Here is a 66,570-nt window from a genome sequence, read left to right as displayed (position 1 = left end):
ATCTGGATGGGATGAAATGATATAACAAAAGATAAATGTGCTAAAATAAACTGGGAAAATAAGGAAGAGGAAGTTGAAAATAAAATTAAATCAGTGGAAAATTGCAAATTATAAAACTCGGATCCAGATAATTAAAACTTTTGTTTTGTCAAAAAATGTGTTCCTTGCTACAATATATAGTTAATATAATATAATATATTATTTTTGCTACACAATACGGTTCACCAGACACAGGTAAGTTAGAGTGGCAGCTTGTTATCTACCTGCTCTGAGCTAGCTAGCTAAGCTAGGTGACTGAAGCTAATTTAGCGATTAGCATGTAGAATTAAAGAGGCTAAAAACAGCAGTAAAACAGCAGGTAGGTGTTCATACTGTCCCCTGTGTGTGTCTTTTATATTGTAATTAGTGTATTTAGCCACAGTGGTGTTAGAACTCGGCTATGTGAGCGGTTGCAATGGCTTGTAACTAGATAGCTAAGCGCTAGCTAGCTAGCGTAGCGGCCTCTATTTTCAGCCATTTCAGTCAAAATTGTGGAAATCTAAGCTTACTGTAAATTAATGTAAGAGCTTTACTCACCCAATTAATCAGTTTTAAGGAGAGAAATCTGTGTAGATTAAAGTCCAGCACTCGTTTGACTTTGAAAGAAAATGTTTTTTCAGGAAATTAATGTTTTGTTTACTTCGCTGCCCCCCAGAGACAAGACCTGCTGAATTAAAGGGTCCCCTATTTTACATTCAGCTTAAAATACTCTATATTAACTGGAAAATATATTCACTTAAGCTTTTATTTTAATAATAACAGCTCTTACCCTGATATTGGTGGCTGATAATGTGTGTAATAAAGTATGTTTAATGCCTATAGGAGACATGGTGTTTCTTCATTAGGCTCCCTAAGTAGTGTACAAGATAAAAAATCTAGAAAAATAGCCTCACGCTGCGGAAATGCGGTGCGCACTCAACACAGTTTCTTACGCACTGATTTACAACATTGTTACAGATACTAAAATAATGTTTAATGATAACAGAATAAAGTTTTAGTGTTTGTCTAAGGCAGGAGGTGACGTGTTTTAAATTTTATTAACGCAATTATTTGATTTACTTTATTAATCATAAATATTTGTATATAATACAATATAATATATAATTTGTGTGGATTTTTAATGTAATAGTTTTCTATGTAATACTTATTTTTTTGTTTAATAATCTTGTGACTTGTTGTTTTGTCAGCTTTGTGTGGTGTGTTCAAACAAGTGCGTGAATATATTACAGGTCCAGATACAGTAAATTCTTACATTAACTTTTTTTTGTTTGTTTGTTTGTTGAGATGATTTTATTCAGCAGCTGCTATTATCTGATCCTGATCAGATTTCTAGTGGAGATGTTTTTTGGTGGAGCTTGGAGGCCATCTGCTGGTGGAACACAGACACTGCAGTGATTTATGAATGCGTGAGATTACAAATCTTTTTACCTGTTTTGTAATGTTTTGTTTGTTTACATGGATTGGGATTATGAGGGTCGCATATGGTTGTCTAATAGTCTAATAGAGTTTTTAACTGAACTAAATATTTTATGTGTAGAGTGAGTGAAAAGGATCGGGGCATAGTCTGAATTATTAATATAAAAATTTAAAATAACTTACACACTACACATTTTATTGTTTACTTGTTTAAGGAATTATGACTGCTATTACTTTCTGTATTCAAAGTAATTACACTACATTACACTGTCTAGTGAGCATTATATAAGCTGAAAAAAGCAAACTTTTCCAATTAAATTACATATTAATATTTAAAAAACCCACCAGAGACTCCAACAATCACAGCAGCCTTTCTCCTCGCTGACAGAGTCCCTGTGAATCAGCAGGGATTTTATAAAGAACAGGGAAGCCTGAAACTTCTCTTCCAGGCTTCTCTGGACGCTTGAAAGCGGAACTAAAATGTTTTCATGCGCTGCGCTGAGGACGCGTTACAGGCCAACACCTGCTCTCTGATTGGATAGACGCATTGCGTTGGACGGACTCCTTTGCATAAAGTTCAGCTCGGCTCAACTTTTCATCGCATCGCATCCCCCGCTCTCGACGCGTCGGACCCATGATGCACCGCTCGACTGCGTCTGACGGAGGCGGCGCTTCCCATTGAAAATGAATGGGATCCGTCGCTGTGCGTTGTCGCGTCGGAGCAGTGTAAATTCACCGTAAGGGCGCGAACAATACGCCTTGCGCAGCTCCAACGGCGCAAAAGGCGTGTTTTAATTCCCTTAATTATTCATGGGTGTGTTTTGGGCATAACGTGAAATAAACCAATCAGTGTGTCTGTATCCATCCCCTTTAAGACACAGGAGCACGCTGACTTCTGTTCATTCCTATTTTGGAAACTGACTGCGCGTCACACTGTGAAGATTCACCAGCAGCTCATATAAGAGAAGAGTAATGTTATTTTATTCTCTATTCTCTTTATTGTTTATGTAAAAACTGAGTTTGCAACATTGAATATTAATCAAGCAATCAACCATTATTTACACTGGAGGGGGATCTTCATTTACAATGCCACTGAGCATTTACAGTTTAAAAGGGATTAAAATATTTTAAAAATAGACATAAAAACTAAAATATAAGTAAAAAAGGAAAAATAAGACATTTAAAAAAGATCATAAAAATTATTACATAAAAAGTAAAGAATTTATATCTTATGAAGAAAAATATAATAGTAGTGAAAGTAAAGTAAATTGATAAGAATGATAAGAAATTATCAAATTTATATATATAAAAAAATAAGAACATGGGAAAATATATATATATATATATATATATATATATATATATATATATATATATATATAAATTGATCAATAAAATAATTTGATCATTAAAATAAAATAAAAAAAATATATAAAATATAAACTCATTTAAAAAAGCTCATTTAAAACAATCACAGGCTTTCTGCGCAGAATAATAAAAGTTTTGGTTAGTTTCAGTTTCAAATCATGAAAACAGCTCACCAAAACCACAACCTATCCTTTATATTTGACAATATTTGATTAACTTACAGGTCCTTACTTATTTTAATTTAACTGAACTGAGTTTTATAATATTTATATCCTCGTTTTTTTTTAGAAGACAGAGGTTATTCTGTGCGCTGCGCCAAGCTCCGCTTTGCGTGCCTGCGATATTTTAGATCGCTGGACGAGATTTTAATGAATAAATTAATATATTTAATATTTTAATAAATTTGCCTTGTTGATAAGAAATGAATGCTGAAATATAGCTTTATATTTCTGTGTATTTCAAATGTTTTAGTTTTACATAATTAACAGGCAGCACCAGACGCCAGGATGACAGTGCGCTTTATTTTTCAGATATAAATAAAAGTCAGTTTCAGTTAAATAATAGCGAAGTGAAATAAAATGAATTTATGTTTAGTCGAAGTGCTTTTCTCATTTTTTTTTTCCATTTAAAAAACTCCAGCATTTGAGTGAGAATAAGCATCTGTTAAAATTCTCACACAGCAGAATGCCTGTGTCTGCTATATTAAGCTACAGTTATTAAGTCTGTGTACTGAACATAAATATAAGTCCTTATAACTGTCATGCAGATTTTAGAGTATATTTTATTTTTATAGTTGATTGCTGAAGGCTCTGGGTAAGGTGTATTTTTCTGTGGTGAGGAAGTGATGGTATGGGGTATTTTGGAGCGCAGGGTGATCGAGATTGAGTTCTGGCTGCGCCAGTGACAGGTTAATTTAGACGTGGTTTCAGGGGATCAATCGTACAATGCTTTTTTCGGCCTCCAAGGTGTTATGATGACACTTAGGTGATTCTTATCCCTAAAGGATCAGGATTTTAAGGCGACCACATGTCCTACCATGGCCCAGAGGGGGCAGGGGACGGGTTTTAGGACGTTTTGAGACATGTGGTCAAAAAGTTGTTATATAGGGTCCCATGACACTTTGGCGATCTCAGGGGCGGTCCTATGACATCATATAGGATGTAAGTGTTTTTAAATAGAAAACAGAATAGGGTGGCGTCATTGTTTTATTTTTAAAAAATACTAGGCTCATTACTCGACTGCCTCATGGAGTTAGGGACCTCTGGCTCCCCTTAGTAACGTGCTAGGATGATGATTTTTGCACCAATGGATTGCACTTTTAGAGACGAAAATGGTTGGTAGCCATGGGGACAAGAAAGAAATAAAGGCTCTGGATTATAAGAATTTGTTTTTGCCATGTTTCAGCCCATTCCAATGTAATAGCAGCAACTAGCAGGCCGGATGTATGAATCACAAGGGGACATAACATACAAGGGAGCATGCTAGGCTAACTGTTCCAATAAATAAAAAATAAAAAAACTCCATCCTCATTGAGTGTGGGCTCTCTGACTCCTCCTCTGGCTGAATGAAAAATAAAATAAAATTTGTCAATGGGAATTCCTGAACATGATTTTGTTCAAATGCTCTATATGAACCCATTCATTTGTAGGGCCACTAGAAGGACATTTTAAATGTTTGATTGATTTTACGCTGTAAAATGTTATAACCAAGTTATAACTCCAGCATCAGCTCACCAACCACAGTATCGGTAAGGCTAGCCTCTTTTCTGCCTTAAACCTTTTTGACGTAGTTTGTTTTAGCAGAATAATTTATTGTACTTATTTGTACCAAATTATTTGAATATAAACTAAAGAATCATGGCTATTAAAAGTAAATTGTATTTATTGAAGTCTCAATAAAGCCTTGTAATGATTAATACTGTTCTTTTTTTTATTCCTTTAGAATGTTTTCAATGCATCAGGCGCCTTACCATAGGCCTGATCCTGTGAGAGCAAAATGTGTGGAGAAACGTGTTTTTTCAAAGGCTGAATGTTTCGAGGTGGTAGATGGAGTGATGGCCATTTAGTCATCCACACCATCTGCATCTTGTGCCTTTTCTGATGGGGCTGTTTCTGCAACTGCCCACCTTAAAGAGAGGGATTGTGACCGAGTGGAGGAGGGCCAATCCTACTTTATTAAAAACTTTAATCTGACAGGTCGTTATGGAGACTTAAAAATGTTTTTTAACCCCTCTACAAGCCTCTTTAAAACGGTTAACATAACTGTACCCCCAGAATTAGAGGCTCCATCTACCCCCTCTCCAAAACATAAAAAACAGAAAGCTCAGATAACTACTTCACACTAAAGGGAACTGTGAGCACAGTGAGTATAAAAAAATGAAAACATTATACGCTATATATTTATATACACATTTTTATGTTTTTAGAAATTAAGTTAATGCTGAGCTACGTTTTAAGCACAGCTAAACTGCAGGCAATTAAGTTAAGCTAACCTGCTCAGAGAATCTCTTATATTGAGGAGAATACCATCTTGAGATGTATTCAAGGTTTGTTTAAGCACCAGAGGACAATTTCAAATGAATGGGTGAATATAGAGCAATTTATCACGCCTGCTGCAGACTTTGTAGTTCATAACACTCACTCTCCAGTTCCCCTCTATGGACAATCCTGGTCTGGAACTGCAATCCCAAGCATGCATCTGACAACACCACGTGTTTGGCCAATAGCGGCTCACTTGCGCACTCTACATCACTAGAGTGATGAGTTTGAGTTTTTAGAGTTTTAGATTGTGTTCAGGTGTTTGTAATTTACTGATGATATAAATACCCGTTTGTTTGTCATGTTTGCTGCGAGATATTTTCCCTGTTTCACCAGCAAATTACTGACTGTTTTCTTTCTGTCTGAATTTTCCGTATGTGACCCTTGTTTCCTCTTTTTGACTATGTTTCTACCCTATTGCTTTGTTTATATTTGTGGTTTCCTGGTTTATTAAACTCAGCTTCTGGCTAATGGTTTCGTTTTCGTTTTTTGATTCGGCTCTGATGTATTGGTTTGTTGCATAGACTGTATATAAAGATGGACGCCGTGTCGCCGTTCCCATTCATTCAATGAAAATGAAGCCAAAATCTTCCGCCATTTTGGCGATTCAGAGACCAGAGTCTGCGCAGTAGAGACCAGAGGAGGGAGAAAGGCTGTGGAGAGCTCCTACTCATTTAAATAACCCCGCCCCTGAGGGCTGCCTCGCGGTCACAGACTGCAGAGCGGGGCGGAGCGGAGCTGACGGTCTGTTATTGGTCCCGCCCATAAGCAGCCCTTTTACCATAACCACACCTTTTTTGAATAGAGCCGAATAACGTTTTAAAAACCGAATTCTGTGGGGATATAAAAATTTGACAATATAAGCAGAGGTTACACTAGCTGCTGCATTTAAATAATGGAGGTAGAATTACAGTATATTAGAAAAAAACGTGATTGAAAGTTGTCTGTTTTGCCATTGAAACCTATGGGGATGGGTGGAGTTACACAGCTTTCTGCAGCCGAACAGCAGGGGGCGCCCAACCTGTGGTGGCTTCACTTTTAAGAAACGATGCTCTGTCCAGCTATATACAGTCTATGGTTTGTTGTCTCTCTGGTTTTGACCCACACCTGTTATTTGACTATGCTCTCTGTGTACATGCCTTGTAATAAAGCCTTGCTTTGTTTTACCGCGAGTGTTTGACTCCCATCTGTGGCAGATTTCAGGCACGTTGGGAAAATTCAGTTCAGAGGTAAGTGTGTATGTTTAATTTGTCAGGAATCCGTAATGAAGGAGTATAAGAGACATTTTTTTTTAAATCTTATTTTACACTGTCAAAGATAGATAAAGAAGTACAATGATGTGTAAATTATTATTATAAGTAGTATATATCATTATTTATTTTTATTACAGATTCTGTGGCCCGTAACTGCACATTTATTTCCACTTCTTGCCCCCAACAAGAAAAGTTTGGACACCCCTGAACTAAAGAGAGACAACGATCACAGCCCTCAAAATTCAAATACTCACACCCATGAGTATGCATGTGTGAGCGCGTGTGCGTGCGAGTGTGTGAGAGAGACAGAGAAAGTCTGCATGAAACGATCAGAATTGTTTCCGTTTTTTACGAGGATAAATCCCAAACGCTAGAACCATGCCGGCCCGTTCCCTTACTCTCTGCCCTCCATTCATTTCCTAGTTCCCTGTTTATCCTGGTTACGACTCCTGATTGGCAGATAGTCCCATGACGTACGAGTGAGGTAGTCCGGTGGAACATTTGCTGGATGTGGATTTTAGTACTCAAAAAAAATGGACATTTAATATAAATCCAGCACTTCCACACAAGCAATAATAAAAATAAAAACATTTAATGTGGTGTCATCATTACTGTGCGTTTGTCACGACATGATGTCATTTGTTTCTGTTCTTCTAGTATGGACATGAAAGAGTTGGAGAAACGTGGCAAAGAAAAAAATGGATATTTGGGATACTAGCCAACAAAGGGCAAAGAAGACGACCACTTTTATCCAAGACAACACCTTATCCCTATGATTACAAAGCATGTCAATCCAGGGTCAACATGTTTAAGTGATGAGCGGATGGAGGCCACACACAGAATATCGAAAGGGCTTGGTCAACATACAAAAGCTACATTTGGCGATTTAAGAAGGAATAAAACAGAAAAGCTCTTAAGAGAACACCTGTGCAGCATTGAGTGGACCTACTGGCTAGGCCAGAATCACAAAGATGGCCCTCTTGGTCAATTGCTGCACAATGTCAGAAAGCAGTACCCTGTGTAAATGATGACTTTTGACCAATTACAGTTACAGTACATACAGGAATCACCAGCATAATCTGAAAAAATCATTTCAATATTGGTTCTTTTTCTATTGTTTAGTGAGTGGTGACAGTCTTCTTCTACTTCCTGTAACTGGTCCAAAAGTGTGACCCATAAAGTGTTTTACACTGCAAGAAAAACCATCTGGGACCTTTGACAAGCAATAATAAAAATAAAAACATTTTTTTGGTCCACAAACCACTATTGTTCTTGAGGGATCGTCTTTTGAACCAATAACGTGGGCGCTGGATCAATCCAATCCAATCAAATCAGGTCATAGCCTTTCTCCAGCGTCACAAAAGTGATTGACACCTATTTCAACCAATAGTCCACACTGGTACGTAATTTTCCCTGATTGGTCTCCTAATGGCTGGGGGTGGGGCATGCCTAACCGCTGTCACCAAAATCCCTCTGCTAAACAGCGTGCATACGTTTGATTTTGTGTCATTTCATCAAAAAAATATTAATATTACTCTGAAATAGACTTTTATCACAAACAAACAAAAATATTACAAACTGTTGTTGTATAGTAACAGATTTACTTGTGTATCTTTGTATTAGATTAGGGGCGCTCTGGAGAGGTTTTGAACACTTTGGAGACGCCTGGTGGACACCTAATATAATGCAGTGTAACTCTTCAATGCTTTGTGCTATAAATGATACATTTTGTAATTTGTTCGTCAAGACCCTACTGAATCAGGAAATGTAGAGTTTTTTTTTTTACATTTTCCTCTGATGTTCTCAAAAGGAACCTAAATAATGGAAATTAAAGTGTTGAAGTAAATTATTGTTTACTGTTTATGAATACACTGCATTTGATATTTAATAATAAAACATTCAAATTATATTTTGTTTGCATTTGAGAGTTCTTAGAAAGTTCTTAGATTGTAACCGCATTAAATCTTATTGAACCGAATCGTATCATATCGTGCCATAATTTGAGGTATCGTACATTATCATATCGCTGACTAAAATAATCGTATCGTATCGTATCATAATGAATCTTGTGATTTACACCCCTAGATAATCCTGGCGAAAAATCCACCTGCAGAAAGTGGCAAACCTGCAAATAAATAGCTTACAGTTGTTGTTACATTGTTTGGTTTTTAATGGTTTTTAATGATTTTATCATCAATTTATAGAAGTGTTTCATAAAATTGTTTGATGAAATGGGTTCATAAGTATTTTTATAGGGTGATTGTAAAGGCTGTTTCATTTGTTTATCTATTTGTTAACTGGAAAGAAAAATAAAATAATAATATGCAATATGTGGTTGCTACATTCATTCAGGTTTAAAAAAAACAACAAAATTGTAAGTAATCCAAAGTAATCAGATTACGCTACTCACTTAAGTGATGTAACTGATTACGTCACAAATTACATTTTGAGTGATGTAATCAGTAATCTGTAAGGGATTACATTTTAAAAGTAACCTTGACCAACCAACACTGATTATGGACTAGGTAGGCAGTAGGGAAGAAGGGAGCATGTAGTGAACTGGACGCGCCCCACAGACCTGCTGTAGCTGCAGAGGCTTTACTGCTGGTTCTGAGGTGAATGCAGCTTACGTCTCTGTATTCAATTTAGAGAAAAAGGTGAAAATACAGCAACAACCACCTCTTTTAATTTAAACTCTGTATATTCAGTTAGAGAATCTACTAAAAAAAGGCAGAATACACAAAAGTATTTATTAAAAATATTTTTATATCTGTGTTTATACTGTCCTAGCTAGTGTTGGCTAATAAAGTTAATTTAGCAAATGTTAGGATAAACACCTAGAAAGTTAATGTGACTAAAGCTAGGTAAAATAGCTAGAGAGTTAATTTAGCTAATGCTAGGTATAATAGTTAGAAATAGCTAGATAGTCAGTTTAGCTAACGCTAATTAAAATAGCTAGATAGTTAATTTAGCTAACGCTAATTAAAATAGCTAGATAGTTAATTTAGATAACGCTAGATAAAATAGCTAGATAGTAATGTAGCTAACACAAGGTAAAATAGCTATATAGTTAATTTAGATAACGCTAGGTAAAATAGCTAAATAGTTAATTTAGCTAACGCTAATTAAAATAGCTAGATAGTTAATTTAGATAAAGCTAGATAAAATAGCTAGATAGTTAATTTAGCTAACGCTAGATAAAATAGCTAGATAGTTAATTTAGCTAATGCTAATTAAAATAGCTAGATAGTAATGTAGCTAACACAAGGTAAAATAGCTAGATAGTTAATTTAGCTAACGCTAGATAAAATAGCTAGATATTTAATTTAGCTAACGCTAGATAAAATAGCTAGATAGTTAATTTAGATAAAGCTAGATAAAATAGCTAGATAGTTAATTTAGCTAACGCTAATTAAAATAGCTAGATAGTTAATTTAGCTAACGCTAATTAAAATAGCTAGATAGTTAATTTAGCTAACGCTAATTAAAATAGCTAGATAGTTAATTTAGCTAACGCTAATTAAAATAGCTAGATAGTTAATTTAGCTAACGCTAGATAAAATAGCTAGATAGTAATGTAGCTAACACAAGGTAAAATAGCTAGATAGTAATGTAGCTAACACTAATTAAAATAGCTAGATAGTTAATTTAGCTAACGCTAGATAAAATAGCTAGATAGTAATGTAGCTAACACAAGGTAAAATAGCTAGATAGTTAATTTAGCTAACGCTAGATAAAATAGCTAGATAGTTAATTTAGCTAACGCTAATTAAAATAGCTAGATAGTTAATTTAGCTAACGCTAGATAAAATAGCTAGATAGTTAATTTAGCTAACGCTAGATAAAATAGCTAGATAGTTAATTTAGCTAACGCTAGATAAAATAGCTAGATAGTTAATTTAGATAACGCTAGATAAAATAGCTAGATAGTTAATTTAGATAACGCTAGATAAAATAGCTAGATAGTTAATTTAGATAACGCTAGATAAAATAGCTAGATAGTTAATTTAGCTAACGCTAGATAAAATAGCTAGATAGTTAATTTAGATAAAGCTAGATAAAATAGCTAGATAGTTAATTTAGCTAACGCTAAATAAAATAGCTAGATAGTTAATTTAGATAACGCTAATTAAAATAGCTAGATAGTTAATTTAGCTAACGCTAGCTAGATAGTTAATTTAGATAAAGCTAGATAAAATAGCTAGATAGTTAATTTAGATAAAGCTAGATAAAATAGCTAGATAGTTAATTTAGCTAACGCTAGATAAAATAGCTAGATAGTTAATTTAGATAAAGCTAGATAAAATAGCTAGATAGTTAATTTAGCTAACGCTAGATAAAATAGCTAGATAGTTAATTTAGCTAACGCTAGATAAAATAGCTAGATAGTAATGTAGCTAACACAAGGTAAAATAGCTAGATAGTTAATTTAGCTAACGCTAATTAAAATAGCTAGATAGTTCATTTAGATAACGCTAGGTAAAATAGCTAGATAGTTAATTTAGATAAAGCTAGATAAAATAGCTAGATAGTTAATTTAGCTAACGCTAATTAAAATAGCTAGATAGTTAATTTAGCTAACGCTAGATAAAATAGCTAGATAGTTAATTTAGATAAAGCTAGATAAAATAGCTAGATAGTTAATTTAGCTAACGCTAATTAAAATAGCTAGATAGTTAATTTAGCTAACGCTAATTAAAATAGCTAGATAGTTAATTTAGCTAACGCTAGATAAAATAGCTAGATAGTTAATTTAGATAAAGCTAGATAAAATAGCTAGATAGTTAATTTAGCTAACGCTAATTAAAATAGCTAGTTAATTTAGATAACGCTAGATAAAATAGCTAGATAGTTAATTTAGCTAACGCTAGATAAAATAGCTAGATAGTTAATTTAGCTAACGCTAGATAAAATAGCTAGATAGTTAATTTAGATAACGCTAGATAAAATAGCTAGATAGTTAATTTAGCTAACGCTAGATAAAATAGCTAGATAGTTAATTTAGCTAACGCTAGATAAAATAGCTAGATAGTTAATTTAGATAACGCTAGATAAAATAGCTAGATAGTTAATTTAGATAAAGCTAGATAAAATAGCTAGATAGTTAATTTAGATAAAGCTAGATAACATAGCTAGACAGTTAATTTAGATAAAGCTAGATAAAATAGCTAGATAGTAATGTAGCTAACACAAGGTAAAATAGCTAGATAGTTAATTTAGCTAACGCTAGATAAAATAGCTAGATAGTTAATTTAGATAAAGCTAGATAAAATAGCTAGATAGTTAATTTAGATAACGCTAGATAAAATAGCTAGATAGTTAATTTAGATAAAGCTAGATAAAATAGCTAGATAGTTAATTTAGATAAAGCTAGATAAAATAGCTAGATAGTTAATTTAGCTAACGCTAGATAAAATAGCTAGATAGTTAATTTAGATAACGCTAATTAAAATAGCTAGATAGTTAATTTAGCTAACGCTAGATAAAATAGCTAGATAGTTAATTTAGATAAAGCTAGATAAAATAGCTAGATAGTTAATTTAGATAAAGCTAGATAAAATAGCTAGATAGTTAATTTAGCTAACGCTAATTAAAATAGCTAGATAGTTAATTTAGATAACGCTAGATAAAATAGCTAGATAGTTAATTTAGCTAACGCTAGATAAAATAGCTAGATAGTTAATTTAGCTAACGCTAGATAAAATAGCTAGATAGTTAATTTAGATAACGCTAGATAAAATAGCTAGATAGTTAATTTAGATAACGCTAGATAAAATAGCTAGATAGTTAATTTAGCTAACGCTAGATAAAATAGCTAGATAGTAATGTAGCTAACACAAGGTAAAATAGCTAGATAGTTAATTTAGCTAACGCTAATTAAAATAGCTAGATAGTTAATTTAGATAACGCTAGATAAAATAGCTAGATAGTTAATTTAGCTAACGCTAGATAAAATAGCTAGATAGTAATGTAGCTAACACAAGGTAAAATAGCTAGATAGTTAATTTAGCTAACGCTAATTAAAATAGCTAGATAGTTCATTTAGATAACGCTAGGTAAAATAGCTAGATAGTTAATTTAGATAAAGCTAGATAAAATAGCTAGATAGTTAATTTAGCTAACGCTAATTAAAATAGCTAGATAGTTAATTTAGATAAAGCTAGATAAAATAGCTAGACAGTTAATTTAGATAAAGCTAGATAAAATAGCTAGATAGTTAATTTAGATAAAGCTAGATAAAATAGCTAGATAGTTAATTTAGCTAACGCTAGATAAAATAGCTAGATAGTTAATTTAGCTAACGCTAGATAAAATAGCTAGATAGTAATGTAGCTAACACAAGGTAAAATAGCTAGATAGTTAATTTAGCTAACGCTAATTAAAATAGCTAGATAGTTAATTTAGATAACGCTAGATAAAATAGCTAGATAGTTAATTTAGCTAACGCTAGATAAAATAGCTAGATAGTAATGTAGCTAACACAAGGTAAAATAGCTAGATAGTTAATTTAGCTAACGCTAGATAAAATAGCTAGATAGTTAATTTAGCTAACGCTAGATAAAATAGCTAGATAGTTAATTTAGATAACGCTAGATAAAATAGCTAGATAGTTAATTTAGATAAAGCTAGATAAAATAGCTAGATAGTTAATTTAGATAAAGCTAGATAACATAGCTAGACAGTTAATTTAGATAAAGCTAGATAAAATAGCTAGATAGTAATGTAGCTAACACAAGGTAAAATAGCTAGATAGTTAATTTAGCTAACGCTAGATAAAATAGCTAGATAGTTAATTTAGATAAAGCTAGATAAAATAGCTAGATAGTTAATTTAGATAACGCTAGATAAAATAGCTAGATAGTTAATTTAGATAAAGCTAGATAAAATAGCTAGATAGTTAATTTAGATAAAGCTAGATAAAATAGCTAGATAGTTAATTTAGCTAACGCTAGATAAAATAGCTAGATAGTTAATTTAGATAACGCTAATTAAAATAGCTAGATAGTTAATTTAGCTAACGCTAGATAAAATAGCTAGATAGTTAATTTAGATAAAGCTAGATAAAATAGCTAGATAGTTAATTTAGATAAAGCTAGATAAAATAGCTAGATAGTTAATTTAGCTAACGCTAATTAAAATAGCTAGATAGTTAATTTAGATAACGCTAGATAAAATAGCTAGATAGTTAATTTAGCTAACGCTAGATAAAATAGCTAGATAGTTAATTTAGCTAACGCTAGATAAAATAGCTAGATAGTTAATTTAGATAACGCTAGATAAAATAGCTAGATAGTTAATTTAGATAACGCTAGATAAAATAGCTAGATAGTTAATTTAGCTAACGCTAGATAAAATAGCTAGATAGTAATGTAGCTAACACAAGGTAAAATAGCTAGATAGTTAATTTAGCTAACGCTAATTAAAATAGCTAGATAGTTAATTTAGATAACGCTAGATAAAATAGCTAGATAGTTAATTTAGCTAACGCTAGATAAAATAGCTAGATAGTAATGTAGCTAACACAAGGTAAAATAGCTAGATAGTTAATTTAGCTAACGCTAATTAAAATAGCTAGATAGTTCATTTAGATAACGCTAGATAAAATAGCTAGATAGTTAATTTAGATAAAGCTAGATAAAATAGCTAGATAGTTAATTTAGCTAACGCTAGATAAAATAGCTAGATAGTTAATTTAGATAACGCTAATTAAAATAGCTAGATAGTTAATTTAGCTAACGCTAGATAAAATAGCTAGATAGTTAATTTAGATAAAGCTAGATAAAATAGCTAGATAGTTAATTTAGCTAACGCTAATTAAAATAGCTAGATAGTTAATTTAGCTAACGCTAATTAAAATAGCTAGATAGTTAATTTAGCTAACGCTAGATAAAATAGCTAGATAGTTAATTTAGATAAAGCTAGATAAAATAGCTAGATAGTTAATTTAGCTAACGCTAATTAAAATAGCTAGTTAATTTAGATAACGCTAGATAAAATAGCTAGATAGTTAATTTAGCTAACGCTAGATAAAATAGCTAGATAGTTAATTTAGCTAACGCTAGATAAAATAGCTAGATAGTTAATTTAGATAACGCTAGATAAAATAGCTAGATAGTTAATTTAGCTAACGCTAGATAAAATAGCTAGATAGTTAATTTAGCTAATGCTAGATAAAATAGCTAGATAGTTAATTTAGATAACGCTAGATAAAATAGCTAGATAGTTAATTTAGATAAAGCTAGATAAAATAGCTAGATAGTTAATTTAGATAAAGCTAGATAAAATAGCTAGACAGTTAATTTAGATAAAGCTAGATAAAATAGCTAGATAGTAATGTAGCTAACACAAGGTAAAATAGCTAGATAGTTAATTTAGCTAACGCTAGATAAAATAGCTAGATAGTTAATTTAGCTAACGCTAGATAAAATAGCTAGATAGTTAATTTAGATAAAGCTAGATAAAATAGCTAGATAGTTAATTTAGCTAACGCTAGATAAAATAGCTAGATAGTTAATTTAGATAACGCTAATTAAAATAGCTAGATAGTTAATTTAGCTAACGCTAGATAAAATAGCTAGATAGTTAATTTAGATAAAGATAGATAAAATAGCTAGATAGTTAATTTAGATAAAGATAGATAAAATAGCTAGATAGTTAATTTAGCTAACGCTAGATAAAATAGCTAGATAGTTAATTTAGCTAACGCTAATTAAAATAGCTAGATAGTTAATTTAGATAAAGCTAGATAAAATAGCTAGACAGTTAATTTAGATAAAGCTAGATAAAATAGCTAGATAGTTAATTTAGATAACGCTAGATAAAATAGCTAGATAGTTAATTTAGATAAAGCTAGATAAAATAGCTAGATAGTAATGTAGCTAACACAAGGTAAAATAGCTAGATAGTTAATTTAGCTAACGCTAGATAAAATAGCTAGATAGTTAATTTAGATAACGCTAGATAAAATAGCTAGATAGTTAATTTAGATAAAGCTAGATAAAATAGCTAGATAGTTAATTTAGATAAAGCTAGATAAAATAGCTAGATAGTTAATTTAGCTAACGCTAGATAAAATAGCTAGATAGTTAATTTAGCTAACGCTAATTAAAATAGCTAGATAGTTAATTTAGAAAAAGCTAGATAAAATAGCTAGATAGTTAATTTAGATAAAGCTAGATAAAATAGCTAGATAGTTAATTTAGCTAACGCTAATTAAAATAGCTAGTTAATTTAGATAACGCTAGATAAAATAGCTAGAGAGTTAATTTAGCTAACGCTAGATAAAATAGCTAGATAGTTAATTTAGCTAACGCTAGATAAAATAGCTAGATAGTTAATTTAGATAACGCTAGATAAAATAGCTAGATAGTTAATTTAGCTAACGCTAGATAAAATAGCTAGATAGTTAATTTAGCTAACGCTAGATAAAATAGCTAGATAGTTAATTTAGATAACGCTAGATAAAATAGCTAGATAGTTAATTTAGATAAAGCTAGATAAAATAGCTAGATAGTTAATTTAGATAAAGCTAGATAAAATAGCTAGATAGTTAATTTAGATAAAGCTAGATAAAATAGCTAGATAGTTAATTTAGATAAAGCTAGATAAAATAGCTAGATAGTAATGTAGCTAACACAAGGTAAAATAGCTAGATAGTTAATTTAGCTAACGCTAGATAAAATAGCTAGATAGTTAATTTAGATAAAGCTAGATAAAATAGCTAGATAGTTAATTTAGCTAACGCTAGATAAAATAGCTAGATAGTTAATTTAGATAACGCTAATTAAAATAGCTAGATAGTTAATTTAGCTAACGCTAGATAAAATAGCTAGATAGTTAATTTAGATAAAGCTAGATAAAATAGCTAGATAGTTAATTTAGATAAAGCTAGATAAAATAGCTAGATAGTTAATTTAGATAAAGCTAGATAAAATAGCTAGATAGTTAATTTAGATAACGCTAGATAAAATAGCTAGATAGTTAATTTAGATAAAGCTAGATAAAATAGCTAGATAGTTAATTTAGATAAAGCTAGATAAAATAGCTAGATAGTAATGTAGCTAACACAAGGTAAAATAGCTAGATAGTTAATTTAGCTAACGCTAGATAAAATAGCTAGATAGTTAATTTAGATAAAGCTAGATAAAATAGCTAGATAGTTAATTTAGATAAAGCTAGATAAAATAGCTAGATAGTTAATTTAGATAAAGCTAGATAAAATAGCTAGATAGTTAATTTAGATAACGCTAGATAAAATAGCTAGATAGTTAATTTAGATAACGCTAGATAAAATAGCTAGATAGTTAATTTAGCTAACGCTAGATAAAATAGCTAGATAGTTAATTTAGATAAAGCTAGATAAAATAGCTAGATAGTTAATTTAGCTAACGCTAGATAAAATAGCTAGATAGTTAATTTAGATAACGCTAATTAAAATAGCTAGATAGTTAATTTAGCTAACGCTAGATAAAATAGCTATATAGTTAATTTAGATAAAGCTAGATAAAATAGCTAGATAGTTAATTTAGATAAAGCTAGATAAAATAGCTAGATAGTTAATTTAGCTAACGCTAGATAAAATAGCTAGATAGTTAATTTAGCTAACGCTAATTAAAATAGCTAGATAGTTAATTTAGATAAAGCTAGATAAAATAGCTAGACAGTTAATTTAGATAAAGCTAGATAAAATAGCTAGATAGTTAATTTAGATAACGCTAGATAAAATAGCTAGATAGTTAATTTAGATAAAGCTAGATAAAATAGCTAGATAGTAATGTAGCTAACACAAGGTAAAATAGCTAGATAGTTAATTTAGCTAACGCTAGATAAAATAGCTAGATAGTTAATTTAGATAACGCTAGATAAAATAGCTAGATAGTTAATTTAGATAAAGCTAGATAAAATAGCTAGATAGTTAATTTAGATAAAGCTAGATAAAATAGCTAGATAGTTAATTTAGCTAACGCTAGATAAAATAGCTAGATAGTTAATTTAGCTAACGCTAATTAAAATAGCTAGATAGTTAATTTAGAAAAAGCTAGATAAAATAGCTAGACAGTTAATTTAGATAAAGCTAGATAAAATAGCTAGATAGTTAATTTAGATAAAGCTAGATAAAATAGCTAGAGAGTTAATTTAGATAAAGCTAGATAAAATAGCTAGATAGTTAATTTAGATAAAGCTAGATAAAATAGCTAGAGAGTTAATTTAGATAAAGCTAGATAAAATAGCTAGAGAGTTAATTTAGCTAACGCTAGATAAAATAGCTAGATAGTAATGTAGCTAACACAAGGTAAAATAGCTAGATAGTTAATTTAGCTAACGCTAGATAAAATAGCTAGATAGTTAATTTAGATAACGCTAGATAAAATAGCTAGATAGTTAATTTAGATAAAGCTAGATAAAATAGCTAGATAGTTAATTTAGATAAAGCTAGATAAAATAGCTAGATAGTTAATTTAGATAAAGCTAGATAAAATAGCTAGATAGTAATGTAGCTAACACAAGGTAAAATAGCTAGATAGTTAATTTAGCTAACGCTAGGTAGGGCCAGTATTTTAGCTAGTTATTCATTCTAACCCTGAAAACCAGTTTAAACCACGGTGCAGCAGTTTATAACTTCCTCTGTGAATAATTTATCAGCATTTTGTTTAATGTATGTGAAAGTATTTAAATGTTATTTTACACTTTCTGGCCCTAACTGGTCTTATATATGTTCGCCATTATTGTACAAAATCTGTATAAAACACTAAGAAGCTTACTGCTCTGTTACAGCAAATGTTGTATTATCCAATGGCTAATAATACTCTACAAATAACTGAACTGCAATTAAATTATTTGAAGTTTGAACCTGAATTAAAAAGAAGGAAACATTTATGGATGATTATGAATTACTTATACAGATATATATAAACAGTTTTATTTACAGTTAATGCTCTAGACATTCCTTGTGTAAGTAAAACAGTTTAATATGCACCAGTGATACGTAGCTTCTGATTTCAAGAGCTGTCAAGATTATTAGAGAATCAGGATTCATTTGAAAACAAATTATTAAGTGAATTTGTGTTAAATTGAATATAAACATTACTACATGACATGAAAAAGCCACAGACAGTAAAGCAGTGAAAGCTAAAAAGAATAAAGCAGCGAGAGCGCACACTAGCAACATCGAGAAAGCCACAGATAGTAAAGCAGAAAGAGTGCACAGTACGAATGCAGAGAAGGCCACAGAAAGATATGCAGTAAAAGCCAAAGAGAGTAAAGCTGCGAGAGTGCACAGTAGCAGGGCAAAGAAAGCCACAGATAGTAAAGCAGCAAGAGTGCACAGTAGCAATGCAGAGAATGCCACAGATAGTAAAGCAAGAAGAGTGCACAGTAGCAACGCAGAGAAAGCCACAGATAGTAAAGCAAGAAGAGTGCACAGTAGCAACGCAGAGAAAGCCACAGATAGTAAAGCAGCAAGAGTGCACAGTAGCATCGCAGAGAAAGCCACAGATAGTAAAGCAAGAAGAGTGCACAGTAGCATCGCAGAGAAAGCCACAGATAGTAAAGCAGCAAGAGTGCACAGTAGCAACGCAGAGAAAGCCACAGATAGTAAAGCAGTGAGGACCAAAGAGAGTAAAGAAGAGAGAGTGCACACTAGCAGCGCAGAGAAAGCCACAGATCGAAAGGCGGCAAGAGTGCACAGTACCAACTCTGGAACTTTAGAAAAATAGGTGCAGGGAGTTCTTTATAATATTCCTCCTGATTTAATTGTCTTTCTACTTCCTCTATATAGGCGTCCCTATCCATAATTACTGTGGCGCTGTCTTATCTGCCTTATCAAACCCATCAGCGGGTTTGATAATGGAGTTATCACAGGGTAATTGTAGTAGGGACTGCTGCTCCTCTAGATTGAGGTTAGGAGACTGGGAGGCTGGTGGTAGACTGGTCAGCGCCCAAGGAGAATCCCGTTCGCCCTCAGCTGGTTGCTTCCGGATCGCAGGCTTCTGGGTTGAGTCTACTGGTCTTTATTCAGATGCACTTAGCTAAACTTGGTATGCATAATGCGTGGCTTTGTAGATTGTAAAATTGCTGTAGTTGTCTTAACTAAGAAAGCTAGTATTAATATACCTAAAAAGAGTAAATGAGTTGTACCATAGACTGTGTATAGCTGGACAGAGCATCGTCTCTTAAAAGTGAAGCCACCACAGGTCGGGCGCCCCCTGCTGTTCGGCTGCAGAAAGCTGTGTAACTCCACCCATCCCCATAGGTTTCAATGGCAAAACAGAACAACTTTCAATCACGTTTTTTTCTAATATACTGTAATTCTACCTCCATTATTTAAATGCAACAGCTAATGTAACCTCTGCTTATATTGTCAAATTTTTATATCCCCACAGAATTCGGTTTTTAAAACTTTATTCGGCTCTATTCAAAAAAGGTGTGGTTATGGTAAAAGGGCTGGTTATGGGCGGGACCAATAACAGACCATCAGCTCCGCTCCGCCCCGCTCTGCAGTCTGTGACCGCGAGGCAGCCCTCAGGGGCGGGGTTATTCAAATGAGTAGGCGGTCTCTCCACAGCCTTTCTCCCTCCTCTGGTCTCTACTGCGCAGACTCTGGTCTCTGAATCGCCAAAATGGCGGAAGATTTTGGCTTCATTTTCATTGAATGAATGGGAACGGCGACACGGCGTCCATCTTTATATACAGTCTATGAGTTGTACTAAGAATGCTAAGCTATAGCTAAACAGAAGCTAAAATGCTAAGCTAACCTAAAAGAGCTAACTCCTCTTATCTCCTACCACTCCATCCTTACTCCCAGACTCCACTAGACCCGACCTCCACTCTCAACTGCACCTCTGAACTACACTCTGTGTGTGTCTGTTGCTTAAACCTGCTTTGGACCTTAAGGCTACGGTTGGCTATTTGGCCTTTTGGAGTGTTTTCATTGGTTTAAGAGTAATTTCAGTTCTTGGCGGGATGATGGGCTTTCCAGACAAAGGGTTATAAAACTTTCCGATGTGCCACTATAGTTTGGCTAGTGAGAGATTTCTTATTTTTACTACTAGAACAAACCAAAAGAAAACTCAATTAAACAGTTGATTGATATACAATATTCAACGTACCAATTCATGACTATAAATTCAAACCAACCATACCACAATTAAACCAAAAATAAATGTAAGTTATATGTTTTACCCACAAATAGTTTTGTAATATTCAAGATAATCCTGAAGTAAGAAACAATGTATGGTGCCTTGTCAAAAAGAAAACAAAGAGTCATGTTTCTATTAAAGATATTTAAGATAATATAAACATGATTAAACCACTGATAACCAAATAAAGCTTAATTATCAAATGCTATTTAAACCTTGTTGATTCAGACTTAAATGTGTAGGAAAATTTAATCAGGACAGCATCTAAACCTACAGTGCTGGCCAAAAGTATTGGCACCCCTGCAATTCTGTCAGATAATGCTCCATTTCTCCCAGAAAACGATTGCAATTACAAATGCTTTGATATTAAAATGTTCATTTAATTAGTCTTCAATGGAAAACCACAAAAAAGAATTGTCAAAAAGCCATATTAAATATAATTCCACATCAAACATAAAAAAGGGGGTGGAAAAAAGTATTGGCACCCTTTGAAAAATCATGTGATGCTTCTCTAATTTGTGTAATTAACAGCACCTTATGCTTACCTGTGGCACATAACAGGTGGTGGCAATAACTAAATCACACTTGCAGCCAGTTAAAATGGATTAAAGTCGACTCAACCTCTGTCCTGTGTCCTTGTGTGTACCACATTGAGCGTGAAGAAAAGAAAGAAGATTGCAATGATTTTCTGGAAGAAACTGAGTATTATCTGACAGAATTGCAGGGGTGCCAATACTTTTGACCAGCACTGTAACTTAGTTTTGGGAGATTGATCTACGCCCTTACTCCTCGCACTTTCTTCCCTATTTAAACCATCACTTCCTCTCTACCTGCTTGTTGAACAACCAAATAGGGCAAGGGCGTGAGTTAATACTAGCAAAGGTACAATATTGGTCTTTACAGGGTCAAATGTGTTCCCTCCGAAGTACAACGCCATTCCTAACAGCAATAAATACAGATTTGTACCATTTATCACTGCACTAATAAACAATATATGTTTTAACTGAACATTTATTATAATTATACATTGATAATACTTATCATATTGTGCGGAAGTATGGGGCAACAATTATCAATGTACAATACAAACACTATTTAAATTACAAAAACGAGCAATGAGAATTATACACAAAGTTGGATTTTTAGAGCATAGTAATAATCTTTTTATTCAATCAAAATTACTTAAGATTCATGACATCGTAAACTATTACGCAGTTCAGATTTTATTCAAGGCGTTTAACAACTTATTACCAAGTAATATTCAGAAGTTTTTCATAGTTAAAGAGTGTGCTCATAATCTTAGAGGTTTTGCTAAGTTTTCATCATGTAAAGCTAGAACTACCAGAAAAAAAATTTGTGTGTCTGTATGTGGAGTTAAATTATGGAATAGCCTGGACTCCAAACACAAGCAATGCCAAAGTATTCATAAATTTAAGTTACATTATAAAAAGATGGTTTGGGATCAGTATAGAGTGATTGGGACTTAAAAAAAATAAATAAATAAAAAAAATGTGGGTATTTGTTTATTATGATTGTTTTATTTCCTTACCATTGCATGTTTTGTTGTTCTCTTATCACTGTTGGTATGTGCTTGTATGTTTGTTTTGTTCTTTTTTTTTTTCTCTCTCTCTTTGTTACCGTAACTAGTATGGTTGCCCTCTTACCACTGTTGGTATGAGGGCTGCTTGTGTATAGTATTAGAACTTTCTTTACTTTCGCTGTTGGTATCTAGGTTAGAGGATTCTAAGTATTTGTAAATTTAATTTTCTCTGTTGTTAAGTTTCATCTAATGTAAGTCGATGGGAAGTGGCTATGTAAGCTATGTAAGTTATGTTAATTTTGAAGAAAGGGGTGGGTTTAAATAAGTTTTCTTCTTCCCACTCCTTTTTGAGTAGCTGTATTGTATATCTTCTTCTTCTGCTGCTCCTAATAAAAATATCTCATAATGTAATTATAATGTTGAAGAAGGTGGTGAGGAGGGCTGGCAGGAGAAGATCAGGCTTAAACGGTCCAACTAAATAAATATGTTCAGAGAATAGCATTACAAGTTATATGTCACTGCTGTTTATTCACTAGTGTTCTCTAACAAACCACTGAGGGCAATACAAAACAGCTGTATACTGAGACTAAATGACACACAGCTGCAGTCTATTAACTTATTAAGTGAACTATGAAGGCAGATTATATTGAAAACAATGTATAATTTAATTTCGCTTCACAATTATGTGCTACTTTGTGTTGGTTTATCACTTAAAGTCTCTAGAAAATGCATTTAAGTTTGTGGTTGTAAGATGACAAAATGTAAAAATGTTCAAGGGGTGTAAATACCTTTGCAAGCCACTGTAGTTATGAAGGACACAGGTGGCCTTTACACAAGTTTCCACGTTGGCAGAGCTGATATCAATGATGAGTACATGTGCAATTGTGATGTGAGAATATTAAAGGTGTCCTCTACAATTAGCCTCGCTCGTGAAAGCCAGTAATTAAAGATTATTTCCCTACTAGAGAAGTTGGAACCTGGGATGGACCTCATGAGATTTCTCCACAGAAGAAAAGCTTCATCACCAAACGAACACATGTGGCTGAGGTCCCCGGTGCTCAGCTCCTGTCAGCACAGCATCTTCTGGTAGCTCTCTTAGCTCCCCTTCCATGACAAGACAAGTCAGTCCTTTTGCTACAGGCATTTATTTATGCATTGCCATGCTGCCGAGTATGAGGTGAGAACTAGATAAAAATATACAAAGCATTAAATTAAAGTCTATTAGTTTACAAAAACATTCTCATAGAGAATAATCATTAACACATCACATAAATATATAAACATACAATTCACTCACATTCTTAGCAGTTGAAAACAATTAGCTTTTTAAACGTATATTGAATTGTGTATATAGGCGGCTACACCATATAACCCCACTAGCATTAGCCTTTAGCTAACCCACTAGGATTATAACAAAGAAAAGCACAAATTAAAACACTAGCTCACCTCATTGTCCGCATTAATACAAAGATAAATCAAGGACACTTTAAACAGGTAGGTCTTCTCTCCAAACCTCCCAGCCCCCTTAGGAAACAAGCATAGGTTCCCCTATAGGAACATTGAAGAAGGTATCTTAAACTTTCCCTCTTATTTGTATGAGCCTCAAACAGAGTAATAATTTAGTAAAATGGAAATTACCCTACTTTAACCGAATTAAGTGTAAAATTAACTTAAACAGAACAACTGTCTCTGAAGCCAGTTATATCTTCTGGTAGGCCATGGGTTCCATCAAAGAGAGCATGACCAAAAGGGTGAAATTTTATAGCCAGAATCCCTCCATCACTGTTCTCTCATAGCCACCAACGTCCACAATCTGGAAGCAGTACTTGTTCATAATTGCAAAGAAGACTATAGACAAGGTCCCCTTTTAGTTGTGAAAAAAGGACCCATATTTAGCAGGAGCCGGGATCACCACATGCTTGCCATCAATGGATCCCACACAGTTTGGAAAGTTCCAATGATGGAGAAAATCATCAGTCATCAGTGGTGGGAACTGGCCTGAGAAGGGAAAAATATAGTGTTTAATATTACCAGTGTGCTGGAACGACCATCCCTGCTAAGCCTAATATATTCATTCTAAAAACTCGGTGTCTGGTCACTTTTTATGGGAGTTCTTCTTCTGCCCACGCCAGATGTCGTTATATATTTACGTCACACGTACAGCCTCTAAAAGAGGATCCGAGTGCTCTGACTCACCGTAGCTCTATTTAAGCTCTTCAAATACTCACTGGAAACTGCTTTTCTTTAGGGTTTACAGCTGAATTACTGATATAAGAACAGCTTATTAGTCTTAATATATGGAAATATTCAATAATTGAAGGGTATTGTTGAATATTCTTGTACAGGGAATCATTCAGCTCCTGTAGCAGGAAGCTCACTGGGCTATTCCATTTAAAAAAGAAAAACCTTTCTTTTACCACTACAGACACAGTCAATGGGGCCCTCTTTTGGATGCACAATGCTACTGCACTTCTAAATTATATCAGAGGTTCTAGTAGTTACATATTTTTAGGTCAGAAGGTTTTTGGTGTAAACTTTTGGTGTCATACGGTTCTCGTCACTCCAAATACATAGATATAATTCTTGTGAACATCAAGTTCTATTTTATCAGAAAACAGCAAAATAACACTTTGGTGATCACAGATGCTTTGGTGATCTTTGTCCCTAAACAATATGAAATCGTGCCATAGGCTGACTGGAGCGACCCCAATCGCGTAAGTGTAGGCTTCGTGATGGCAGGACCACGTCTGCTGGGTGAAAAGCAGTCCCTATGGAATTGCAATGTATCAGCACTGTTTTCCACATTTCCCCACGTATAATCCCAGTTTAAAGGGCCAGCTTGACCCTGGGGTAACCTACTTTAGGTCAGTTGGTTAGAGTTAGTTGCCCTCTACTGCATGTCCAGATTTGGGCATCCTATGACATCTGTTTGCGAAGATAAGCTTTTTTCAAGTTTTGTTGAAAAATAAACACGCAAGTTGTTTTCAAAGTCTGTAAAGGAAAGTGCACAGCGTGAGTAAAGGGGATGTCTTGTGGGGCCTAGGTCAAAAACCAGTCCCGGCTTGAAAAATCTATCTGGGTGCTTAAAATTTACAGTGGTCGTACCGGTTCCAGAGTGGAAGTGGAGTCGGAACACGTGCAGGAGCCCCGCCCACCAGACGTGAGCGCTGGGCACTGACCCCTGGTTGCTAATCTGGCCTGGTCATTTTATTTGGTTAGGACTTGGGATCTGGATTTCCAGACAGTTTGGCCAGACCATCTGACTTTTCTATTGAATGAGAAAGTTCACAGTAAATAAGTCATATACGGATGGACTCTTCTGGTCCATGTTAAATCTGACAGATTGGTGAGGAAGTCCCTAACGCAAACCCTAACTAACCCTAATTAGGGCCTCATGACACATCGTGTTTTTTTACGTCAAAAAAAATCTCGAGCTGAGTACGATGACGCAAGAATTATCGCTCTATGACATTCCTACGAAAAGTTATGACGTTTTTAAATTCCCATTCAAAACCCCATAGAAAAAAATTCAACGAATTTTTAAAAAATTCTATTTTTAGCTACAGGTCCCAAACTTCATAGAGTTGATCATAAGGCTCCATAGAATTTTTTTAAATTAGAACGGTCACTCTAGCACCTTCCGTTCGACTAATGACTTGGCTGTAATTTATTCCTCCCACCTACTAGTGGTCCCTACTGGGGTCAACTGGTCAGTATTGGCCAGATGACCTCTGATGCCACTTCTATAATTAGTGCCCTAATCAAAATCTTGTCTGTGTGTTACATCTCCAATGTGTCATGATGACATCACATATGACTCCCCCCATATTACCAAAGTGTTATGGGTTCCTAAAATGCATGTTTTGGATGCACGTTTTGGGCTCTACAACCATTTCTTCAACATTGTCCTCCTCCTCGCTAGTACTGTCTTGCTTGCCGTAGGAAAGGGGGCAGAGGGGAAAACGAGGAATGCGCTTCTCGTCCAATCGGCCCAGTTTGACTCTTGGGGAAGACCTCAGGAGGGCCAAATCCCCATCTGCCACCTTAACCGGACGGCCCAGGTATGAATGACCAGGTGATGGGTCCTGCCCGATCAAGTGGTAATTGGACTGCATGACAAAAATAATTCTAGCATTAGATATCATTCATACATGTATACGTTTACAATTAAACCAACAAAATTAATTCAGACTCACGATGGTTATATGTAGGTGGGACCTATAGTTTGCCTACAAACGCTGAAAAACCCTCTTCGTAATACGAGACCCTTATGTAATAAAAGCCCTAACACATCCCAAATTTGACAGAAACGTCCTACAAACTGCAAAATAGTGTCAAACGACCCGCCTACCCTTCCCCAACACGTAGGTGTAGGTTTCATGTAGATACGACCTATAGTTTGGCTACAAATCCCAAAAAACTATAAAGGTAATACAAGACGCTAATGTAATAAAAGTCCCTAACCCTAACATTTTAAACAGAACTCAAGTCGCACAACAAATAACACATGTCAGGATTAGACCCAGGCAGAGAGACGAGGAGGCGGACGTAAACACAGGTAAGGTGAATTTATTAAATAAATATAAATAAACAAATAAACAAAGAACAGCGAAACAAACCAAAATAAACTAGGGAGACTAGAGAACATAAATAAAACAAACAAGAGATAATAAGAATAACTAAACAGGGAGTAAACTAGGGAACTAGAAACAAACAGAGATAAACACTAAACAAGGACCTAGGGCAATGACAAATGAAACACGGAGAGGCTAAGAAAACGCAGAGAGAGACAGAAAAACGCAGAGAGACAGACAACGGGGGACAGTGCAAAGACCGACAGAGGACAAGTAACAGAGGAAGTCTTTTTAACATAACAGGAAACACACTGGGAGTGGAAACACCTGGGGAAGGGGTGGAGCTACAAATGAGACATGAGGTAATGGAAAATCACAGGCAGAACACAGGGGCACGGGTCACGTGGGACAACACAGGCACGAGGACAGACAGGAAACAGGGCCAGGCGTGACAGAAACCTCCCCCTAAACGCGCAGCTCCCGAGGCGCGGAAAAACAAACCCCGGGGGCTGGCGGCAGGGAGAGGCCGGGGAAAACAGGAGACCGAACTGGAGACTGGACAGGGAACTGGACAGGAGATGGAGACAGGACAGGGGACAGAGACTGGACAGGGAACGGACACTGGACGGGGAACTGGACAGGTGACGGAGACTGGACGGGGAACGGAGACTGGACGGGGAACTGGACAGGTGACGGAGACTGGACGGGGAACTGGACAGGTGACGGAGACTGGACGGGGAACTGGACAGGTGACGGAGACTGGACAGGGAAAAGGACAGGTGACGGAGACTGGACGGGGAACTGGACAGGTGACGGAGACTGGACATGAGACAGAGACTGGACGGGACCGGACATGGGAACAGGGACAAGAACATTGACGGGGACGGAAACAAACACAGTAACAGGGACAGGAACAGAGAAACCACCGGGGACAGGAACTGGAACACTCACAGATACAGGGACCAGGACAGGGAGAGACAGGGGGACCAAAAACATAGGTGGGTGCCCAGGACTGGCAAAAGTCTGTGGGGACAGCCTGGGCACATAACTGGGGGCAAAGTCAGGAGGCCTTGGAGCAGGCCTGGAAATACGGGGCCTTGGAACAAACATAGTTCTGGGAGCTGCAGGTGCGTGAGCTGGTGCTGGAGCAGCTGGGACTGCTGGTGCTGGAGCAGCTGGGACTGCTGGTGCTGGAGCAGCTGGGACTGCTGGTGCTGGAGCAGCTGGGACTGCTGGTGCCGGAGCTGGAGCAGTTGGGACTGCTGGTGCCGGAGCTGGAGCAGCTGGGACTGCTGGGGCTTGAGCTGGAGCAGCTGGGACTGCTGGGGCTTGAGCTGGAGCAGCTGGGACTGCTGGGGCTTGAGCTAGAGCAGCTGGGACTGCTGGGGCTTGAGCTGGAGCAGCTGGGACTGCTGGGGCTTGAGCTGGAGCAGCTGGGACTGCTGGGGCTTGAGCTGGAGCAGCTGGGACTGTTGGGGCTTGGGAGAGCGGCGCGGCCGCCGCTGAAGTCTCGGAGAGCGGCGCGGCCGCCGCTGAAATCTCGGAGAGCGTCGCTGCCGCCGCTGCAGTCTGTGAGCGCGGCGCGGCCGCCGCTGAAGTCTCGGGGAGCGGCGCGGCCGCCGCTGAAGTCTCGGAGAGCGGCGCGGCCGCCGCTGCAGTCTGTGAGCGCGGCGCGGCCGCCGCTGAAGTCTCGGAGCGCGATTCCACTGCCACCGCGGGAATCACGGGCTGCGGTTCGGCTGCCACCGCGAAAGACACAGAGCGCGGATCGGCAGCTACCGCGGGAGGAAGGAGCGGCTGGCGGGCTGGTGCAGGAGGGCAGTCCTCAAACTCCTCTTCACTGGATGCAGGTGTGAGGAGATCGGAGTAATCCCAGGAATAGGACTCCTCACAGCCTGCATCCATGCCACCCCCGTCCTCGTCGGGGCGAGGATCGAGGCTGACCGCACACAGCCCTAGCGCCCCCCCAAGAAAATCCTCCCCGGAAACGGGCTCCTCCTCCGGCTGGCGGGACCCCTTAAAACGTCTACCCCGAGGCCTGCGGCGTCCTTGGGGCCTCGGGGATTCCAACGCCGGAGTCCCGAATGGAGCATGGCGGATCGCCATCCTGGAGCCAGTCAACGGGCTCCCCTCGTGGGTCTCGGTGGGCGCCACTGCAGCTGGGCTGACGGGCTCCAACCCGAGGAAAGGCGCTGGGAGCGGGTCATCTCCCCGGACTTGCTCGGCGAGGAGGCGGAGATACTCCAGGTCCGCCTTCCGAGCAGCATACCACTGGTTTATGTCCATTTGGTCGGTCTTTTTGTCAGGATTAGACCCAGGCAGAGAGACGAGGAGGCGGACGTAAACACAGGTAAGGTGAATTTATTAAATAAATATAAATAAACAAATAAACAAAGAACAGCGAAACAAACCAAAATAAACTAGGGAGACTAGAGAACATAAATAAAACAAACAAGAGATAATAAGAATAACTAAACAGGGAGTAAACTAGGGAACTAGAAACAAACAGAGATAAACACTAAACAAGGACCTAGGGCAATGACAAATGAAACACGGAGAGGCTAAGAAAACGCAGAGAGAGAAAGAAAAACGCAGAGAGACAGACAACGGGGGACAGTGCAAAGACCGACAGAGGACAAGTAACAGAAGAAGTCTTTTTAACATAACAGGAAACACACTGGGAGTGGAAACACCTGGGGAAGGGGTGGAGCTACAAATGAGACATGAGGTAATGGAAAATCACAGGCAGAACACAGGGGCACGGGTCACGTGGGACAACACAGGCACGAGGACAGACAGGAAACAGGGCCAGGCGTGACAACACATAAGTACAGGTTTATTAAAGACGCTACCTGTACTTTCATTTTGTTTATACCTTTACATATACAATAAAAAAGAGACATTTCTTAAACACTTAAAGGGTTTATTTACTTTTCCAACAAGTCAAATCTGAACCAAGAATTAAAGGTAAAGTACAAAATGTGTTCAAAAGAGTAGGAAAATACTCAACAATAACAACTGTGTAATAAATGTGTAATAATCAAATTTAAAGCACAACATGTGTTCAAAAGAGTAGGAAAATAAGCATAAAAAAAATTAGAAAGTTGCAGAAGGCTCTACAACCATTTCTTCAACATTGTCCTCCTCCTCGCTAGTACTGTCTTGCTTGCCATAGGAAAGGGGGCAGAGGGGAAAACGAGGAATGCGCTTCTCGTCCAATCGGCCCAGTTTGACTCTTGGGGAAGACCTCGGGAGGGCCAAATCCCCATCTGCCACCTTAACCGGACGGCCCAGGTATGAATGACCAGGTGATGGGTCCTGCCCGATCAAGTGGTAATTGGACTGCATGACAAAAATAATTCTAGCATTAGATATCATTCATACATGTATACGTTTACAATTAAACCAACAAAATTAATTCAGACTCACGATGGACTCCATAGACTTTTTGGGGGTCTTCAGGATGAATAGATCCCTTGGAGGGCTGTTGGCAGTACCCTGGACATAACAAATTCCTGAGGTCTGAATTGGGATTGATTCAGAAGAGGCATTGGAGACGTCCGAAAAATTTCCTAAATCGCCAATGAACTCGTCCTCTTCTTCTGACGATGACGCAACAAACAAGCGCCTCTTGGATTTGACACGATGCCTCTTGTCCTCAGGGCTGGGGGACCACCTGGCAGCGGCAGCAGAGGCAGATGAGCTGGCAGCGGCAGGAGGGACAGATGAGCTGGCAGCGGAGGCAGCAGACGACCTGGGTGGGTCAGGGGAATCGGTGTCAGGGGCCTGGAGTTTCCTCACCTCTGCAGCCTCAGATGCAGTGTTCTGCGTTGTATAGAAGCGAGCTGCTACATCATCTGAATGGCACATGGCTCTATGTATACGCTGCTTCTTTTTTGGGCTGATATTCTTGGTCTGAGTAAAAAATAATAAAACACAAAACACAACAAACAAATTTCAGTAAAAATAAAAATAGGTCTTCAATCACAATCAACATATTAGATACTTACATGGTGGACGACAGAGGTTCTGAGGTTCTTGAATGTGTACCTCCCACCAAATCCCAACCTCGTCCACTCAGTCTGAAATAACTCAAGGAGACGTCTACAACACCCCCCCGCCCTATTGAAAAAAAAGTAAGGGGAGTCTCCTCCGGGAAACTTGCCACGGAGGTCCAGGACTGCAGTGAACCACTCATACTCTTTGGCTGTTACGGAGAGCTGGGCATAACCATAGGTGCTCGCTGATTTGTGGCTCTTAACCTGAACATTAAAAAGAAAACAGAAAACATGTTGCAAACAACCAATCAACACCCCATTTACACATTATCATAATACTGACCTCAATTATGCCATTCTCCTCCTCAAATTCTGCCTCCAAGACCTCTGTGACCAACATGTTCTGTAGAACTCCCTTTCGATGGCCACTAATGGAAATGAAATATCCGGCCATGAGGCCAAATATCTGGTCCAGAATTTCGCGACGAGGATTACTCTCCAAACGCTCTGTGAAAAACCATAAAAAATACAGAAAAATTACATTACATTACAATACATTACATTTGGCAGACACTTTTGTCCAAAGCGACTTACAATATTGAAGTACAAAATAATAGAAGTTAAAGGTAAAACATCTTTGGATAGGGTCTTAAGGAGGAAGAAGGAGATGAGGTTAGAAGTAGTTAGTTTTGATAGAGGTGTTAGGAGAGTAAGTGGGTGATGTGAGTCATCTTGTCTAATTGTAACGATTGTATAAATTATGAATGGAAATACACTTACTGATTTTACGAGAAAGGATTTTCTTCACTTCCTGCCTAAAACTCCTGGCATCATGCTTGTCCAGAATGGTTTCTAAATAACAAAATAACAGTAAACAAACTGCATAATTAATAGCAAAACATGTCTTTTAACAAGATACTTACTGGACTGTTGTTTCCTAACTTTCTGGCGGTGTGACACCACAGACGTTCCCAGGTCTTTCAAACGGGCCTGGATGTCCATCTGCAGACGGCGGAAATCCACACCCGTCAATTTTGTCTCATGTGCAGGCATGTACACAAGGTACTTGAGAAACTTTTTTATGTTGAGGAGATGAATACGAATTGTTGTCGGCTGAAGTCCATCTTGGGAAAGATGAGTAGCAAATCTAAAAAGAGATAAAAGAGAGAGAAACACAAACGCAGCTCATTTAACAACAACACAATAAACAAAGACTTCATACATTGTGGAAAAAAATATATAACCTCATTAACTACTAACTTACTCAGAGATACAGGATGGTTTTTTAAGAAAGAGGAAATTGCCACGCAGCAGTCTCCCCTCACCAGTGAAGATTAAAAATCTCCTGATGTGTGAGATTGCTGTTTTGGTGTTTTCCACTTTCTTGGAATTTGGGTCGAATCCCACACAATGGTCTTCAAACTTGGACAGGACTGACTCTGTAAAACAAGAATTTCAAGGACTAAAACAAATAGAAAAAAAAAAAAAACATGTTAGTATATTCAACAAACTAAAAATACATACCATACTTGGGGTTTTCAGACCCGTCTGGAGAATTTTCTCCTAGTCTGCAAATTTGGGGACTTCAACATAGATGACATTAATGAGGAAAGCTCTTCTGCTTTACGTAGGCAGTCAGGATTGAAACATTCACCCTTGCAGATTCTGTCTGCAACCTGTGAGGCTTCCTGTGCTGCCCTGACCTGCTCCCTGAGCTTCTTCACAAGTCGTTGGCAGCTTCGACTGGTGCAGGGCTCATCTTTTTCCACCTCCCCTTCCTCACTCTCCTTATCCTTATCCTTGCCCTCCTCCTTGTGCTCCTCCTTGTCCTCCTCCTCCCCTCTCTCCTGCTCCTGAATACCAACATCTGGGGCCATTTCATCAAATGCATTTGCTGCAGCAGCAGCCTTTGAAGAGGTCGTTGCAGCAGCAGCCTTGGAAGAGGTCGTTGCAGCAGCAGCGTTTGAAGAGGTCGCTGCAGGGGATTGAGCACTGACGGGAACAGGGACATCCACATCCGGCTGGTATCCTATGTCTAAATAGGACACCATAGGGATGTTGGGCTTGGAGGCCCTGAGCTCCGCCAGCTTCTCAATCACAAAACATCTTTTGGCACGAGACAAATACACTGAAAGGACTGATGGCTGTAACACAGAAAAAAAATGCATATACATTTCAATAACATAAACAGAATGACATTCCACACACACATATATATATATATATATATATATATATATATATATATATATATATATATATATATATATATATATATATATATACCTACCTCAATGTCGAAGTGAACTTCACTATGATGCCGGTCGAGCCGCTTCACAGACTTGCTGCATCCTGGCACCTGGCACTTAAAAGTGCCTTTGACACTAAACAAATAAATAATTACAATTACTGTTTTGAATGTTGTTGTTAAAAACATTATACTTTTTTAACACACAATTACATTGTTATTACCGTTCACTTGCTAACTGGAGCAGCAGCTCCTTTTCCCTTTCATTGCCAACACCATGGAACCTTGTAATATGCTGAGAAAGGTTAGCATAGATTGCCCTGCAAATTGGACAAGTCTGCGACCTAGAAGACATACCTATAAAAAAAAAAATTAAAAAGATAAAATTAGGACAAATATTACAAAAATGGGATATTACGTAAGCGTCCTCAATGAAATGCCCGACGTGGACCTTAACTGCACTTATTTTTTGAGTTAATGTCGAATAAACAACGAAAATACACCTCTAAAACACCAATAAACACTTGGAAATCGCCCATATAGTACCATTCCCTCTAAAAACATTAGCTAAGTTCCCTAAGATAACTAATTAAAAACAAAAACATGCTAAATGCACTTATAAAGGTAAACAAACAACCCTAAAACTTGTAAAACTACAGAAACATAATAATATAAAGCAACTTACTGAAGATACAACCATCCAAATCCCTGTAATCCTTATAATCCTTATAACGATTCTGCCTGTCGAATTTCGTAAAGCTAAGACCTTCCTAGCCCTCGCGGCGGACGAAAAAACCTTTCGGGCCTAATTTCACGCATAAATTTAATCGATTAAAGGTTCATATCTCAGGAACGGTTGGACCTAGAGACCCTATGACCTTCCTAGCCTCCGCGGGGCCAAAAAAGACCCGATTTGGCCCCGAGGCCTGCCTTCAAGACTTCTAAGGGTTGTATCTCGGCGACCCTTTGACCTAGGGCCCCCATGTTTTGGATATGTTACTCAGAGGGACCCCCTTTAACACAGTTGGCAAAGTTGGGCGTAGCCCGCCCCATTCAAAAGATTTATTTCAATCTGAAAAACCTAACGAGCAACAGTCTTGGGGGCTCTGGGTCCCACACCGTCCTTCGTTCAGAAGTGGAAAGAGTCTCAAAATTTCCATGGGTCCTAGGGAAACCTCGGTAGCATTGGGTGGTTACACTTGAAAGGCTGAACCGAGATCAGCCCTTGTTTTGTGCCAAAGTCATAAGGTTAGGGAGTTAGGAACTATGATCACCAAAGTGTCGGGTTCACCAAAGCGTCTGTCAGAGCACCCACACTCTAAGTGAAGTCTTGTACATGGTCATGCTCTTGGTATAGCTGTACGACTCATGGTTCAAAAGATAGCTTTGGATCGACCTGGAACCCTGTTTGGGGGCGTGGCCACCTCACCCTGACCACACCCACTGGTTAGTTAGGAAAAAAGTTTACAAAACGGTACTGGGACGCTTTGGTGACCTTGGCCACACCCCCATGACTCATCGACCAAATATGGGCAAGTGGGTTAGGATTAGGAAAAAAGTTTACAAAATGGTACTGGGACGCTTTGGCGACCTTGGCCACACCCCCATGACTCATCGACCAAATATGGGCACCCACCCACACCCCCCACCCGAGGACACACCCCTCCAACTTGGGTGGAGTTTGGACTTGTCAATCAATAGATATTTAACACAGACCGTTTGGTAAACTTTGAGTTAGCATGCCCCTAGTTGCAGTCTCTGAGGGTTTACACGGAGATATGGGCGTTCAAAGTTTCGGGAAAAAAGAAAGGAAAATCCCATAGGGAATTTTTTAAAGATCTTCATAAATTCCCAGGGGGCGCTAGAGACAAATGGACCAATTTTTGATCTGTCCCGATCGTCCATAGTTTTTTTAAAAAAATGGAACGGTATGCCTAGCTCCTTTCGTGTCCGAGAAAGCTCGGTTGTAGTAGCACCTCCAAGGCACCGGGGGCAGTAATCAAGAAAAGTGGCATTTTACCGCTTCGGAGATATTTCTGCTAACCAATCCCCGACTCAAATCCTATCCCTCGATTACATCACCAAAGTGTCCTTGACCCCTCCCCATGTCCGCAACGGTCATGCTGAGGCCTAATTATGACATTTTAAAAGTAGGCTCGGATTGGCCTATGACCCCTGTAGGGGGGGGGATGGGGGTTCGGGGTCATGCCTGGCATTAAAATGGCCCTAAATAATTATCTTTTGATCTAGAATGACTTGTTGCACGAAAACAAGATAGGCCTGGCATTCTGCTCGAGTCGGGGTCACTGGTGTCATCAACTTCCTGTTCGGAGGCCCGGTTCTCTCGGACTTAGGAACACTTTGGTGATCTGGAACTTTGTAGCCTACATCTTGACCACGCCACCAACAAGAATCTGTTGTCAGATTACCTGTAAGTCTTTAAAAAAAAAAAAGTGTGGTTTAGGGTCATTATCACCATAGTGTCAAAATATAAATAATGTTTAAAAATCATGTAGACCACCCATTCCATTGGAAACAGCACATGAATCTGTCCTCCAACTGTGCCGAAGTGGTACGGATCTCTAATTAGACTTAGAGACACTTTGAAGATCTAGGACTTGTCAGCCTACACCTTGACCACGCCACCTAGAAGAATCTGTTGTCAGATCACCCAAAAGTCTTTTATAAAAATTCTTCATTTACGCTATTAATTTGGTATGGATCTCTAAGTGGCCTTTTGGACACCCTGGTAATTAAACAGTGTGCAGGGGACACCTTGCAGACCTCCACATCATGAATATATGTCCTCCCCTATCACGAAAGTGGTCTGGCTCCTTGTCAAAATCAATATCACCAAAACAGTTCGGGATCGCCAATGTGGTATTTCTCTATTTTAAGCCAAAGCATGAGCCCAACCTTACCAAACTTGACTAGCTTAACCGGCCTAACCGCCTTGTCAAGCAGCAACATCACATATCCCAGTTTCACTTACCATTATGGTTAGGGCCCGATATAACCAATGTGTCCTCAGATCACCAAAAAGTTTTAGGCCCTAAAATCGAGCCCTTTGACCCTACAGTCACCAAACTCAGATATGTGTTTCGGACTTATGCCCAAGAGTGTGCAGGGGACACCTTGCTGATCTCCACATCATGAATATATGTCCTCCCCTATCACCAAAGTGGTCTGGATCTCTCATTGGAAAAATGAGCAGAACACAAATCTGTCCTTCACTATTGCCTGAGTGGTTTTAGGGATGCTCTGGATATCCAAGAATAATCAGGGGACACCTTGGGGATGCCCAGATGCCAATCTGTCCTCGCACACTGCCAAAGTGCTATGGAACTCAAAGTTGCCTTAGAGACAGTTTTGAGATCTGATATTTGGTAGGGCACACCTTAATGACCAAAACGTCATATTTTAATGAGCATAACAAAAATGTCAAAATCACCAAAATGGTTCGGGATTGCCAATGTGGTATTGCTCTATTTTAAGCCAAAGCATGAGCCCAACCTTACCAAACTTGACTGGCTTAACCGCCTTGACGAGCAGCAATACATATCCCAGTTTCACTTACCACTATGGTTAGGGCCCTAAAGGGGCGTGGTCACCAAGTAGAGATAGGAAGGTCCCAGAATGAGGGGACTTGTATATGAGCATGTGACGTGACCTCGTTTGACCTTTCGCTGACACCTACGGTTAGGGTCCAATATAACAAATGTGTCCGCGGATCACCAAAACGTTTTAGGTTCTAAAATCGAGCCCTTTGACCCTACAGTCACCAAACTCAGATATGTGTTTCAGACTTATGCCCCCTAACACATATCCCAGTTTGATGGTCCTGAGACCTTCCTTTAATTTTTTTTTTAATTTTAAACTTTTTAAGTGCAGGATCCTGTTTAACAGTATAAGTGTGTGACCCCTGTGGGTCAGATATACTCTCACAAACACATCTTGCACTTATGTTGCTTGAATCGAGCTGAATGTCAACAGGCAGCATAAATGGAGCGTGCCACACCACATATCGGAAGCCCCGCCCCCTGAAGTAAAGATAGGAAGGTCCTAGAATGATGGGACCTGGAAATGAGCACGTGAAGTGACCTCCTGAACTCAAATTGACTTCTTTTGACCTTTCACTGACCCCTGCGGTTAGGGTCAATATAACCAATGTGTTTTTGGATCACCAGAACGTCACGTAAACAAAGCGTCAAAATCAATATCACAAAACGAGGTCGGGATCACCAATGTGGTATTGCTCTATTTTAAGCAAAAACATGAGCCAAACTTTAACAAACTTGACCGTCTTGATGAGTAGCAGCAACACATATCCCAGTTTCACTTACCTTACCTATGGTTAAGGCCCAATATAACCACTGGGTCCTCGGATCGCCAAGACGTCCTTTCAATCAATCAATTACAAGTAAACAAAGTGTCAAAATCAATATCACCAAAAAGGTTCGGGATCGCCAATGTGGTATGGATCTCTAAGGGGCCCTAGAGACACTTTTGAGAACTGATATTTGGCTGGGTACACCTTGATGATGTCATCATCAAGCCCCTTTGATCACATGACCAAAACGTCCTTTTCAATTAATCAATTACAGGTAAACAAAGTGTCAAAATCAGTATTACCAAAACAGGTCGGGATCGCCAATGTGGCATTGCTCTATTTTGCTAGGGTTAGAACAGCTGTCCCTTTCAAGAGGGACAGTCACCTAAAAATACAGAAAAAAACAAAACACAAAACATCAAAATAAACATCAAAATAGCATCCCAAATTTACCATTAAAATATAAAATACTGAATTAGGCAATCTGCATTAGTTAGAAAGCTGAAATCCCCAGTGTGGAGCTTTCCATCACTTGCAAAAATTAAGAAGCGCTTGATGTGGCTCACACTGGTGCGGGCATTGTCGCGCTTCTTTGGGGAATCGCTGGAGCCAACAACGTAGTTTTCAAATTTTGTCAGGACTTGAGCTGCAAATATAATAATTAGACAAAATATTTAATTATGAAACTAAACAAAACAGCACAAAGTTATAATTAATAAACAAACATACAAAGATATTTACTAACCGTATTTGGGGTTGGTGTCATGATCAAATTCCTGTTTTCTAATAAGCTTCTTTCGCAATTTTATGTTAGGGCTGTTCATGACAGAGAGTGACATCTTAGATAGCTGGTTGCATCCTGGCTGCATTCAGGTGTCTCCTGTTTGACGCTTGTGTTGCTTGAAGCCTCACTAGTGCAACCTGAAAGAACCACTACATTGGGTTGAGGGAAAATATCCAACACTGAAACCATAGGAATTTCAGGATTTTTCGCCCCTAATTGCCCAAGTTGCTCGATAATGTATGCCTTTTTGGCTGAAAAGGTGTACTCTTCCAAGAGAATCGTCTGAAAAACGAATAAAGTATAAAAACATAGAGAAATGTTTTTAGTTATACTTTTAACTTACCATGAAATTATTAATTTATCCAAAAAAATGTACACAATACGTGATTGTGCTTGTCGAGCCGCTGCACTTTTTTGTGGCAGCCAGGAACGCAGCAAATAAAAGTTCCCTTAACCCTAAACACAACAATATACACATAAATTCACAATTACACATACATGACTTTTTAAAAATATACTATTTAAAAAAAAAATTAACAATTGCATACCTATAATTAAATGCAACATGTAATATTTTACTAAGATTTTAATTACATATTTTATTTGATTAATTATTTAAAAAATAATAATAATTTACCGTCCACCGGACAATTGAAGAAGCAATGCCTTCTCCTCCTCCTGATTTACAACTCCATGAAATTTACTGAGGTGCTGGGGGATACAATACAATAGGACACCCCGCACATCACACACCTCTGATTTCTAGATGGCATCTAAGTAGAAAACACAAACACAGCAATTTAAATCCATCTTATAAACCTACTACCAAGGTAAGTTTTAAGTTTTAAATCACCAATGCAACTCATCCGCAGCAGCGCACACCATTCCCCCGATAAGGACGCACGTTTTGAACGAGTTAGCCGGACAAAAATCAGGTGGAATAATAATAATAACTAGATTGCAGTTCCTACAGAAACTGTGAGTGTGATTGAAGTGCTGGTCGGGGTACCCAAACTTTTGACCAGTGGCTCCATCACACACAGTACAAAAAACAGGAGGAATAATAATAATAAGAAGAAAAAGAAATTGACTTAAGAAGAACAATGCTGTGATTGCCTTACTGCAACCACACTAATAATAATGATATTATTATATTCACTATAATAATAAAAATCATCGGTTCTAAACCCGCAGCCGGCCGCGGGCTATCACCCACGGTGCCGCGCGTGGCACGGCCGGCTCGCGCGCTACCACCCGCGGATCCGCGCGGAGCTGGCGGCAGCTCGGTTATAAACCCGCGGCGCCGCGCGTAGCACGCTATGGCACGGTTTTAAAACAAGTTTATAACCCCGCGGCCGCCAATGATGATTAGCCGCGGGTGCCGCACCATCGGCGGCAGCGCGGTTATAAACTAGTTTATTTACCGTGCCATACCATGCCACGCGCTCCGCGATCGGTGGCCGCGCAAATACAGTCAAAAAGCGATCCCCCTAACCATACATTTATAATAAAATTAGACTAACCTTGTAGTTAGAACAGAAGTCCTAAGAGGTTTTGTTTACACGTACCTCCACTGATGCTACAAGCAGGAACAGGAACTCTAAGCTTTTATTTTTTTAAAAGATATTTGAAAACATTTGGTTAGAAAAATAAATAAATACATAAATATATAAATAAATAAAAATTAAGGAATCAAAAATATAACGTAATTAAATGAATGAATATGTAACTAAATAAAACTAAATACTATGTAATTTTACATTTTACCTCCACTGTTGCTCCAAGCAGGAACAGGAACTCTAAGCTTTTATTTTTTTTTAAGATATTTGAAAACATTTGGTTAGAAAAAGAAATAAACACATAAATATATAAATAAATAAAAAATAAGGAATTAAATGAATGAATATGTAACTAAATAAAACTAAATACTATGTAGGAGCAGGAACAGGAACTCTAAGCTTTTATTTTTTCAAAAAGATATTTGAAAACATTTGGTTAACTAGAATTGATGCACTAGAAAAGTTTTAAAACTAAAAACTTTAAATAAAAAAATATGTCATTAAAAAAAATCATACAAGAAAAACTGAAAAGTAAAACAAGTAATAAAAGTCCTTTGATTAAATAAGTAAATACATTAAAAAACACACACAAAAACTACAATATTACAAAATATTACTATTATTATTAACCCTAGCTAGAAACAATAATTAAAAAATAAATAAAAAAATAATAAATACATAAATATATAAATAAATAAAAATTAAGGAATCAAAAAATATAAAGTAATTGAATGAATTAATATGTAACTAAATAAAATGCAGGAAAAATACAATATTATAAAATATTATTTATTATATGAGACTTGGCAGGCCACACCTGGAGGACGTCATCACCAAAATGCCATTTCTAAATTAGCATAACAGGTAAACAAAGTGTCAAAATCAATATCCCCCAAAAGGGTCGGGATCGCCAATGTGGTATTGCTCTATTTTAAGCCAAAACACAAGCCCAACCTTACCAAACTTGACCGGCTTAACCGCCTTGTTGAGCAGCAACGACACATATCCCAGTTTCACTTACCACTATGGTTAGGGCCCAATATAACCGATGTGTCCTCAGATCACCAAAACGTTTTAGGCCCTAAAATCGAGCCCTTTGACCCTACAGTCACTAAACTCGGATATGTGTTTCAAACTTATGCCCCCTAACACATATCCGACTTTTGGTGACCCTGTGACCTTTTTTTCCCAGAGACCCCCTAAAAGTTTTTTGAGGCCTACTTTTCCCATAGAAAAGACTAGAAACACATATTTAAAGGTGCGTGTCTTAGTGACCTTTGACCCTAGGATCACCAAAGGTGGATATGTTACTCATAGTTAGGCCCTGTAACACATATCCCAGCTTGGTGGCCCTACAACCTTCCTTTCCATAAACGGGGCGTGCCGCACCACATATCGGAAGCCCCGCCCCTTCAACTCAAATTGACTTCTTTTGACCTTTCGCTGACCCCTACGATTAGGGTCAATATAACCAATGTGTTTTTGGATCACCAAAACGTCACGTAAACAAAGCGTCAAAATCAGTATCACGAAACGGGGTCGGGATCGCCAATGTGGTATAGATCTCTAAGTTGCCTTAGAGACAGTTTTGAGAGCTCATATTTGGTAGGGCACACCTTGATGACGTCATCACCAAGCGCCTTTGATCACATGACCAAAATGTCATTTTTTTTTTAATGAGCATAACAAAAATGTCAAAAAAAATCCATATCACCAAAACGGTTCGGGATCGCCAATGTGGTGTAGATCTCTAATTATTAATTTATATATATTAAAGTTTATAGCTTATTACGTTTATTTTAGCAGCCTTTAGAAATGAAGTTATGTGGTTTAAACAGTGGTCTGATGTGTTTCAGGTCTGAAAGTTTCTCGATGGATTTGATGTTTACAGATGTTTACTGATGTTTACAGATGGGTGAATCCTGGAACAGCGCTGATGCGCTCTGGTTAGCATTGTTTTTATCATTTCAAGAGAATCAGTGATGATACTCTCTTCCTCCTTAATGGACTGATAATGTGGGCAGTGGAGCTTCAGCTGATACTGTGTTTCAACTCGTGGCAGATTTGGTGGACCACATGTCTTCGTCTTTGTCAAAACATGGACGTTTTTTGTTTTTGGAAGATATATAGTCTATTCTCAGGGAACTTCTGTAGATTTGTTGTTTAAAAGCCATCAACAAAGACTAAAGGGATCTGCTGATGTTGAGTTATTTGGGGGTTATTTGTTTTGATATAGAGAAAATTATTAATAAAAATGAACGAAAAAAATAATAATTTGTTTATTAATATGTAAAAATATATCATTTACAGTTGGAAACTAGATTTTACGTAACTTTATCAAATAAAATGTTCAGAAATATTTCTTTCATATTTACCACATAAATAAAGTATTAAATATTATGTTGCAGTATGACCAGTTTATAAAGATGTTTTGCTAAAGGTGCTGATTCTCCGTAAAGAAGTCATTAACAGTGGTTGTTTGAATATGAATGTGTGATTAGCATAACTGATCAGCACACAGAAAGGTGACAGACATCAGACTGCTGACCAAACCTCTTATCTCCCAGAAGAGCTGAGAGATCTGTTTTGGTGAAACAGATCATGTTTACATTTAAAGTTAAAGAATATTATACTTTTTTTATTTTAAGCCATTAACAAAAAATATATTTTTATAATGATTTAGTTCAGTCTATTACAATGCATGATATAACATTTTTTAAAATAATTTTATTATTAGCAATGAAAAAAAAATAGGTAATTAGCCAATCAAATCAGCATTGGGTTCAGTTACGTATAAATGAAATGTCACTATGCATAATGAAAAAAAAAAAAAACATTTGGAACACAAATTATTTTAAGGTAAAATATTCATATATAAAGTGCCCTCAATTTGGGTAGAACAATATATGTTTAAATGTCTTATTTTATTTTAATTAAGCAATTAATAATACACAGACCTGTTAATATTACACAAACCTCGAGTGTATTATTGTGATTATTATGTCACAGTTCCATTATTATCACTGTTTACTGAAAGATTTTAGAGAGTTAAAGAGGAGGAGAAAATAGGATCTGTTTGTTTATAAAAAAAAACCTCCACCAGTTAAAATAGTTCCATTGCTGCTCTGTTTGTAGCTGTAGTGCTGTTTGGCTTGTAAGCGCTGCTGCATCGTTGCTAGGTTACCTGTATGTGGCGGAGTAATACAGTAATACATGGAGAGCTTCGGTTACAGTGCATTACCGGCTGATAACGGCACTCATAGAACGCCTCTCAGCCAATCACACTGTAGGGTCGGACATAACTGTGGTATGATTACAAATAATTTAAAGTGTTTTAAAAATAAAGGGTTTGGAAGAGTAATATATATATATTAAACTGCATATTCAGTTCAGTTTTGGTAAAACAAAGCCGATGTTAAATGTTTTTTGTTTGAGTGAATTTTGGTTAAATAAAAAAAATGTTAAATAATATTAATGTTTAAATAAATAAAAAAATATGTAATAAAAAGTGATTTACTTTTCAAAAACTTTTTTATTTTATTTTACCCTAATTGTTGGTATATTACAACGTTTTGTCTGCTGCTGTATGCACTTTGGAAAGCAGATAAAATGTTTCGTATGCATATATTTTTATATAAATCTAGCTTGTGCAGTGAGTGTGTTGATCACGCCTGGGCTCGGTGGAAGCTTCGGGTTTCGGGGGTGTGTCCAGCAGAAGTGGGCGTGGTATATTTCTAGTTAAAGGCTGCTTGATCTCCTTAAACCTGATCAGTTAAGCCTGGAGCTGCTGTAGATCATTTATCTGCTGCTGCGAGTCTTTATCTGAGGTAAAGTATATTTTAGTTTTTTATTTAAACTGTTTCTGTGGGTATGATTTTATTTCAGTTATTTTAAATTTGTACTAAATGAGTAGTTGAGTTATTTGCTGTTCTTTGGGTGGTGTGTTTCTTTAGCTATATTTTGTCTGAAGATTTATTTTTATATTCATTCTGTGAAGAAGAACAGACAGTTTTACGTTTATTCCTTTGATGAACCTTGCTGTTTTTTTTGTTGTTTTTTTTTGCATCAGTTGAGCAAATGTTTGTATTTGCTGTTGGATGGATTATTATTGGGTTAATGTGTTTTGTTTAGTAGATGCAGCCAAATAACACAGTTTAAATATAGTTATATATTTAATTTGTACTAAATTACTAGTTGAGTTGTTTGCTGTTGTTCTGTATGGAGGACCAAAACGAAACAAATAGACAAAATTAAAAATAAATAAATAATAACTAGTAAATCACTCAATAAAAGTAATATGGTGGATAAAAAAAAAAAATAATGTAAAAATAAATACATATACTTGGATTTTCTTTATTAACACTGTTTAATTTATCTTTTGATCTATTTGTTTAATTGTTTACATGACTATTTATTTTTGCATGCATAAATGCATGAATCAATCAATCGAATAAATGAACCGGGAAACAAATGAATGCAGAAATAAATAGTCATGTAAATAAATAAACAAATAAATCAAAGGAAAAATCAAACAATGTTAATAAAGTATATGTATTTATTTTTACATTTAATTTTTTTTTTACCGTTTTTATCCGCCACATTACTTTTATTGAGTTTTTTTTTTTTTTACTAGTTATAATTTATTTATTTATTTATTTATTTTTAATTTTGGCAGGTTTGGTCCTCCATAGTTCTGGTGTCGTGTTTTTAGCTCAGTTATCGTTGTTATTTGTAGCTATTTTTTTTTATACTAAAGGATACATTTTATATTCATTCTGGTAACAAATATAAACAAAACTAATGGAAGTAGGCGTCTGAAGTTTTAATGCTGATAGTATCGTCATACGTTTCAGCAAAAGCCTCTATGGATCTGTGTGAGACAGTAAGCTGAGAAAGTAATATTTTTATTTATTTATTTGACTTATTTTAAGGCATAATCCAAGAGAAACTATAGAAAAAAAATGCTGATTATTTTATTAAGTTAAAAAGTGTTAAGGTTAATTATTTTAATACGATAGTATAGTAAATTGCATAAAATCTAACAATTTGTAAATATTCATTTTAAGCTATTGCATATGGGTTTTATTTTTTTTAATTGCTATGAATGCATTTCAACGTGTTTTATTTGAACTATGTGAAATAATCTGTTAAATAGTGACTAAAGAAGTCTGTTAATGTGCAAATTCTCTAACTAAGTAACTGCTAATTTCATCCATCACACTCTGAGATTTGAGGTCAGTGAAGTGGTCTAAAGCTGTTGTCACCTAAAGGAGATGCATACGAGTCTCATTCTTCTGGTTGAGAAAGGAATGTGGCACTCTGGGGGGTGGGGGGGACATTGGTTGGGGATGGGGGGCTGATGGACTGATGTATTGAAGTTCTAAGATAAAGCAGTGGTTAACTCTGAGTATAGTGAACAGTGTAGCAGATAGTACTTAAATGTAATTCTAATAATAACTAAATACTGCTAGATATGCCTTAATTATGAGAAAGATGTTATATAAAATCCAGTAGCATCACTATTGTGATAAGTGTCTCCATTCATTACTCTGTAGGTAGAAGAGTATAGATACTAGAGTCAATAAAAATAACTTGTTAGGGCTCAGCCAGTTCCCGCAGCGGCCACCAGAGGCCGCCATAAACCCACCAAGGCAGTAAGAAGGGACCCGGCTGAGAGTTCATTAGAACAGGGATCATTAAGGCCACCTGAAGTTAATAACGCGTCATCAGCCTCAGCTGTGGCACCGCCTTTAAAAAGAAAAAAAAAAAAAAAAAAAGTATATATATATATATATATATATATATATATATATATATGTATATAAATAAAAGAAAGCCTGCGAGGCTGAAAAGAAAAGAAATAAAAGAGAGCTTTCAAAGTTGAAAAAAAAAAAAAAAAATATATATATATATATATATATATATATATATATATATATATATATATATATATATATATATATATATATATAAATAAGTAAAAGAAATCCTGTGAGGCTGAAAAGAAAGAAAGAAAAAATAAAAGAAAGCCTGCAAGGCTGAAAAGAAAAGAAATAAAAGAGAGCTTGCAAAGCTGAAAAAAAAAACAAACAAAAAAAATATATATATAAATAAATAAATAAGTAAAATAAATCCTGTGAGGCTGAAAAGAAAGAAAAAATAAAAGAAAGCCTGCAAGGCTGAAAAGAAAATAAATAAAAGAGAGCTTGCAAAGCTGAAAAAAAAACAAAAAAAATATATATATATAAGTAAATAAATAAGTAAAATAAATCCTGTGAGGCTGAAAAGAAAGAAAAAATAAAAGAAAGCCTGCGAGGCTGAAAAGAAAAGAAATAAAAGAGAGCTTGCAAAGCTGAAAAAAAAAAAAAAAAAAATATATATATATATATATATATAAGTAAAATAAATCCTGTGAGGCTGAAAAGAAAGAAAAAATAAAAGAAAGCCTGCAAGGCTGAAAAGAAAAGAAATAAAAGAGAGCTTGCAAAGCTGAAAAATATATATATATATATATATATATATATATATATATATATATATATATATATATATATATAAATAAGTAAATAAATAAAAGAAAGCTCGCAAAGCTGAAAAGAAGCAATAAATAAATGAATTAATAAGAGGAAGCTTGCAAGGCTGAAAAGGGAAAAAGAAAAGGAAGAAACGAAAACAAAATAAGAGAACAGAAAATAAAAGAAAGCTTGCCAGTGTAGCGGGTAGAGCTGTGGGGAAGATTTTAATTAATATTTCCTAGTGTTGCCCTATAGATTCCACTAGGTGAGGTGTAGAGGGGAGGACTCTTATTTTGACAGTCCCTGATGGGTAGAGCAGGACCTCACGCTGCGTATAATCTCACGGAACCATAGATTCCTCTAGGTAGAGGGGAGGACTTTTATTTTGATAGCTACTGATTGGCAGAACAGGATTCTGCGCTGCTTATAGTCTCGCGGGACCAGCACGAAGTAGCGTTTGGTCTCGTGGCGGCAGATACAAGCTCCGGTCGGAAAGCTCCAGCTCGTGGGAAAGCTGTTTTTAAAAGAACTCTGTGGGAGATAGTTTTATTGTGCTTACTGACTGGAAAGGACTAAAGGAACACCTGGAGGGTGTATCAAGGGGCACTGTGTGTGCGTGAGAGGAATTCATAGTTGAAGCAGGTATGGGTTGTTTTTAATATTGTATTGTGGTCGTTTGAATTACAGTGGACTTTACTAGCTTTAGGTGGTGTACTGGACATAAATATTAAAAGTTTATTAAGCTTACTCAATTTTCAGTATATTAAAAGAAAGTTTGTTTTATCTTAGTGAATGTGGGAGTTCCAGGAATCAGCTGGGGGTGTGTAGCTGCTGAGTGGTGGGTAAAGTTTGCTTTACTGAATTACTGTATGTGGAAGAGGTAGCTAACTGTGTGTTTATGCTTTTATATAGCGTTTGTATTGATGCTGAAGGTGCTGTGAAGGAGATTGAGTTCTGGCTTCCGCATTTACGACTGATTGGTATGTATTATCTGACTGGATGCTTTATTTATGCAGTAAAAAGTAACTAATACAGTCAATGAGTGGAGTGGCTAACTTTTATTTATGTTTTAGGAGTGTTTTAGGATTGTATCTTTACATCTAAATAATTTTTAGAGTTTAAATTAAAATAAAATTATGGTTTTAGTGATTTAACATAGGCTTTTGGCCCAGGGTTGCCCTAGTTCCTCATAGAACCATTATCTGGTGCCTTCCAGTACAGCTTCAACGTGCACATTAACTTGATTTATGGGAAGTAACTGGTCCTTTTGGTTTAGAGCTTCAGCCCCTTATTGATATATTTACTTTGTAGTGTTATGGTTTTGTGCACATTTTAATTTGAGTGTATTTCGCTTTGTTTGCAGTGTGGTTTATTATTATTATTATTATTATTATTATTATTATTATTATTATTATTATTATTATTTTCTTCTTTTTGGGTTTTCTTTTATTTATTTTGTGTGCTAATTAATTGGTGGCTTGAAGCCTGACTTAATCGGCAAATTTACTAAATCCTTCAGTGTTACCAAGTGAAAGTACATAGACTATTGAGATCAGTGTTATAGCCCAGATTGAAGCCTGATTTAATAGACGAATTTATTAAATCCTTAAGTGTTACCAAGTGAAAGTACTTAGATAATTGGGATCCGTGTTATAGGCCCAAATTATAATGCTCGTAAAGTCTTATACTGGGTGATTTTATGGGAAACAGTGATTTGTATGAGTGTCCTGAAAGAAATGTCTAATAATTGTTAATCCCTTGCTGTGGTCAGTTTTGTATAACCACTGGCGTTTTAAGAGAAGGTGATTGGTCTGGTTTGATGTATCTGTTTTAAACAAAAATAATAAATGTGTTCTGTAAACCTCAGCCTCATTCCGTTCCTGTGTGCCTTATTCCATTTTTATTGAGTGGGTTTATAAAACATTCCAATATAAGGTACCCAGTGGTCACACCAGGCAAGAAAGAAAAGATAAGGGAAAGCCTGCAAGGCTGAGGAGAAAAGAAAATAATTTTATTTTCTTGATTTCTGTTTCTATTCCTGTCTTTATTTGATTTCAAACAGAGGCATTATTTAATTAGCTTTGTTGCGCCGAAAGGGCGTTCTCTTGTTAATGTTGATAATGTAATTTGGGATTTTGCTCTAGGCTGTTCTTTACTGTTTCAGCTGCATATATGCTGATTGTAGGGGTGTGACGAGATCTCGCAAAAAAAAAAACTGTTAAGTGTGGACTTTGTAAGCGGGATCTGGCAACCCAATAGTGATCGAGTATTGTGGAGAGCAGTGGCGCAAAAAGGGGGTATGCAGCCTATGCGACGCATAGGGGCGCTGCTCTAGAGGGGGCGCCAAATCCAAGCCCCAAATAAATTTGCGGAGCGCGGTGGGAAAGTAATGACAGGACGCTGACTATTTCAAAACAAACCATAGGCTTAATATGACTGGTTGTGATTTGCACTTATTGTTTTTTTTTATTAAATTACTTTTTAAATTATGTATATAAGCTAATTTCCTATTTCATGTCTGCACATCTCCACAATGGGACAGGCTGGATTTTATTTTTGTTATTACTTAGTATATTTTAAAGTTGTTTAAAGTTTAGAGTGCTTGTATGTTCAGTTCTGTTGCATTGTTATCCAATGCATGAGTTTAATAAGCTATTTTCTTCAAATTTGCTGATGCAACCAGACCCTTGATACTTTTATCTAAGCTGTTTTTGCATTGAAGCTTTTGTATATGAATAGTTTCCATAATATATTGTTTCTTTGAGCTATAAACATGAAATTTTCTACTACATTTTCTACTAAATTGCATTTTATCCTGGTAGTGCATGGGTGTCCGAACTTTTTTTGTTGGGGCCAGAAGGAGAAATATATTTGAAGTCACGGGCCACAGACTCTGTAATAAACGAAATAATGAAATATACCACTTTAAATAATACATAAAAATATTTTTTGCTGATTATTTCATTTACACACCATTTTACTTGACTGACTATCTTTATTTTGACAGTGTTGTGTAAACTAAGATTTTTCAAATTGATGTTTAATTTCATGATGTCTCCTAATATGAAACTCCTTAATTACGGCAACTTTTAGACTCTTTGGCCCGTTTTTCTGCGCTAGAAATGCGCACTCTCTCCGCTTTTAGACTCTTTGGCCCGTTTTTCTGTGCTAGAAATGCGCACTCTCTCCGCTTTTAGACTCTTAAGCCTGTTTTTCTGTGCTAGAAATGCGCACTCTCTCCGCTTTTAGACTCTTTGGCCCGTTTTTCTGTGCTAGAAATGCGCACTCTCTCCGCTTTTAGACTCTTTGGCCTGTTTTTCTGCGCTAGAAATGCGCACTCTCTCCGCTTTTAGACTCTTTGGCCCGTTTTTCTGTGCTAGAAATGCGCACTCTCTCCGCTTTTAGACTCTTTGGCCTGTTTTTCTGTGCTAGAAATGCGCACTCTCTCCGCTTTTAGACTCTTTGGCCTGTTTTTCTGCGCTAGAAATGCGCACCCTCTCCGCTTTTAGACTCTTTGGCCCATTTCTGACACCTAGCGTTCAAACTTTGAATCTGCTTAACAGCAGGCCAACTTTCATTCTATTTCTAAAATACCTCGTGGGCTGCTCCGAAAAAGGAAACAGGCCGCAAATGGCCCGCAGGCCGTATTTTGGACACCCCTGCGTTAGCGCATGGAGTCCACTACAGTGGACAGTTGTGTATCTCCGACAGAATAAATAATAATAACAAAAAAAAAAAAATTACTATGTGTTTTAGGTCTTTCTTGTGAGTAAAAACAATACATAGAAAAAAAAAATCCACATCAGTGATAAGTTTATTAATTTTATTTTGACTTTATTTTTTTTTTACAGATGCCGTGGAAAAGGTCATTCAGAATGAGGCGAGTGGCCAGGACCGGGAGCGCTGTGGCTGATGTGCAGTGCTGCTGTGATTCTAAATTAGCTAAAGGATCGGTGTGCGGTACCAAACATTTCAGGTTTTCAGATGGAAATAATGACAGACCTGAGATCTGTAGTGTTCTTGGTCTTATTAGACATAAGATATCCAATGTTTGTAATTGGAAGGCTGATGTTTTAGATTCCGTTTGTGATGAAGGAAAGAGACTTTTGGAGGAGAAGAAAGCTGGGAAAGGTCCGGCCGGTCGATATGAAGCGTTCGGCAGAATCTCGGATGTTTCTCTGGGTAAAGTAATACGAGGTTCTTGTGATTACTCGGAGTTTTCTAGCGCTCTGCAGGAGACTCTGCTTGATCAGCAGTCCTGTCTGCTGAGTTTAGAGGGGTATCACTGCGTAGTTGTGTATCACAAGGAATACTTCATTGTTTTGGATTTTAACGCCTGCGATTCGTCTGGTTTTCCGCGTGACTTTGGCGTCTGTGTAGCGCAGTTTCACACTAGTCTGAATGAAACCATGATGTTCTTTTCAGCGTTGTTTGAAAAGCTGAAGGCAAAGGTGTTCTCTGTAACTGGCGTAATGGTGACACTGGCTGATGAACAGGTTTCATCAATGCGCAGTAATGCTAATGCTAACGGTACACATGAAAGTCCTGTGAAAATCTCTGAACAAAAAGAACAAAAACGCCCAGAAGGCGTTGAACTGAAGGATTGTTATGTCTCTTTGAAAAGGATGGCAAATGGTAAAGCTGGAAAGGCTATTGGGCAAACACCAAAAAAAAGGAAAACAGTTAAAAAGGAAGCTAGCCGTGATTCAGATGTTCACAGCGTTCAGGGTTCTTTCCATCAAGGTCATTCTAGATTTGGGAGAAACGGTGGGCGTCAGTGTGTGGCTAATTCATTAGCAGCAATGGTAATGCACGAAAAGGAAAACGCCTTTGGGTGGAACAGAAAAACACTGGACAGTGTTCTCATTTCAGGAAACAAGTTTTACTCATTTTGCAGAACAAAAGGCCTGATTACTGATGATAGTGAAGATCAGTACTTACTTGTAACAGACTTGCCACAAATGGCCAGCTTTGATGGATCTGAATATACGTTTAGATTCAGTGACCCTGTGGTGGGAGATGTGAATGTAGAGGATGGCGAACTTCTCAGATCAGGAATTGCGTTTAGTTTAACGAGTGGTCTAGAAAAAATCTTTTCAATGCACGACCAATGTTTTTTTACTTACGATCAGAAGACCTGTGCTATAATTTGCGTAAATGGGCAGTTTGCTGTGATTGATTCTCATGCAAGAGATGCGAGTGGTAGATCGAACAGTAAGGGGAAAAGCATCGTTCTGTACTTTTCGTCACTTCAGGACATCGTTGCTTTGGTCCGCGGGTGGGTTTCAGAAAGAGCTACAGTCCTGGACTCAAATGATTTTGAGATTACAGGAGTTGATGTTTTGAAAGGAGTAGTGGATAACAGCAGTGAGTGTATGTTGCTGGAGGATTCTAGATCTACTGACAAAAACCCCAAAGACACACCTGATGCCGATGATGCCGATGTTGCTGCTGATGCCGATGTTGCTGCTGATGCCGATGTTGCTGATGATGCTGATGTTGCTGCTGATGCTGATTATGCCGATGTTGCTGCTGATGCCGATGTTGCTGCTGATGCCGATCTTGCCGATGTTGCTGCTGATGCCGATGTTGCTGCTGATGCCGATGTTGCTGCTGATGCCGATGTTGCTGCTGATGCCGATGTTGCTGCTGATGCCGATGATGCTGCTGATGCCGATGATGCTGCTGATGCCGATGATGCTGCTGATGCCGATGAAGCTTTGGTGAAGGAATCGCGGAGTGTAAAACATCAGTTTAGCATTCTGTCTAAAGACGTCGCTCAGGGTTTATGTAGAAAGTTAAATGTAAGTTTTGAAAAGAATTCTAACCTAGTTCCCGGCAGGTATGGAGATTTAGGTAAACCTTGTAAAACTGAAAATATAGCGAGTGATGGAAACTCCTTCTTTAGATGTATAGCACAAGTAGTCAGTGGTAATCAGGCAAACCACCGTAGATTTAGACTTGCTACAGTAAAACACATGCAGGCTAATGAGGCTCAGTTCAGTACAGATATAATACAGGATTACTCATCATTGCAAGAGTATTTGGACAGATCTAAAATGAACTTTGTCGGTAGTTTGGCAACAAAGTTTGAAATCCAAGCTGCTGCCGATTGTTTGGGTTTAGATATTTACACTTATACCAGTGATAAATGGATGAAGTTTACCTGCAGGGGTTCGAAAATCACAGAGGAAGGGATTTTTTTGGTTCACGGAAATGGGAACCACTATAAAACGGCTGTGTGCGTGAAACGTGGCAGATGTCAAGATTGCCACAAATTATGTAAAATTCATGATTTGATTCATGCATTTCCTAGGCAAACACGCTCTGTAGGAAACAGTCAAGCTAATCACCAGACTGTCATGATAGGAGGACAACCCCAAAATAGTCACAAAAACAAATCCACGTCAAAAAGAAAAGATACTGATTTAAAAAATGTAGACAGAACTACACAACCCACAAATCCTAAACTAATAAACTCCAAATACATGAGGGAGAAAAACAAAAGAGCACAGAAGGAATATTATAAAACAAACAAAAAATATAGGAACAAGGTGAAGATGAATAGTACTAACAAGTACCGAAATGACAGCGCTCATCGTTTGAAAATGATCATGTCCAGTAAAATGAGGTATGCAAAAGATGAAAAGCACAGGCTTAATGTCCAGAATCGCAGCAAAAGCAAGTATGCTAATAATAAACAATTTAGAGAAGACCTCCGCAAATATAGCCGACAGAAATATGCTGCAAATGCAGAATTCAGAAATGCAGTTCGTAAATATAGTAAAGATAAATATGCTACTAATACAGAATTTAGAAATGCAGTTCGTAAACAAAGTAAAGATAAATATGCCAATAATCCAAAGTTTAGGTGTGCGGTTCATGAAAACGTGAAGAAAAAAACTGTAAAAATGTGTAACCCCTCTGTAGAGAACACACCAGAAAAGCGCACATAAAATCTACAGGTTCACTTATCTTTTATTGCATGAAATAAGTATTCATTTAATGCAATAAAATGCATGCGTGTCAAATACATAATATTTGGGCACCACTAAATTGGATATTAAATTAAATTAAAGTGGAGACTTTAAGGCAGGGATGTCCAAACTTTTTTTGTTGGGGGCCAGAAGGAGAAATATATTTTAAGTCACGGGCCACAGAGTCTATAATAAAACAAATAATAAAATATACCACTTTAAATAATATTTTTTTTCCTGATTACTTTCATTTACACAGCATTTAACTCGACTTACTATCTTTATCTTTAACAGTGTTGTGTAAACTAAGAATTTTCAAATTGATGTTTAATTTAATGATGTCTCTTAATATAAAACTCCTTAATTACGGCAACTTTTAGACTCTTTTGCCCGGATTTTCTGCACTACAACTGCGCACCCTCTCCGCTTTTAGACTCTTTTGCCCTGTTTTTCTGCGCTAGAAATGTGCACTCTCTGCGCTTTTAGACTCTTTGGCCCGTTTTTCTGCGCTAGAAATGCGCTCTCTCTCCGCTTTTAGACTCTTTTGCCCCGTTTTTCTGCGCTAGAAATGCGCACACTCTCCGCTTTTAGACTCTTTGGCCCGTTTTTCTGCGCTAGAAATGCGCACCCTCTCCGCTTTTAGACTCTTTGCCCCATTTTTCTGTGCTAGAAATGTGCACCCTCTCTGCTTTTAGACTCTTTAGCCCGTTTTTCTGAGCTAGAAATGCTCACCCTCTCCGCTTTTAGACTCTTTGGCCCGTTTTTCTGCACTATAAATGCGCACCCTCTCCGCTTTTAGACTCTTTAGCCCGTTTTTCTGCGCTAGAAATGCTCACCCTCTCTGCTTTTAGACTCTTTAGCCCGTTTTTCTGCGCTAGAAATGCTCACCCTCTCCGCTTTTAGACTCTTTAGCCCGTTTTTCTGCACTAGAAATGCGCACCCTCTCCGCTTTTAGACTCTTTGGCCCGTTTCTGACACCTAGCATTCAAACTTTGAATCTCACATTATAAAAGCCTGCTTAACAATGGGCCAACTTTCATTCAATTTCTAAAATACCTCGCGGGCCGCTCCAAAAAAGGAAACGGGTCGCAAATGGCCCGCGGGCCGTAGTTTGGACACCCCTGCTTTAAGGTTTTTAAGGGGTTGAACAAAAATATTTTTTCGGCAAAGCTTCCTCATTTTAGGGGCTCAAACATAAGTAGATAACTAGATCTATAAAGCTTTTTTATGAGCTATTTCCTCATTGATTCACCATCAGTTAAGTGGGTAAAAGATCTGGTGATGGATCCTGGTAGCAAAATGATGTAAAAAGAGAAAGTATGGAAAAGATTTAGAACAGCTCTACACAAAGCTCAATACATTCTCTGTAAAACATGGTGGTGGTAGTGTGTAATAAAGATGTGACAGAAGACAGAGGCAGAAGGATGAATTCTGAAGTTGAAGGGATTTACTTTCTCGAGTTACTGACTGCCCACCTGTACCACCCCCCCCCCCCCTCTCCTGCCTCGGAGCAGCTGTTCACTCGAACCTGAATATATTAGATATATCTGGATGTATGAACACTTTTTAACATACATTTATTCATTCAAGTTGTTTGAGCAGTTGTTATACAGTACATTAGTCCTGATAGTACGCGTGAGTCTTGGTTCCTCCTCCAGCTGTGAGGGATTTTTCCTCTGATCTCTGGAGTTTCTGTTTTTGATGTTTGTCTGATTCTCTGTTCTGCTTCCACATAAAACGCTGCTTTGTCACATATTTGTACATTTTGTATTTGTTTTGATTCCGCAATAACAATCAAATTAAAAAGCAGTTTTTTCTAACATATGAACTGTTTTCTGTTCAACGTCCAAAATGTAGTTGTTGTAAATAAGCACTTTTGAAAATTTTTGTCTAAAAATCTATTTTAATTGTTACGGCCAATTTAAAAGATACATGGTGTCAGATGATCAGGAGTCACAGTCAGTGTTGCCAACTTAGCGACTTTGTCGCTATATTTAGCGACTTTTCAGACCCTCTAGCGACTTTTTTTAACAAAAAAAAGCGACTAGCGACAAATCTAGCGAGTTTTTGTGGTGTTATTGGAGACTTTTGGCGACTCTGAGATGAACACGCGCTCTTCGGTTACTGTCCTCCGCGCTGCAGCGCGCGCTGCCATCAGCCCCGCCCACATCAGAGCACACACACACCGCTCCACGAACACACTGTAAATGAATCGCGCGTGCCAACAGCCGCCGCTGACTGACCCCGCTCTGTATTTACAGAGCAGAAGTATAAATATAACTGTGTCTTCAGTGTGACACGAACAGAAATCCCTTAATTTAACTCACACAGTCTCAGTCATTCAATCACCTCATTCACCACACAGCCTGTCACTCACCTCCTCCATAGTGTCTGTCTCTTTATAAAAAGCTAAATATCTATTGAACCATTGAACAATTTTTCTATGATAGGTTTAAAAATAAAGAAAACTTAAGAAAACGTAAAAAAAAAAAATTAAATAAAACAAACAAACTAAAAAAAAAACGTAGAATAACAGTTCCGGCTAACTGCTGCTCTTATAATAACATTTAAGAACACGACAAAAAAACAAATTTATGTAATTCACGTAAAAATGAAGTTATTGTAAAAAAAAAAGTGACGTCCTATTTAAAAAGCAACAGAAGTTGCTCATTTGTAACATTTCTAACATATTTATGGTGTTTTTTACTCACATTTTCTCTCTCACAACCCTAATCCTTTACAGCTTCAAAAACAGGTATTATGCAAATTAGGTATTATGCGATGACGTCATTTAGCAATTTCTAGCGACTTTTAGGACAGCCGATAGCTACTTTCCTTACTGAGGAGTTGGCAACACTGGTCACAGTGCCTGAAAAGTCAGAAAGAAATAACAGAGACCAGTAGAGGCTGAGGATCATGTTGGCCAGGTTTATCTGTTCACAACGGATCTGAAATGTTGTAGATCAGACGTTTCTTTAATTTAACCAAAATAACATAAATATCAAATAACTGTTTAAGTGTTTAGAGAAAGTTTGAGGGAAACAGAGTCTTTCTGTTTAATTACTGGAGGTACAGGAACAGTAAGGAGACACTTAATCAGGATTATTGCTGCATTTAACTTGGGAGCGGAGACAATTCATTCTTTTCAATAGAAAATATGTAAAACTAAATAATAATAATAATAATAAATGTTTCCTACTGTATTTAGATTTATATGGTAGATCACAGCCTTTAATCTTACAGATATAATAGTTAAAAATACAATAAAACAGAGAGGAACTGCAGTTAAAGAAAATTTTCCAGTCCGTATATGGAAAATGTTCTGATAGATCTGTGGAAAATTTAAGATTTTTTTTTTTTAGTTTGTAGAAACAACATGACCATGGATGGCATAATTAAATCATTATTTTTAACTGGATGCTTCACATGACATCCGACCTGCACACAGTGTAACACTGAGGCTCTGCTTCCTGAGCAGCCGATTTCTTTTGCTGTGGCAAAGCGCCACCTAGTGGATAAAAAAAAACTCTAACTGAGGTCGACCACAGCAGCCCAGCGAATACAGATACAGAAGGTCACCAGCCTGAACCAATCAACAGAGAGAGAGAGAGCTGGGGAAGCGAATCCGTGAGGCAGATCTGTGATTAATTAAATATTAACTCTGGTGACTCGACTGCAGGATGAACGGAAGAGAATGGAGGAGAATAAAGAATGAGATAAAAGTACAGAATAGAACTGCAGACTATAAAGCAGGAGCAGAATGAAGGAGAAATATACCTGAGATGCAGATGTGTAGATTTAAGTCATCAAATCATATTTATTTATTTATTTTTTTTTTTTGTACATAAAATAAAATAAATGTGGAGGTTCTATTGGGGGTTGGAAAGTGAACAGTAAGGTAGATATTCACTGAAACACTAAAAGAACAGTAACTTGCTGCAGTTAGCAATGAATAATAACATGTAATAACATTAACATTAAGTTAATGCACATTTAATAAAAGTACCTATACAATTGTGTTATTACTTTAATTATTAAAACATGTTGCAGCATCAAATCATCAAGTCTTTGTAGTTAATTCATTTGAATATAGGCTGAAAAGATTGAGTTTTTTTATGTTTTACGCAGCTTCAAAGGAATTGGGTTTGTGCAATATAAACTAAAAATATAAACTAAAAATATAAACTAAAATCTTACAGATAAAATAATTTCATACAAATATTTGTTGGATCTCATCAGCGTCAATTTTTGGTTTTGTTTTAAATTCCTGCCTGTAATGCCAAGAAGGTCGACCAATGAGAAAAGGGGTCCTATAAAGGGGCGGCTGATGGGTTAAGAGGCTGAGAGATGAGAGGGCGTGGTCTCAGTTCACCTTTTAGCTCGTCAGACTCAGATCTGAGCGATGGATTCGTGAGAAACTGATCTCAGCACTGTGAATAATCAGCCGAGGGATAGTGGGTTAATATACTGTATATCATAGGTCGGCAATAGGCGGCCCGCGGGCCAGATGCGGCCCGCAAGCAAGAAACATCTGGCCCGTGAGGTTGAACTATAATGAAAAAAAAAAAAATCGGACTGTCCGTCTCAAAAATGCTCTTTATTTAGAAACTTAATTTTCCAAAACAGAAAAAATTATTAAAGATTTTTTGATAGAGCCACGGGGCTGTTAGATAACTGCTAGCTTCTTTATTCTGTTATTTTTTTTATTTAACAAACAGGTATATCATTAATAGCGCCCCCAATGGTCAGTCCACAGATTTCACCCACATCAGCCCACTTGAATGTCTGCTTGTCATTTTAAGAGCGCCCTCCCGCACCGCGCCACCGCGGGTGGGCTGTAGGGGGGGGTGTTGTTGGTGGTGGTGGGCTGTAAGGGGGGGGGAGGCGGGGCTATTAACTGGTGTTATCAGTGGGATCCGCTGGGCTTCAGGTCCGGCAGTGATTGAATAGATCAGATAGGGATCGGGGCAGTTTGTGGGAGCCGGGCTGGAGTTTACGGCCGTGTCGGGGTTGTTAACCGATGTTCTACAGGCTCTGAGAAAGAGAGAAAGAGAGAGAGAGGAGGATTTAGATGGAGGACGTGGGAGAGAGAAGGTTTATGGTGGTGTGGGGATTGTTAACTGAGTATTGGTGCTGTTGTTCTACATGCAGCTCTACAGATATGATCAATACTTCACAACAACAAGCTGTTTAACTGGGTTTAAACAGAGAACTGCTCATGCAGGGGAATCTACTTATATTAGAGGAGGAGCCAATACTCACCTCTGCTCCATTTTATACGATAAACTTGAAACGATTTTACTTTAACTTGAAACAATTCAGAAAATCCAACACTTGAAGAGTCTGATTCCAAAACGCGATAAACCGTTTAAAAAAAAAATCAGAATCAGAGCCAGGATCAGAACGCTATGTGACCACTCTTGAAAAGCCAATATTCAATTTTCATCAAAACGCCACATCCGCCGTGTAATACTCAGGCCCGTAGCCAGCATTGTGATGGGGGGGATCTTTTTCCCCCAAAAGTGGACTTCATTTGGCTCTCTACTCCAATGCCCCCTAAATACACGAGCACACTTCAAACCTTTTAATTTAGACATATTTTATTTATTATAAGTTTGTTGTGAATCTGTTGTTGCTGTTCGTCTGTTGCTCCCCACTGTTAACATAAATTTGATATAAATGTAAGTGTTCCTCAAACTTCCTACATCTGTGATGTGACTTCATTGTCTGTCTCTGTTGCTCACCTCAGTTGTCTGTTGCTTTGTTTCATTGTCTCTGTTGCTGCCCTCCATTGTCTGTCTCTGATGTTGCTGTCCTTTATTGTCTATCTCTCTACTATTGACATAAATAGATAAGAATTACTTCATTAGGAACACTATCGGTATGGTCATTAAAACTTAAACATGAATTAATAATACTATAAATTGAAGTGTTCTGTCTTATTAAAATCTTCCTATAACTGTGCTGGGACTTCGAAACACAAGCAGATTTAAACTCTAAACACAGTTCCGTAATCCGGAGAGGCAGACGGTTCGAATGGTGTATAACATGTCCGCATTCAATCAAATATGGACATACGAAAAACGTAAATATGAAAATAATATTTCATAACCAGGCATATTTTGCCCTAAATGTTTATTTTCTGAAAGGAGATACGGCTAAATAGGCTAGATAACTGAAAAGCTTTAAAATGGCATATTGGGTGTCTACATTGAACCTATAAGCATTCATAAACACAGCCAGATATTAAATATGATATTTTTCTGGCCCGCCGGGGGGCCAGGGCGTGTTAAGAGGTTAACCCCCTTTTTACACCTCTATACTGTATTTTATATATGGCCTTAGGAGCAACAGGCATGTTGAGAGTAAAATACACCCTAGCTTGATCGTCAGAATTGCAAAGTGAGTGACTGAATGTTATTGTCACTTAACCTACATTTCTTAAAAATCAACTAAAATCCAGACTTTGGATTTATCGCAATAATAACAGTAATAATCCGGTGTTACATGTACAATATACTATTGGGCTAAGCCGAGCCCGGCACTGTTAATGCAGGGGAGTTGTAAAGAAATAGAAGCCCTGCACTCAGCAGCTTACCGATTTTGGGCCTTTTTTTTAACAAGTCACCAATATTTTGGGACAATGTTACCGCCGTTTTCTTCCGTTTTCGCTCCTTGTCTTCTTTTTTACCGATTTTCTCAAGTAACTTTCCCCTGATTCTTATTCTTTCCACAAGCTAAGAACAGAAATGGGGGAATTACCGCCACCTACTGGATTGGTGTAAAACAGTCTGAACAAAATGTGTAAAGAGAAACATTAAACATTTTTCTTACTCGTCACTTCTCTGGGGGCAGGCGGGGGGGGGGGGGGTGGCATTGGGGGGGGCATTGGGGTGGCTGAGGGGGGGTTGTGGGGGATGGGGGGGATCGAACGAACCCTTCGATCCCCCCTGGCTACGGGCCTGATACTGCCCTGCTTTCTCTCTTTCTTTCCAAAACGCAACAAACGCCAGTCTTGATTTCCCGCAGAACGCCACATCTCCCCTCATCCAATCACAGGGCAGCATTTTACAAGCTATCTAATGTAAACATCACAGAACGTGCCCTGTTGAGCCGGCCGGTATTTCGTGTAGCCTACTTTCACTTTCGTTTTTCACTCTCAAAGTCCGCGAAAATGAACGGTTTTGATGGTATAGAGGAGACAAAAGAAAAAGCCATCAAAAGAGTCTCATGTACGTGAAAAGGTAAAGAAAATGAGGCATTCAGGAGGGGGGGAAATGCCGGCTGTCATCTGCAGTTCACACACACACACACACACTATACTACACTACACTACACTACACTACAGCACATGAATGTAACGATTTTATAGTCTTGTTCGTAAGTTAAATTTTGCACTTCTTCGGAAAGAAATGTTTTGAAATTTTTAGGCCCAATGGTCAAACTATTATATTCAGATGTACAATTTACTGTTATTTATTATTGTATTTTGCACATTTTTAGTCAAAAAATGTTCTATTGATGCCAAAGAATATATAAGACATTTTGAAAAAAAAAAAAAACATGGCATGGATTTATTGCATTTTGCGAAAAAACGAATTATTTTTTAAAAATAAATCTTTAAATATTAAAATCTTGATTTGATTTTTTTTGTGTTATTTTAACCTTAGTATGGTATTTAATAGTTTGAAACAGAAAATGGTGGTTTTCAGCCTACCACTTTCTTGCTAAAGAAAACACATTTTTTACTCAAATTGATAAAAATGGATTTATAGCGTTTTGGAACCAAACTCTTCACTTATTTAGCAATATTAGTCCAAATAATGACCAGTAAAAAAAACAAACAATATATATATATTATTGTAAAACAATAAAAAACATATCTTAGGCCTTGTAAAAATGCTACCGTTAAAAATGGAAGTGACGAGGAAGTTTTGGGAAAATTTGATGTGTCTTTTCAGGAAAAGAGAGATTATCAGGTAAGTGGATTGGGAAGGTTTACTGGTTTGCCACTACGGTAAAAAAAATCAAAGGGGACATTATACCTGTTTTTAGAATAGGTCTTTACAAAAAAATCACTCTTATACCAGTTTCAGTTCCTTCAGCCATTTAAGAGCTCTGACACTTTAATACAATTAAGGTGTTGCTGGCCACGCCCCATGTATATGCTGAGCAATTACCACACATTAGCTCTGGTGGGGGTTGACTGGTGAGGGGTGAAGCCAGGTTGGTTCTATGCAGGTTTCCATATTGTGACATCACAATAAGGGAGGAGCATCCAAACGGCTCATAGAATCAAATGATTCCTGAATCCAAACTCTTTCAGCTGATCCACAGAAAACAGATGTTTTTTTTTGCTTTTAGTGTTCATTGAGAAAAAATCTTCTAAAACACCGTATCTGAAATAATAAGTGGATTATTGAATAGAAATCCTCATTATAAAATTAAGTTAACTATAAAATCTGATCAGCATGTAAAGATAAAAAACTACAGCAACCGTTTATTATTAGGATCACACTACAGGACTGTCCAATCACAAAACGATGTGTTTGTGTGTGTGTGTGTGTGTGTGATATCTTGCAGTGAGAGCAATGGCAGGAGGAGGAGGAAGTTTCCATGTAGTGCAGTGTGTGTGTGTGTGTGTGTGTGTGCGTGTTTGTGAGTGTGTGTGTGTGTATATTTAGATGCAGATGCACACATGCAGGGCAAGTCTTTGAAGTGTAAATGACTTTCATAGGGATTGTGTGTGTGTAAAAGTGTGTGTATGAGTGTGTGTGTGTGTGTGTGTAAAAGTGTGTGTGTGTGTGTGTGTGTGTAAAAGTGTGTGTATGAGGGTGTGTGTGTGTGTGTGTGTGTAAAAGTGTGTGTATGTGTGTGTGTGTGTGTGTGTGTGTGTGTGTGTGTGTGTGTGTGTGTAAAAGTGTGTGTGTGTGTGTGTGTGTGTGTGTGTAAAAGTGTGTGTATGAGGGTGTGTGTGTGTGTGTGTGTGTGTTGCTGGAGCTCACAGTCAGTTTCATTAGCACTCTGGTGACTCACAGCGTCTGTAGTTCAGGTGAAGCTGGGTGTAGTAATATTTATGAACACAGGGAGGCGCTGTGACTCTACAGTTACACAGAGAGCAGCTGAAGAACTGAAACTACAGAAACTCCTTCTTCTGACAGTCCTGTAGAACCATCGTCTTCACCTGTCGACACACAGAGATGGGTGGAGAGTTAGGGGTTTGGGTGAAGAGTTGGGTGGAGAGATGGATGAAAAGTTGGGGGTTTTGGTGGAGAGTTGGGGGTGTGGGTGGAGAGATGGGTGGAGAGTTGGGTGGAGAGATGGATGAAAAGTTGGGGGTTTGGGTGGAGAGATGGGTGGAGAGTTAGTGGTGTGGGTGGAGAGTTGGGTGGAGAGATGGATGAAAAGTTGGGGGTTTGGGTGGAGAGATGGGTGGAGAGTTGGGTGGAGAGTTGGGTGGAGAGTTGGGGGTGCGGACTAAGAACTGGGACGGACTCAGAACTGAGACCGGACTCAAAACTGGGACCGGACTCAAAACTGGGACCGGTCTCTCTCTCTCTTTCTCTTTCTCTCTCTCCCTCTCTCTCTCTTTCTCTCTCTCCTCTGCGACTCATCTTCCCTCGTTTCTGGTCCTGGTTTCTGCAGTTATGATAAAGAAAGGGAAACAGGGCTACGATAAGGATTTTAATTAAGATATTGGGAGTGAGATTTTCCTGACTGTGTTTGATGTATTTGAACTGGATTCAGCCGGAACGTTAAAATAAAGCACTTCACCTCGGATTAATAAAACCAATCGTTTTTATCAGAGCTTATTTACTGTATGTGTGTTTCTGCATTACTGTATATCTGTATGTATACAGGTGGGGGTCTGAGTGGGTTTATTCTGGGGGGGGGGGGGTTGTGGGTGGTTGTGGGTGGAGGTAAGAGGTTTGGTGTCTGTAGAGAGTGAATGACTTCAGAGACATGACGGTATATTTACGTTTAAAATTGAGATATTGAACATAATGAAAGTTAATGTGAATTTATGTGACATACTCATACCGTAATCTTTACATACCTGGATGAAATAATTGATTTTGATAGGAAATGGCCACCAGGTAAAGAGAGGAAACCAAAAACAGCTGTAACAACTTTCCTCCAATCAGTAACAAGCTAGATTCAAGCTAGATAATTCTGATTTGTACACTTTAATATGTGGTATTGAAATCTGACGTGTATTTGATTCACGCCAACAGAAAAATTATTGTGGGAAGAAGGAAAAATAGACAGACCTATGCAATATTTGGGGTGATGCCTCTGTTCCAGTAACATTAGAAGACTTATATTTCCACACGTTGTTCCTAATGATTTGGCAGAATGTGTTGATCGTGGCTATAGATCGATGCTGCAGTATCAAAGATTAAAAATAAAATCCTGTCTGTGTCCAAATAACGTGTCCTTTTTTAACAAGCTGGAGGGAATTCTTATTGATCAGATGCAGCCTAAACTCATTTATTCTCGAGATTTTAACAAAGTTTAAAGTGAAACTTAAGGTGAAGCGTTTCATTTTTTTTAAAGCAATAACCATTCAGACAGATGTAAGACATGGGTCATATTATAAAGACTGTGAGAACAGACTAAAATACTGTAAATATCAGATATATATGGTCAGAAAATCGGATTAGGACCACTTTGACCTGCTGTGTGAACGTAGCCTTAGAAGCATTTGGTCCATGCTCAGGATCAGCAACAACAAAAGAGGTTCCCCAGAGATAAAGAGCCTGTATTAGCCTGATCCCCTCTACCAGTCTAAATAATGCCCTGGATGGCAAGGGCACTTCAAGGTCAAATAGTGATTGGAAACAGTTTAATTTAGGGTGTTTCAACCAGACAGGTTAATTCACTGCAAATACACCACCTGAGTCCCCTGTAATTAGAGAGAGGAGGTCCCTGGAGTTCTGGTGACGGCAGTACCTGAAGCGTTCAGGCTTTGATGCCTCCTGAGATGCTTGTTCTCAGCTGCTCACATGGAGCAGGAAGTTTGGAACCGACTGCAGGAAATGTTGGAGATGGGAGTAATCAGGAAGTCTCAGAGCAGATCACTGTGCTGCTGGCCAGGCCTGCTGGGTCTGTTCAGCTGTGAGTGGGATAATGGAAGCTTCCACCTGGGAAACAAGGTGGTGCAGGTGCACGTCCAAATGAACAGAAACGCAGTAACTGTGGCATGTCCATGTCCATGTCCCAGACCAAGAAGAAGGTGAGACAGTTTCTGGGAGGAGATTGTCATGTTTGTGGAGAATTATTTGGATGTCATCTGCTGACTGATCTCACTGATTCAATCCACAGGCTGGAGCAGCGCCAACAGACTGCTGTTGTTTTATAAGAGGTTTATAAGAGGTTTTTTTGCGAAATAAAAAAATAGGCCAGGCATTAAGATCTAGTTTAAGGGTAATCAATATTGTATCGTTCCTTGTTTCCTCTAATCAGTTTTTTTTTCTTTGATGTAAGATGGAAGATGGTTAGAGACCAGATAATCAATAATAATGAAGTCTGTGCAGAGAGTGAAGTTCTGCAATACGACTTGTTGTACTTTTTCTATCTGGTACTTTTATTATCTCCACAGTAAGGGAAAATAAATAACCTAATCTTACCCATGGCCTTCTTAACTCTTTCCAATTTCATTGCAGCATCAGAAAACCATCTAAGCAACCAATCTTGAAGGGACGTAGTCTATCGTGAAAAGTTCTGCAGCAACATCTGGATTCAATTTTAAGTTCAGGGTGGAATTGAACTGTTGTTCGTACATGGAAGTGCTCTGTGTAAATCTGTTTTTCTAACAGTGGCACCAGTAAGATTTGCTGCAACTGAAATGAATCTGTAAATTCCTGCAGAAGGTTGCAGTGATCTGAAAGACATCAGGGGTAGAGTGTGATTGTTGTTGGGATAGAGGGGTAGGGGTGTGATTGTTGTTGGGATAGAGGGGTAGAGTGTGATTTTTGTTGGGATAGAGGGGTAGGGGTGTGATTGTTGTTGGGATAGAGGGGTAGGTATGTGATTGTTGTTGGGATAGAGGGGTAGAGTGTGATTGTTGTTGGGATAGAGGGGTAGAGTGTGATTGTTGTTGGGATAGAGGGGTAGGGGTGTGATTGTTGTTGGGATAGAGGGGTAGAGTGTGATTGTTGTTGGGATAGAGGGATAGGGGTGTGATTGTTGTTGGGATAGAGGGGTAGAGTGTGATTGTTGTTGGGATAGAGGGATAGGGGTGTGATTGTTGTCGGGATAGAGGGGTAGGGTGTGATTGTTGTTGGGATAGAGGGGTAGGGTGTGGTGATTCTTGTTGTTGGGATAGAGGGGTAGGGTGTGATTGTTGTTGGGATAGAGGGGTAGGGTGTGATTGTTGTTGGGATAGAGGGGTAGGGTGTGGTGATTCCTGTTGTTGGGATAGAGGGGTAGGGGTGTGATTGTTGTTGGGATAGAGGGGTAGGGGTGTGATTGTTGTTGGGATAAAGGGGTAGGGGTGTGATTGTTGTTGGGATAGAGGGGTAGAGTGTGATTGTTGTTGGGATAGAGGGGTAGGGTGTGATTGTTGTTGGGATAGAGGGGTAGGGTGTGGTGATTCTTGTTGTTGGGATAGAGGGGTAGGGTGTGATTGTTGGGATAGAGGGGTAGGGTGTGATTGTTGTTGGGATAGAGGGGTAGGGTGTGGTGATTCCTGTTGTTGGGATAGAGGGGTAGGGGTGTGATTGTTGTTGGGATAGAGGGGTAGAGTGTGATTGTTGGTGGGATAGAGGGGTAGGGGTGTGATTGTTGTTGGGATAGAGGGGTAGAGTGTGATTGTTGTTGGGATAGAGGGGTAGGGGCGTGATTGTTGTTGGGATAGAGGGGTAGGGTGTGGTGATTGTTGTTGGGATAGAGGGGCAGAGTGTGATTGTTGTTGGAATAGAGGGGTAGGGTGTGCTGATTCTTGTTGGAATAGAGGGGTAGGGTGTGATTGTTGTTGGGATAGAGGGGTAGGGGTGTGATTGTTGTTGGGATAGAGGGGTAGAGTGTGATTGTTGGTGGGATAGAGGGGTAGGGGTGTGATTGTTGTTGGGATAAAGGGGTAGGGGTGTGATTGTTGTTGGGATAGAGGGGTAGAGTGTTATTGTTGGGATAGAGGGGTAGGGGTGTGATTGTTGTTGGGATAGAGGGGTAGGGATGTGATTGTTGTTGGGATAGAGGGGTAGGGTGTGGTGATTGTTGTTGGGATAGAGGGGCAGAGTGTGATTGTTGTTGGAATAGAGGGGTAGGGGTGTGATCGTTGTTGGGATAGAGG

General features: G+C 37.6%; 3 protein-coding genes and 1 long non-coding RNA gene across 9 annotated transcripts; 1 reads left to right on the top strand and 3 right to left on the bottom strand.

Annotated features, from left to right (window-relative positions):
- Positions 1-26,130: 26,130 nt before the first annotated feature.
- LOC125780445 (uncharacterized) lies at positions 26,131-32,477 on the bottom strand. Its single transcript, XM_049478421.1, has 8 exons — positions 32,388-32,477; positions 32,128-32,302; positions 31,787-32,010; positions 31,644-31,715; positions 31,207-31,370; positions 30,876-31,127; positions 30,295-30,780; positions 26,131-26,400 (listed from the first exon to the last, which is right to left on the bottom strand). Exons 3-8 carry the CDS (start codon positions 31,914-31,916, stop codon positions 26,131-26,133), a joined length of 1,374 nt encoding a protein of 457 aa, XP_049334378.1. The 5' UTR covers positions 31,917-32,010; positions 32,128-32,302; positions 32,388-32,477.
- Positions 32,402-36,541, bottom strand: LOC111191023 (uncharacterized). Its single transcript, XM_049478420.1, has 3 exons — positions 33,336-36,541; positions 33,154-33,247; positions 32,402-33,007 (listed from the first exon to the last, which is right to left on the bottom strand). Exons 1-3 carry the CDS (start codon positions 33,464-33,466, stop codon positions 32,402-32,404), a joined length of 831 nt encoding a protein of 276 aa, XP_049334377.1. The 5' UTR covers positions 33,467-36,541.
- Positions 36,542-37,815: 1,274 nt separating this feature from the next.
- Positions 37,816-39,811, bottom strand: LOC111191022 (uncharacterized). Its single transcript, XR_007438814.1, has 4 exons — positions 39,749-39,811; positions 38,863-38,998; positions 38,187-38,681; positions 37,816-38,087 (listed from the first exon to the last, which is right to left on the bottom strand). It is a non-coding gene; the product is annotated as an uncharacterized LOC111191022 (long non-coding RNA).
- Positions 39,812-43,550: 3,739 nt separating this feature from the next.
- On the top strand, positions 43,551-53,992 carry LOC107197073 (uncharacterized). 6 transcript variants are annotated; one of them, XM_049477185.1, is made up of 4 exons: positions 46,355-46,941; positions 47,089-47,137; positions 47,212-47,279; positions 50,151-53,992. In XM_049477185.1, the coding sequence occupies exon 4, from the start codon at positions 50,151-50,153 to the stop codon at positions 53,253-53,255; it is 3,105 nt and encodes a 1,034-aa protein (XP_049333142.1). In that variant the 5' UTR covers positions 46,355-46,941; positions 47,089-47,137; positions 47,212-47,279; the 3' UTR covers positions 53,256-53,992. The 6 variants fall into 6 exon arrangements, with proteins under 6 accessions (XP_049333144.1, XP_049333142.1, XP_049333146.1 ...); XM_049477187.1 differs by lacking the exons at positions 46,355-46,941; positions 47,089-47,137 and adding an exon at positions 43,551-43,611; XM_049477189.1 differs by lacking the exon at positions 47,089-47,137.
- Positions 53,993-66,570: the final 12,578 nt, after the last annotated feature.

The sequence above is a fragment of the Astyanax mexicanus genome, chromosome 4, assembly GCF_023375975.1.
Source record: "Astyanax mexicanus isolate ESR-SI-001 chromosome 4, AstMex3_surface, whole genome shotgun sequence".
Lineage (NCBI taxonomy): Eukaryota > Metazoa > Chordata > Actinopteri > Characiformes > Acestrorhamphidae > Astyanax > Astyanax mexicanus.
The sequence above is the reverse complement of the archived record's forward strand: the minus strand, read 5'-3'. Positions and strand labels throughout refer to the sequence as shown.

Excerpts from the sequence above, each read along its gene's own strand:
- LOC107197073 (XM_049477187.1), top strand. The coding sequence starts at position 50,151 with ATGCCGTGGAAAAGGTCATTCAGAATGAGGCGAGTGGCCAGGACCGGG.
- LOC125780445 (XM_049478421.1), bottom strand. The coding sequence starts at position 31,916 with ATGCCTGCACATGAGACAAAATTGACGGGTGTGGATTTCCGCCGTCTG. Across the intron at positions 31,128-31,206 it reads AGGAGAATGGCATAATTGAG|GTTAAGAGCCACAAATCAGC; the intron begins GTCAGTATTATG and ends TTTAATGTTCAG. Across the intron at positions 26,401-30,294 it reads AAAAGTCTATGGAGTCCATC|TCCAATTACCACTTGATCGG; the intron begins GTGAGTCTGAAT and ends TTTGTCATGCAG.
- LOC111191023 (XM_049478420.1), bottom strand. The coding sequence starts at position 33,466 with ATGTCTTCTAGGTCGCAGACTTGTCCAATTTGCAGGGCAATCTATGCT. Across the intron at positions 33,248-33,335 it reads CTCCAGTTAGCAAGTGAACG|TGTCAAAGGCACTTTTAAGT; the intron begins GTAATAACAATG and ends TTATTTGTTTAG. Across the intron at positions 33,008-33,153 it reads AAGTTCACTTCGACATTGAG|CCATCAGTCCTTTCAGTGTA; the intron begins GTAGGTATATAT and ends TCTGTGTTACAG.